General features: G+C 39.8%; 1 non-coding gene and 3 pseudogenes across 1 annotated transcript; all 4 read left to right on the top strand.

Annotated features, from left to right (window-relative positions):
• The first annotated feature begins 38,765 nt into the window (after positions 1-38,765).
• Positions 38,766-38,839, top strand: trnai-aau (transfer RNA isoleucine (anticodon AAU)). The gene has a single exon. It is a non-coding gene; the product is annotated as a tRNA-Ile (tRNA).
• Positions 38,840-51,605: 12,766 nt separating this feature from the next.
• Positions 51,606-52,243, top strand: LOC145655978 (polyadenylate-binding protein 1A pseudogene; annotated as a pseudogene).
• Positions 52,244-52,292: 49 nt separating this feature from the next.
• On the top strand, positions 52,293-59,930 carry LOC145655977 (voltage-dependent L-type calcium channel subunit alpha-1D-like; annotated as a pseudogene).
• A 747-nt stretch (positions 59,931-60,677) lies between these two features.
• LOC145655976 (voltage-dependent L-type calcium channel subunit alpha-1D-like) lies at positions 60,678-65,445 on the top strand (annotated as a pseudogene).
• The last annotated feature ends 6,644 nt before the right edge of the window (positions 65,446-72,089 follow it).

Here is a 72,089-nt window from a genome sequence, read left to right as displayed (position 1 = left end):
ATCATCCAGACCCTACAGGCCTTGCCGTCCACTACTGCCTCACTCAGATGTGAGGCCAGCACCAAATGCACAGGAGAAACAGTTCAAGGAGAAAAAGACACATGGGAAGAAGAAACTGAAACGTCATCAAAAAGACATAGAGCAGACATCGAAAGAAGCGAATGGAGCCTCGGAAGCAAGAACATGTGAGAAGAAGAGATTTCGAATTAGGATTGTATGGAAAGGATTTAAAGGAATTAAGTCTTTCTTTCAAAAATAGCTGTATGGTATAGAATTTCATGTCCTTTCCATATTAACATAACTTTACTCCTTTACTGCATGCAATAAGCCTGCCAAAATAATTTTCCAGGCATTTTTCATAGATATTTAATTGATTTATAATATGAATGTCTAACTTCTCATTTCAAAATGTGCTTATTAGTTCATGTCTGTTTTATAATGTAAATAAAGATATTTTCTTAAATAGGTGCAAAGTCTGGCATCATCTTAATAGGTACAGTTGCATCATTTAAGTCCATTTAAGTTCCAAGTAAGATCATGTCATGATTTATTGACAAAATATTAAAAATGTATAGTTTTGAAAGGATTAACAGCTCAACATTTATTCAGTAAGAGGTTCAGGAGTAGAAAAAATGTTAAGAAGCCCCCTAGTCCCCCAGTCCCAGAGTCACATGCGAGGTTTAACCATCAAATATTAAAACCCTGAGAAATGATCAGTCTGAGATCTGAGTGAATAGTTTAAGGAAGAGATTTGTCCAACCGTCCATGTTCTGTCACAAAAATGGGGTTGCGGTCTGGACCTCCTTGACACCAAGAATTGTACAACCGTTTCCCTTTGTAGATGATGAATCTGCCCAACAACATTCCCAGTGATGTGGACGGTTATCTGTTCCCTCCCACTTCCACCTGTAGTCTGCTACATAATCTTACAGGATTTGTCATGGACCAGTGACAAATCCTGTCTCATCTACATTGTAGATATTCTGGGGTTTTGTTGTGAAATCTGTGAGATAAGCATATCAAAGCAGTGGGTGAATATTCCAGTATCAGCTGAGGTCCTCACTGTAGCCACAGGAAACTGTTCTGATTTGTGAATGGTCTGCTCAGGATGATCTCACATAAAACAATAAAATCATTTTCTCCCATTGGGGAAAGGGCTCTCAATTCCACTAGCCAGATTATAATCCAGAACAAGATGTAAAACATCTGTTTCAGTAAAGCTCCAACCCCAGTCACACATGACCTGCCAGGATTGTAAGAATACATGGACACATTAGCCTAAGCCATTTTATGATCACATCGTAACTTCATATTTGTCATTCATTTATTCCATCAAACAGCATTTATTTTGCATATCATAATTTCTTACTTGCAGCCAGTACAGTGAAAACTGATGCAAGTTTGTACTTGAAGGAACTCCTCATTAAAACACTCTAAGGTCATCTTAAATGGAGTGTAGTGGGCTTAAATGGTTTCAAAGCGACTAATGGTGAAAATAGACAATGTGTTCATTTTTAAATAAAAGATATATTTACATGCATGGAGCCTAAATATTACGTGGACTAAGAATCATATTATTATTTTGCCCACATACAGAAATATTAATTTATTCTAATTCAAGGATTGCTTGTTGCCTATGGTTGGCATGCTTTTTGTAGTGCTGTATCATTTAAACCCACCTTTTAAAGAATCAAATTTTTGAAAATATTCAGATGTCCAGAAACTAGATGTCTGCTTATTTGTTAATATGTTAATGTAATTAGAAAACTGTGTACATACGTGGTAATGTTTAAATATAGGTGTATCTGCCAGTGAAGTTTATGCTTTGACCTTTAGATTAGCTGTAATGCTGAGACAGGCAGGGCAAGACACAAGCGTGTTGTCGAACTTTGTTTATTAGGAGGAGCAGAAACATTATCCAAGAGCAGGTTACCAGAATACATGATAAACAAAAAACAAAGTGAGGCTAACCAGGAAGAAGAAAACATAGAGGTAAAAGTAAGATAACACAGATATTAAGAACACGGGAACGGAGAACAATATGGAAAACGAACAGGCAGAGAAAGAATACATATGGTAGAACTCCAGTGTAGTGATGGGATGTTAGATACTGAGGCATCAAAGCTCACTATTGCAAAGCACATTGATTCAACACTGTATTGAAGATTGTATCAAAGTTACTATTAGCATATGACTAATGAGGTCTAAGCATCAAACGTCGTCTAAACACTGGATGAAGTGGCACTGTTTCACAGGTCTGGCACTGTCCTATAACTTGCAGGCTATAAGAGACTGTAAAATCTCCAGACATCTTTTTCCCACAAAATTTGAAATATGGAAAATATGGAAGCAAATCTTTCCATATGAGGATAAATAACATAAATTGATCAAGTACCATTTCTTAATACACAAAAATTAAAGCATTAAAATCTCATTTGACATAATATAAATGCAGTTACCAAAAAGTGGCTGAAAATAAGCAGGAAACTGGGCGTGTTATAAAAACTTATATACATTTACATACACTTATATATTCATTTATGTGTGTTTTGGAAAGTTTCCAAGATGTCATTTTGTGCCAGCATTGTTTAGGTTTTATTGAGACTCCTGTGTCAGGTAATCAACACATTACAGTCCATGGTAATTGGTAAATTCGGGTGAAATATTTATATTAATCTGAAATTAACTGCCCTGCCACTGTGTGTGTGTTTGTGTGTGTGTGTGTGTGTGTGTGTGTGTGTGTGTGTGTGTGTGTGTGTGTGTGTGTGTGTGTGTGTGTGTGTGTGTGTGTGTGTTTTGTTTTCTCAGTGTTGACAGGCTGCTGCTGAGGCTGCTCCACTGCTACAGTGTCTCTGACCTCCAGCAGGGGGCAGCAGCAGCAGATCTGCTCTCTGCTCTGCAGCACACTGGACTTCTCCTGCAGCTCTGCTCTGGAACTGACAGCAAACACACAGACACACACTCTGACTCTGAGCACCGAGGACTGCACAGTCGTCTCCATGGTCATCCAGAGAGCTCACACATACATACCTACATACACACACACACACACACACACACACACACACACACACACACACACACACACACACACACACAGCTCACTCTGCATGACTGTGAGATAGAGGAGGCTGGAGTGGAGTTACTCTTCCCCATTTTACACACAGTCACCCTGCAGTAAGCCACTGACAAACAATTTAACACAATATCCAGCATGTGACTGAATGTAGAAGCTGTGTGTGTTCATTGGAAAGCATTGTATGTTCTTTGAAAGGCTCTATATAAATGTAACTTTGCTCATTCAGTCATATCTTGTGTTCTGTCAAGGACATTTTTTTGAAAAAAAACAGCAAAAAGCCTGACTTTCTTGGTGATTTTATTTCTCTTACTGGCTGCCTGGTTCACTGATCACTGCCTGTCCTTGGCAGGATGGATATTGTGTGTCTCTGAAAATGTATTAATATTATTAGTATGTGCCTAACGCTCCTCTCTATTCCAAAGCTGACCCGATTTCCATAATTCTCGTATTGCATAAGACATTTATTTCCATTATATGTTTTAGCAATCAGGTGGTCATTTTTCTTTTCAACAGTTATTGGCGGGATCCAATAGATCCAAAGTCAAACGAGTACGCACATCATGTGTTGAACCCATCCATAGTATTTTTCTGCTTATCTAATATGCCAATATTTGCTCGTAACCATCCCACCAAGTCCTAAGAACACCCAAACCTAAATGCTTAGTAACTACAGTAAAGCTTGTGTCACTGTCTTAATTTATATTCTGCATTAGTTCATCAAATGGTTATTTAATGAGAGTGAGTCTGTATTTTGTATTTGAAAAAAAATAAAACTGTCAGCATTAAGCAGGTTTGTTGTCTGGTTTGAAGGCTGTGGTTGTGCTATTTTTCTGGCCTTTCTGGTCAACTAGTTTCTGTACCCAGTCATTCCATCAAGGGAGGTGTGTTGCTATTGAAATGTCTAATTTCCTTCATCTAGGGAATTCATGACATACATTAGAATTACATTTATTATAGCTGCAGTTGGCAATTAAGGGGTCCAATCATTTTATCACATCTGCACAACTTGGTTGCTGATGACATCCCATATTAAGTTCACCAGCCTTTGTGGTTGGTTTTGAGGTTTTGTTTCCAGGAATGTTGTATTTTGAAACCAATCTCTCAATTTTCTCTGCTGAATTGCTTTATATAAATATTATTTTTTCTGATTCGACATGACTAAGAAATATAGTTCCCCCAGAAGGTCAGTTCACCCCAAATGTACTTGCATTCACAGTATGTTCATATACACCATTGAAGTTTGGTGATAATCTAACACTCTATGGCTAAGTTTTAGCCTATTAATAAAAATCCTGCTCTTGGGGATTGATAATTAAAGACACATATTTTTGATAATTATTTACAAGAAGATCTGCATTTTTTACATTGAAAGGGTATCTCTAGATCAAAAGGTCACTGATTTGTTTGAAAGGTGCATTTGCCCAACTAATTTAGGTATCAAAAATCAGGCTAAAAAAAGGTTTACGAAACGTATTGAACTTTTTTATGGAATAGTCACAAAGTATTGCACTGTATAAACTGCATTTCTCATGCACAATTGGTACACAATGGGATTGACTCATTTTTTTTTTTTTTAATACCTTTTCATAAGTCAGAGGGGCTCTGTTGGCAAAAATGTCCTATAATTGCCATGCTAGCTTAAAGTCCATAAATCAATACTCATGTCAAGTTTCATAAGAATTACTCAAAGAAGTCTTAATTTTTTTTTCAGCTGTTTTGAATGAATCAGTACACCTTGGAAGGATTGATAGGTATGTAGGGGCCATACTCCATACAAATATCAACATGTTTCAGTCTCATCAATATTTTGATACCAAATTTGTGAAGATTGGAGAAAGGTCCTACGACTAGTGTGTTACAGTTCATCAGCAACATAAAAAGCAGTAGGATATTTAAATTCAAAGTAATTTCTACAAGAATCAACGTTGTAGCAGTCCTCTGAAGCCAGTTCTTACTAAATTACATTACATCCTTTGAAGCCCACTGAAAAATGATTAGCCAATTACCTGAAAAACATTAGCCAATGTTTGACTCAGCCTTAGCAATCCTCCAGCTTGCTTACAGAAGCAGTATGCAAAATTTCATCTTGATCAGAAGAGCAGTTGTTGAGAAACAGTTATTTGCATATTATTATATGCCCCATATTGACAAAACTGCTACATTTGGTAAGCTACCTCAAAGTCAATACTGGTATAAGTCTTTTAAATTTCATGAAATCTGAACATGTCCTTCAGGAGTGACAGCTAGTTAAAGTTAAAGTTAAAGCCTAACCTTTGTACTACTACTTTGTACTACTAATATTAGACTGCAATAGGACAGCTGTATTTTTATGTCAGGTTTTTGTTTAAATAATTATTGAGATTCAGACTCTTGCAAATATTTTGACACCAATTTCACTCAGAATGGTGTGAAAATCCTAGGAAAAACCCAAACAAACAAAAAAAGTGAAATCTAGTGGGCAGAGCATATCTGAATTCAGAAGAAACCAAGGAAGAATAAAATAAAAATAAATAATATTATTTCTATATTCACCTCTGCCTTTTGTTTTGAACATCTGCAAATGTTAAATATAGTTTTATCTGCAGTTCATAAAGGAAAAAACAAAAATACATTAGAGTCAGAACGTTTGTTTCTTTGTCACACAGTTTTATTATTGTTTTGAATTATTATATTGTGTTTTAGCAATTGTCACTTGTCCTTGGACTTGTCCTCGGCCTCACACAGCCAGGTGAAAAAGGCTGTCACAGATTTGAGGGCCACACCTTTGCCTCTTGTTGTGTTTGGACAGCAGCTGCTGGTGCACCTTCCTCTGCTCCTCAAGTTTGGCCTACTGATGGATCTGTTCAATGGTCTTGGGCCCGTGGTCAGCTCGCTGCGACACCCAGTTATGCTAGAAAAGCAAAATCAGCAGATGCATACTTTTGCATCACCATGCGCTGGAATGGCAAACACAAACACACAAACACAGGCAGAGTCTCTAACCAGTCGCAGGTCGATGACGTCCTGGAGCAGGAACCGAATGCGTGAGGAACCCCTCCTCTCCTTCACTGTCTTTTCTATATATTTAAAGTAGTGATCCATTTTTGGCTGAGAGAGAGAGAAAGAGAGAGAGAGTGTAAGAGAAACGTAGAAAAATTTCAGGTATTCTACCCTTTTCGATTCGATCAGGTGTGCTCTCAGCTGAACTCATGTCGCAAGACGTTTATGACTCTTATGCAAACCCTGCTGCCTTGCACGTTGGTCAGTGCTGTAAAGCAGTTCACTGCCACTGTGGGTGTATCTGTGCTGTCATCAGCTGCACTTGGCTTTGGGGAATCCAGGGTGCAGCAGCAGGAGGCGGCAAACGTGGAGGAGGCTGTGAGAGCAAAACCTTCTAACAGCTGACCAGTCCTCAATAAAAGCCTTTCATTTTGTCAGCTGCAGTAGGAGCAGAGCTAACAACCACACTAACAACTTCACTAAACAACATGAACTTGGACACTTTTAAAATCATTGCCAAGGCCCAATAATACACTGATATCAGCGCAGCATGCTAGTCGCACTATAGATGATGATCCTAATTAGTTGGCTACCCTGTAGTCAGAGTACAGGCAACAGGCAAGCAACAGAAAACACTGACAGCAAAACTTTTATAGACAACATTTCAACATGCTTGTTTTTTGGTTAAAAGCGTGCATGGAGAAAAAAATACACAATAAAAAAGACCAGGAAAATTGAACACATATAACTGTCAAACTAGTTGGTGACTGAACTGTCAACATCACAACTGCTGTTCCTACTAGAGACAAAACTGACAGTCAATATACAATATCCAAAACTTCTTCATCCAGTTTCGATGTGTAAAGTACTTGTTGTGAAAAACGCAACACAGACCAAATCTGGACAAAATAGGCACAGTCGCTGCACTGCACACTAGCACTCATCTACACATGCCCCGTAAACCTTTACATGACATATTAAAGATAAACCGATGCAAGTGCTGAGCATCTGCTGAGAATATTAAATCAACCCAGACCAGGCCCGCGGCCTGCTTACCCTGGCCTTCTCCAAGTCCAGGTCTTTGCCGATGGCTGTGAGGAGGTGGCACAGACGCTCCAGGCTCTCCTCGCTGTGGTTCATGAACAGCTTGACCACACAGTCGTGCATGATGGCCTCCGACAGCATGTGCAGCTTGAACAGCTCCCCGATGAACTTGATGTTGCCGATGGACCTCCTGTGGGCCTTGTCCTTCGCCTCCTCCAGATCCTCCTCCAGCCTCTCCCGCTCGCTGGCCTTGCGAGGAGTAACCAGAACAAAGACAAAAGCAAGAAACAGCGCGTTTGGACCCGATAACGACCAGGCCGCCTCCCAGCACTGCTGCCGATTTCAGTCCCCTTTCTCCTGATCTGTGGGTTGGTGAGTCGGGTAAACTAGACAGGAGTGCTGCTTACTGAAGTGGCCGCTTCCAGCTGGTGCCGCAGCTTCTCCAAAACATCATCGTTGACCTTGTCCTTCTCAAACTCCTTCTGACAGCGGTTCAGCAGCAGCTTTTGGAAACTCACAGTGCTGGTGGGCTTGTCTGCCATGGGCACTTTTAACTACACAGGAAAGACATGTAGGAGAAACACTTGGGTATAAGACAGTGTTGAGAGTTCTGTTACTAAATAGAAGCTGATTAAAGCTCCATGTCAGTTTAGAGTGGTTCAAACAGAGTTCACTTCTGTGTGGCATTTGCTTTTGTATGGAACTTCAGCAGCAATGTATGGGAACATGTTACTCACCATAGCCAGGCAGCTGCACATATTGCCATAGGCCATAGAGAAGCTGGGCTCATCGATGGCTTTTTCAAAAACCAGGTCAACCACGCCTTTGAGGCGCTCCTCCATGTCGATGGTGAGGTCCATCACCTGCTTCATCAGCTGGTTAAACATCTGCGGAGGAAGCTCTGATTTCTCAGGGGGATAAGAGTCTGGGGTGGGGGCAGGAGTGGGAGCTGGAGCTGGGACGGGTCCATGTGCAGAGACAGGGGCAGGAGCAAAAGCAGGACTGCCGGGCTCTCGTCTCTGCACAGGAGGCTCGACTGGCCGTAGTGCTGGTGATGAAGACTTCAGCATTGCACACTCAAGCTTTGGCTCGTCATCTACAGCCAATCACAGATGAGGGTTGGGAAAGTTGAACCACCAAAAAAGGGGAAAAAAATTCAAATAAAATAATAATCAGTGGAGTCAAAAGCAAATCATCCACAAAACTAGTACTAGTTTCATAAGGAAGTTCATGCATGTGCTAGCTAGCCCTAAACCAGCTGTGTGTGTGTGATGTAGTTAGAGGGTTGAAAGGGACAGTGAAGCCTGACCTGGTTTCAAGTCCACAGGAGCAGGAAGGACCTGAGCACTGTCCACGTTATACATGACATTCCCCTGCTCTGCTACCTGGCTGTTCAGCTGCTGGGATTTGAGGTAGAAAATGTGAGGATAATGAGGGTGTGGACATAAAAACTAGCAAAAGACAGAAAAGATGGAGAGAGAGAGAGAGAGAGAGAGAGAGAGAGAGAGAGAGAGAGATACTGCACACACATGCAGAAGAAGGGGAATGGCAACGAGGGTGGGGGGGTGAGCACAGCACAGCACAGCACAGCACAGCATAATTAGAGTTTACAGAGAGGCCTTTCCTCAGAGAAGCTGAGGTGCTCAGGGTTTGGCTGAATCGTTCTTACAGGGCCTTTATGTGGGCTGTCTGTGTAGAGGGAACACGAGGGAAGATCAGGAGGATTCGAGTGGCTGTGAGGGAGAACTAAGATGGAGGCAGACAAAAGAATAGGCACGGCAAGTCGGAACATCAAAACACATCTGAGAAGCCTTCTTAAATCAGAACAGCCACAATCACACAAGCTACTGGAACCAGTCAAATATGACGGAGGAGGGTCAACGGTGTGACCGAATCACTGAAGAAGGAAGAGAGAATGGCCGGAAATCAAACTACACCATCAGATTTTGTTGCTGATTGTATGATGCTTTTAATAGGACAAGACAATGAAAGCCAGCCAAACAACCAAACAATCAGCTCAGAGCTTATTATGAGGGAGGACTAGATGAGAGAGAACTTTGACCTGTGGAGTGGATGATGCGAAGCAGCGGCCTGCAGCCGATCAGGGGCTCGGGCTGCGGGACTGAATGGCTTACCTGTGGAGCAGTAGGGGTAGTGCAGGGACGTCCCACTGGTGGGCTTGTGTTCTGGCTAATGCCTACTCCTGACATGATCTCCTCTGTGATATCCTTGCCATCCTGGTTAGGGTCTCGGATACGGATCTTAGCGAACAGCAAGTTATTTGCATCTAGTCAATCCACAATTAAATTAATTTCACATCTGAGGCAGGGGGAATACTCACTGTTTTCTTTACCCTCTTAGTGGGTGGAGGCTGCTGAGCTGTATGCACTATTATGGATGGAGATTTGGTGTATATGATCTGGCCAGGATAGTATGAAGGCCCTGCCACTAGTGGTGACCAAAAAAAAGCACTGGTTTCAGTTAGAAAGCAAAAGAAAAACCAGTTTCAGCCAGCAGGAATACCCAGAAGAAAGGTCTCTTTATCAGTGAGAGCACGCATGTAGGTTTCCCAGGTGGGGGGTAGAGAAAGCGAAGTCCAAACTCACCATATGCTAGTGGGCAGTCTGCAGGAAAGAGCCCAGGGTAGAATGTACTGGGTCCTGTGGGCTGGACGGAGTACTGCTGGGGATGTCCCACGTAAGGAAGGCCACTGTGGTGATACTGAGAATGAAACAGAACAGCAGAGGTAAAGGGCCTAGCACCAGACATGGCCATTCATATAGGACACTCCTAAAAGAGATATTCAAAGCAGTAAACAAACAAAAAATACAAAAACATTTAGTTTTTACACTGAAAAAAAACTAAACTAGAACTTCTCATTTCTGCTTCCAAGATAAAACATATTTTTATCTACACATTTTAGGAGCAGTTTATTTATTGCTGGCCAACCTGTTTATAGACAGATTTTCAACCCATTTGCTACACTGTGTACATATTTGCACAGGCGTTTTTCTCTGCTCTGGGTACCTGAGGCACATAGTACTGGAGTACGTAGTACTGTGCGGTCTGGGATGAGGTGAAGGGCATGGGTGTCAGGAACATCATGATGGGCTGGCCGGACACGGGTCGAAAGGAAGCGCTGTTAATTGGAATGGCAGGCTGGGCTGTCTGCATCTGAGGGATCTGGAAAAGCTGGGAGAGGAGAGGAGTGGAGAGTGAGGGTCACAGAGCAGCGTGGCGTATGCCGCAGCAGCCGACTCAAGACGCTCGGAGTGAAGACTTTAGTCAAGAGTTGAGTCATGGACTCTACAGCAGTTGTACTGGGAATGTTGAGGAGATATATACATAAAAAAAAAAAGTTTAAAATTTAAGGGATTTTGAATGTCCTATTATGCTAGGCATGCAAGATACAAAAAGAAAACCTTTCAAGAGTCTGTTTCACATGCATGGCACTAATACAAGGGTGAATGAATTAGCATGAAAAATTAAACAATTACAATGACGGATGCAGCTAATTAGCCATGATTGCAGGAGAGGGGATATATATGTAAAAAACAACTAATCTTGAATGTAAATTTGTACCGATAACCTGAGTCTATCAAAGCCAATGCTGACAAAATATGACATGAGCTAGAATTCAGAATGTGACAAAACCCCCATCCCAGTTGGCTTTGATGCTCAGAATGGGAACACAGTGAGGGAATTCCTTCTACATGAGAAACAGTAAAATGAGCCTAAGACGTGATTCTCACATACTGTCTCCCACCGAGCTGTTGCCATCTTAACATTTTCTGGACATAAAATCCTCCCTCCAGCAGTTATGCAGGCAGGCAGAAATGAACCTTTGTATGGGCTCCTGGGTAATGGAGCAGCCATACCATGTCCAAAACAGATTATTAAAAAGCACTGGAGTCCAAAGGAAATAAAAAGAAACAGACTAAAAAAGACTAAACATAAAAGACTAAACATAGGTGCTGGCATCCTCCGAACTGGGGAGCAGAGTGGAGCGCAGGTGCACCACTGAGCTACTGGAATGTCTTTCAATGCATTTTTTGAAGACTGCAAAATTACCTGAATGGATCTCAATCCTCCCTTGAATATTGAAGCAGGAACGAGAGAGAAGCTAGTGGAAGAACGCACTAATGGGTGTAGAGGGTCAGAGAGACTGTAACACGCTCAGATACACTGGCACACACAATTTAAACAAATCTTTAAACAAATTTAAACCAAACCAAGTTTTGTTTTTTTTTAAATGATGGAATTGAACACTGTTGTTACAGTGGAATTGTGAGGTCAGAGGCAGAGCAAATGTGTTCCACTAACCTTCCTGGCCCTTTAAGTGCACTACTGCAGATAGACTGAAAACAAATTTCACCTAAATAAAATCACACTGTAACACTGAAAACATAAACACAGACAAGCACTGAATGAGTGGTAAAGGGCATTAAAGCCTAAGTATTACATGGAGATCACCGCTCACATTTTCAATTCTTTCCTTTGACAAAACAACTCACATCAACAGCCAAGGCACTGCACTGGCTTTCTAAAAGGAGATGGCAGATGGCACTATCAATTAGCTTCACTCAAAAATGGGAGAAAACAAGGAATGCGGCATGTTATGCGCTCGTGCACATAGTTCGGTCACACGTCTCTGCTATGGTCTTCCAACGTACACTGCCCTTGATATGAGGCAATATGGCAACCTACTGTAAGCTCAACCTTGGGTCACGATATCATGCAGAGCCTTCATAATACCCTATGCTTCTGTGCATGTGCTAGTCAGATTCAAGCTCAAATATCGTCTCTCTCAGCTAGCACAGCCTGACCTCATCTGTCTACAAAACTTACAAGAGGTCTCCGGTACACTAGACAAATGTTGCTGTTTTGTATTCACAGAGAACATTTATCCAAGTATGTGTACAGATCAAAAAGTTGGGATGCGGCTGGGAGACAGGAATCCATCTGCCTCTGAGATTGATGTGTGAGTTGGGGAGGGGAGTGCAGTGGCTAGAACACTAAACTTGGCGAGGTTTTACCACAGGCACACAGAGGAGCATGCAGCATACAGTGGGAGGTGCTGCGCTGCGGCGGTGGACATTAGCTGCTGGTGGGCAGGATGAGAGAGCAAACTGGGGGTGGAGGAGGGTGGGGGGAGCCAGGCAGAGACTGTGGGGGCAGGATGCGTGCAGACGCATGTCACATGCTGCAGGAATCTGGACCATGTTGCTGACAAGTTCATTGAATGTTTTGAAGCCAACTACAGCACATGCATGTCTGTGTTGAATCTGGGCTTGGTGGATTAGGGTCAAGGAAGACTTATTTTTAGCTGAAGATGTCTATCAATAGCAACACACTTAACTGCAGATAACCATATTTACTGCTAAACTTTGGCTGACATCTCAAGTGAGGCGCACTTCATACAGAATGAATACAAGAGTTAATTTACTGTCTTGTGCAGTTCAATATAACAAGCTCATGGTTCATTGCAGGTGGAGCCACCGTCCTTGTTGATTGAAAACCTTAAGAAGCAGAAGCAACAGTCCTATTCCAAGCTAGAGAAAAAAGGCACAGGACTCTCACACAGCAGACTCTGAAATGGAAGATCTCTCACATTAAGGTATGGCTATGCAGCCTTGAATTTTTATCTCCAGACATTCTTGTGTGGTTCCTAGATTTTTCCCACATTCCAGTCCTTTTCTCAAGTACACTTTAAATAGAAAATAAAGTAATTAATTGAAGGGAATAGCCGGTGCCATCTTTATTCTGAGCTCAATGTTGCATACAGACGAGGTATTGTCCACAGAATGTCTAACAGTCTCAGGTGGGTTCAATCTTTATACATTTTCATCAAGTTACAAAACCATTTTTTATTAAAATTGTATCTTTAGGTGGTATCCTGGCCTCAATCCCGGACTTGCCACAGAGGCCATATTTGGTCATTATCACTTCCTGCTTACTTCTGAAGCCTAATTTGGTCTTTTACAATTCCTGCCATCATATTATTACATTAATAATTTCATTTTATTACCTCACTTGAGTACACCTCTGGCTGGATTTTGAACCACTTGGTTGTAATCCTAAATGAATCATGAATGATGCAATCAAAGGATCACTGCTTGAAGCCAAGCAAAAAAGTTTGATTTTTCACATTCACAGACATGAAGAACCAGCAGGACGAACCAAGACTGATGTGAACTGTGTGGGAAAGTAGACTTTGCACATACTGTAGAACAAAACCGCTTTGATGAAGTTGTAAGCAAAGAGGTATTAAGAACATAAGCCTGTGTAAATCCTGATAAGCAATTGTAGTTCAGAAGTGTTTGAATATGTGTATTGTTTGTTTGTATTTTCACAGGCCAAAAACAAGTACTGATTAGCAAGATTTACTACCTCCCAGTACACCATTTCTTTTTACTGCCTGAGTAGATGTTGATGGAAGTCAAAAGGCCAACAGAAGCAACAGCCATCTGGTGGTTGCTTCCAGACTACCAGATCAGCTTGATATTCTCTATTGCCTCTCTCTGGCAGAAGACCCACCAGGTCATTCCACATTTGCATAGTTTTGGTGATGCTCTTTGCTTTGGCTTCAGTGTCACTTTGGTGGGCTTCTTTGGATGGGATGATTCCCCCGCTGAGAGTGTGCGGGCTGTTGTGGAGAGAGGATGTGTCTCCAGAGTCACATCCAGACCCACATATGGCCACCGCAACCAGAAAAGCACAGGTGAGGAAGATAAGGCTTCTGAGAGCTACCAGCCAAGCAGGTGTGGACAGAAAAGAGGTGCTCTGTAGCAAAGAGAAAGGAAGCTGATTGCTTGGTATGTAAAAGGACAGAAACCTGGAAGCTGGTGTGGATAGTATGAAACCCACCAAAAATGAAAACAACAGCTTCATTTGGAAAAAAAAACAAAAAACCCAACAAAATGCAGCAAGAGAGAACAGGTCTTTGCTCATCTTAGATGTGTTTGATATAATCAATGCTTAAAAAAGCAAGGTAGCCAGGAACAAAAAAGTAACCAAAAGTATTCAAGGTGAAATGTGCAGTGTATTGGCTCAGTCATTTCAACTGTTCCCCATTTTTTTTATATCAATTTTCATCTCTGACAAGGAAGATGTGGAGGGGAACCTGGGAGCCTGTTGGACAGGGTAATGAACTGGATTGCAGGCTCAAACACTGTATGCACTTGAAGGACAGTGTTCACTGCAGTTCTGTGTACGCCTTTTTTTCTATCGTGACTTTGTATCAACCGGGAAGGAGCAACTGTCATTCACACCCAACAGGAATGCAGCTAGTTGTGACCTTGAGAATTCTTGGCTATGGAATCGCCAAAAAGTATCTTAAGCACTTTAGCACCATTCTAAGACAACCATTGACAATAATTACTCACCTTAATGAATGCTTTGTCCGCATCTTGGCTGCATCTGAGCTGGTGGTTGAAAAGCAGGGCCCGCAGCTGTCAGTTCTGGTGCTGGATGTCATACTGCTCAGCGGTCTGACAGGCACGCACAACTCGTAGGTCTGTTCAAGGTGGTGCTTGTACACCTCAATTTCCATCGTAATTGTCCTATACAACCATTAAAAATTTGACAGAAGTTAAAAAACAGCAGAACGGTTTGTTACAACTGGAAAAAAATAAATAAGAAAAGATTGTTTGTTGTACATGAAAGTCAGTCAGCTATGAGGATAAGCCCTCTTGTCCAAAGTTCTGATCAGCAGTTATGACCTCCTAACACTGCAAGAAAAAAGAAAACAAATGCATCAAAGTTGGCGTTATACTCAGTAAGAACTCAGTAGACTAAGAAACTGCAAAATACTCAGAGAACTCTGTGCATGAGTCAGTGGCTCAATAGTCCAACTAAAATCAGCCAGGACCACAGTTTAGTTGGGCTAAACATGAGTCAACTAAATCCTTAGTCAGAGAATGATATTCTGTCTTTGCTGCTTACATGATCAGCTTCTTTCAAATAGCCATGTAAACTTAGTCAACTTAGTTATTTAGGAATAACATCAAACTACATGTGGGCCATCAGATCCTGTTTGCCCTTGAAGACCCACTCACAATCTCTGCCCAAGTCAGAGACTATTTAGAGCTATTATCTTAATTCCAGCACTGGACATGCATTACCTTGCACAGTTTCACAGCTCTGGCACTGCAATCAACAATGCATACGTCTTAACTAAGAAGGCAACAGTTCAAATGGAAAACCTACTTCCTCTCTGGGAGTGAAGGAAGCCAGCTGCTTGATCTTCAGTGTCTGGTTGAGTCTTGGATGCATCAAGCACAGGGACACCAGCTGATACCCCATGGTTGAGGTGCTCCATATATTGTGCAAGGATCGGTTCGTTATAATCACCATTCCGCATTTTTTAACAGCAGCAACAGCATAAAATGGTTCAGTTAAGGGTGCATCATTGGAAGACTTTCACTAAAATATGTCCTCACCATGTCTCAAATACAGCAATACCTCTTAGAAGCCATTGTACTGCACACAGAATGGACAGTCCCAGCAGTTTCTGTTCCCATATGGAACCTCAGTGTTTTGATTACAGAAAAAGCAATTCACAATGACATGAACTGGTTTCTTCCTATTGAATAGGGAGTTTATATATATAACTGAATTTGATCAAACTGTAGCAATGATTGTGAGCAAGGATCTTTCATTTTACAGCCTAAAAATGAAAGTGACAAATAAATGTATGTGACAAATAAACCAAACTTGAAACTTTATATAAATAGCTTCCTGTTAAATATACAGTTAATCAGTCATTAAAAACTACATTCTATTAATTAAGAATATTTATGAAAGTTAATTTAATCTAACTAACAATAAATGAACAGTCGAATATTGTAGTTCAAACAGTCCGATAGCTGTAGTAATGGCTTACCTCATTTTGCTTATTTAGAGAGAACGATAAATTTGAAAACCCACAGGTTTGTGAATTTGGGTCTCTAAATCATACAAAAGTAGGTTTTCTATTGCTGAACAGTTAGCTAGCTAACAAACTACCAGCACCTAAACGATCAAAGTTGAAAGATGAACAATGAAATGGTTCCACAAGGAAGGGTTTATAGCCCCGAGTTAGACACTCGCTGACCTCAACTATTAGCTAGCTAACCAGCTTATCGCTGTGATAAAGCGATACAATTTTTAACAATGAGGACATGAATAAAGTATCCTTTACAATTTTCACAATATTGTGAAAATTTAATTTGCTGGCATTGGAGGTTATTAAATATTCACAATATCAATAATAATTCCTTGGCTCACAGAATCAGACATTACATTTTTGCTGTTATGGCAGCTGTTATAAAGATCATATTTATACAGAACGCTGTTCAGTTAGTGCTAGTATTGACGAACCATTGCATAACTAATAGCGGTACAGAGACAGAAACATCATGTGTTCAGATGAATAACTGGATGTGTGTGAGACAGTCTGTGAGAGGTTTGCATTTGTGTGTGTTGCATGACTATGAGTGGAAAAACCATATAAAGGTAAAAACATTACCTCTGCAACAAGGATCTCTTCTATTTGAAGGAAAGGTTTAAGTTAGACACAGTCTCCACAGAGTAAGTTAAATCTGTCTGTGTTAAGACCAGTTGACATATCAGTGGTTTATCACTGATTATGCCTGCCACTGAGATACCACAAATTAAGGACTCCAGATTCCAAGACATAGAGTTGTGCAGTGTGAGCCATACATCAATTTGAAAATTTGAAAGTCACGTAATGTGTGCATGGCATAAGCATATCAGCAGGTCCCAAAAACATTTGCTATCAGAAATGATTTCATCATAGAAAAAAACTACAAATTCTAGACTTGAGAATGTGAGCATCAATCCCAGTAACACTCACATACTAAAAGAGCACTCTACCACTTGAGCTAGTTCTCCTAGAGTGGGACTTGTTTGCAGATCGGACAAAAGCTGAAGACACAGTGGAATGGCAATTCTCTAGGAGATCATACCAAATTCTGATATGCTATGCAAACACTATAAAATGTGAGCTATGTTCGATCTGGCAGCCGATGCCTAGGTCCCGCAGGAGTCTGCCTATGTTCAGTTAGAACAGGCATCAGTAAGACAATACTCGCTGTACTCACTCATTATCTTAATACTGTTCATTAAATTAAGTCAGCGGTTTATATTGAGTTTACGTCATTTGGTACGACGACTCTACAGTCTTGAATTGATTTCTGCAGTGTAATATGGATATAAATGTTAAAATGTTCTATTACAGAACACGACACCTATTGCGTTTTATATTTTATATTATATCTCTGATATGACCACTGTAGCATAAAGTTGCGGTTCTAAGTACGTGAAACATTTTGATCGACTGAAATGTAGATGTATGTACATGCAATATATTTGTGAGAATGTAAATCAAACAGCTATTCTTATTCTTATGGCTAGCTAAATAGATTGCAATTTCGTCGTCTTCAAGGCATGGCATGGTGTTTATTCATTCGTTGGCATACAAAATGACGCCTTTTCACGTTGTGGAACTACAAATATGGCGGCCTTTTTTCTTTAGCGTTTTAATGACGTAAAAGCAGAGTCTCACCGTACAGTCGGGCAGGAGGATCTGGACTCATTTATTTCTTCGTATCTTCCGCCATCTAGCGGTCAATAACGGGTAGTCTTGACTTGATTTATATCGCGTAATACTTTGGATATAAATGTTTAAATTTCCTGTTGCAGAACAGACAAAGTATAGTCAACCAGTTCTAACCTTTTGATCAAAACTTGAACTTCAAAGTAGGTGAATCTATTTCCTTAAACCAATCAGATCACAGTTCATTTACATAACATCAATGCTTTGAGTGCTTTAGATATGAGAACATCACAGTGATCTTTCTGCTCACACATCAGTCAGTCTATAATTCTGTATTATGTGTTTCTATAGCTTCTAACTTTCATGAGTTCCTTGAATCTGTGGAGAAAAGTGCAGACCAATGTAGTTTCTTATTTGTGAACATTTATACATTTATTGTAATTTATTTATCATTTAAATGTTTTATCACTTTTACTTTATAGACATAAGGACACAGAAAACAGTTCATATACTGAATGAATTGTTACAAGGTAATATTTTCTAGACTGTGTTTACCATATGTTTTTATTTCTAAACGTTAATGCAGTGTGTTAATCTGTCATACCGAGGCAGAAGGGGTGAATCTGATATACCCCTCTTCCATTGTCAACTATTCAGAGTCCTCCAGTGGAGCTCATACAACTAAAGAAACACATACAGAGGTCACTGGAGGTTCTAAGTTACATCTAAAGTGGTCTAGTAGTGACGTTGCGAGGATAAGCAGGATGCGGGGACGAGGCACGATGAAACGCACTTTTATTTTTGCAAACATGCAAAACATACAACAAAGCTCAAATACTATGCACATCTCAAACACCAACACCAACACACGTACTATGACACACGAGACATATATACACCCAAGCCGATTACACATAACAGAGAACAGGTGAACGGCACGAGAGGGTGTGGCAACACAGACGAACACACACACACCAAGATGTTTGAGGAGGGGGCGGGGCCACAACATGACACTAAGCCTGTACACACTGTTCCAACACTACCCTGTAGGGCACCATCTCCATGGAAGTATATTTTTAAAAGCATGTTTGATAACCATATTTATACTGGAACAATTTAATCAAATGAGTTGTGTTTTTTGTTCCTCTCTAAGACGGTTCGGATGCCGATATTGAGATTTGAGTCTGAGCAAGTTGAGAAACCCACTGTGAGGGTTTCTGGGTGCTCTGGAGGAGCACCCAGAAGTCGTACACCTGCACCATGCCTGAGACCCCTCTGCCCCTGACACAATTGCCCAGGAATGTGGGCATGTACCTAGACTATGAGGATGGACAGCTGTCTTTCTATTACATACTAACATATCTACATATTTATCGGAAACCTCTGGGAGAAGAAGCTGTATCCCCTCTTTGCGCTGCTGGACAGACACACTTATGACACTGTACTCATCAAAAGCAGCACCAGAGATGCACTGAGTCATATCCCGCTACACACCTCTCAGACCAGCTTGTTTGCACATTTTGTCATAAAACTTAAGATGTCATTTGTTGCTGTTATATATAAAATTACCAAATTAAAAAATAAATAAATCAAAAAGTACTTGTGGCTAGAGAAGCACAGCCAATCACATAAACAAGATATAATGTCAGTAATGTTTGCGGCAGGTGTTTCCATGTTTCAACAGTTTGAAGGTGGCCATGACACTAACAGTTTGGTGGAAATTCCACAAGATATCAAACTCCACACTCACACGAACTATTCATTCTCCCATTTGGAACAATCCAGGTTTTACCATGAACAAAAATATTAAACTTTACATCTTGGATAGAAAAAGGCATTACAAACCTTAAACATATTTATCCTAAGACTTGTTTCATGTCACGCCCACAACTAGCCCCAAAATATGCTATAGAAAGCCCCCAGTTCCTACAATACCATCAGCTAAGATCACCTATGTGTTCAAAAATCAATTCCGATACCTACATCCTTATCAGAATTTATAAACAAGCATTCTTAATACAAAAAACCTATTATCTAAGATATACAAAATAATAGTGAAATCAAATCTCACAGTTACTCTCCCATCGAGACAATAGGAGGAACATTTATTACTAGCCCCCGACGCTGCAGTTTGGATTAAAATGTGTAATAATAATTACCACATGACAGCAACACTAACCTACAATGCATTCAGTACAAAATAATACAGAGTACATTATACTACACATTGGATGTTTAAAATTGGTTTCACAAGCTCAGCAATCTGTACATACTTTACTCAAATCACAGTTGACGATTACATTCACGCCACGTGGCAGAGCACACCTATCAAGCAATTTTGGCAAGTCGTCATCAAGTTCGAGTTCAAGTTCAAGTGGTTTTATTGTCATTTCAGGTATATATACAAGTACACAACAAAAACGAGACAACGTTCCTCCAGGGCCATGGTGCAACATAAAAACAACAGTGCAACAGACAACATGCTACACAAGTGCAAACAGTCCAATATAGTGCATCACCAACATATCCCATGCTTTAAATAACCATATCCATCCAACACCATCTTTATGTCTCCTAGGAGACATATCATCAACCAATATGACAGGATACTATGTATAACATTATTATATTGATATAATAAAAATATTCTTGCAAAAAAACAACAAACAAAAAAACATACTCATGAACTGGAAAACAAAAAATAATATTAGTGTCACCCAATAGAAAAATCTATTGATAGAGTATATATATCAATAGAATAATTCTCAGAATTAATCAATAACAGAACCAATAATCTAGACTGGACACCTTTGATAAAATCCATACAGAGCCAATCCATAAACGATAAATATCACATTCTAATACGTGTACATATACAATCCAACATACATGTACAAACACATAACCATATACATAGATATATACATACATACATACACACACACACACACACACACACACACACACACACACACACACACAACACACAAACACACACACACACACACACACACATTATTCCTGTAATGGTGCAGATGGCGAATACTTAAAAATATTATATATACATTTTGCGTTTGTCTGTTCATCTGTCTGTCTTATTTTTAATAATAAAGCTCTAAAGGTCCACTGATGGGGGGTAATAAATTCATATATTTATTTCTCCAGATTTCTAACTCTGAGAGAAAAAAAACGTCCTTTTACAAATTGCACCTCGTTGTGGACCTCGGCTAGGTTTACATTCCAGGTGATTATTTTTAAGTTATAAATAAAAATAAATAAAAAATAAAGTCTAACAGTTCCCGATGAGGCGGTGTGGTGGTAGCAGGCCAAAAAATCAAAATCTTCAAAATGTCGCATGTAATTTACTCTAAATAAAAATATTTAGATATGATTTACATACGAGTTATATTTTTAGGCCTACTAAATGTATACTTTAAATACATTTATTAATTAGCACAGATAATATATCTGCTCTTTATACTTGGATTTCTAACCTACATATTTAAAAATTTAACTGATCTATTTATTTCTGCAGATTTCTAACTCTGAGAGAAAAAGACGTCCTTTTACAAATTGCACCTCGTTGTGGAACTCTACTAGGTTTAATTCCAGGCGAGTATTTTTAAGAGGCTAGATTTGTGCTCACAAGCTGCGATGGTGGTTTTTTCATAGCTTCTAAAAGAAGAGGCTGTGGTCAGGGTGGAGTGAATCTTTGATAACCAAGATTGTTGTTGTTTTGGCCTTCGAATAGACAATGGCATTACCCAGTGTCAGGTCTTTCTCAGTAAACTGCAGAGAATGATATAGAGGGCAAGAAATGGTCAAGCACAGTTTAATTGGGTGTGTGTCTGTGAAAAACACTAGAGCTCTCTGATACATTTTTGGTTCAAGATTTAAATAAGATTTAAATGCAAATAAACTGCAAACACAATTACTTTTAGAAGTATCATCCAGTTTGTTTTCACAATTGCCAAAATGTAATGAATCACAGCCAGTGTTCTAAAACAGAGCTGGAATGTATTCCTGGCTGATGTGCCCTGTTTCTGGTTATATAAAAAAATAAAAAAAAATTAAAAAAAAAATTGGTGGATGAATTTTCAATGAAAGTGCTTCACTCAGCAGCCATTAATGATTCTTATATCCAGTATGAATAAATTGAAATTCCTATACTCGTATCAGGTGCAGCAATTATGTGTAACAATTGTGAAGCAAAAAAGCAAAAGCAAAATTGTAATATAACAATATAGGTAATATAGAACTTGATCTAATGATATTAATTAGACTATGCAAATAACACAACTACTTCGGTAGCACATCATTTATGCCTGTTGAATAGGCAGTTTTCTGCTTTGCAGATACTTGAAATCTTTTACTAATCTTTCCCCAAATCCAGTAGGAGCTGCCTTTTACATTAACATGCCAGGATACACACTCACTGGATGTTTAATCTTTCTAGTGGTTAAGCTATATTCTTATAGTCAAGAAAGATATTTTTTAATTATTAATCAGTTAAAAGGATTTCTTACTGTAGGCCTATTATAAACAACATGGAGGAAATAAAAATAAAAATACTTGAGTTAGACAGTGGACACAGGTTGCTAATAAATCAAGTAAATGAAACTGGATGGACTGCTTAATTATGTAACAACACAACATTTATGGCGACAAAGATGTTTCACACATACATTCTTACGTGATGCTGACCTCGATATCCATATTTCACATTGATACTGTAACACTATAGATGAACCTAAACCTCACATTCTCGTCACGTTGATAAGCTTTTTGAAAGTTTGATCATGATCAAAGATCATGATCTTTGTTTTCTAAGTGTGTTTCCAAATTGCCTTTGACTGCTGTATGCCTAATTGCGGCATTTAGCACCTCATTTCGTCTCTAATTTTTGACATGTACTCTTGACATAAGTCTTGCATAAGTGGAAAGTCGATCAGCCCCCATTTAAAAATGGTAAGCTTTTACTGTCACGTTAATAACATCACGCACACGCACACATAATGCTTCGACTGTCCAACACTTTAAATATCTTTTGCACATTATGGAGTGTGAGCATAGTTACCAGTTCCCTTCATGCAAAAGGGTTGTCTTAGGTTACTGTAAAGTCTAATGCACATTTGGAATTATTAAAAGTAGTTTATAATCAATACGAAATTTTACTGGGAGCCAAAGTAAAGTAGCTAAGATATGATTGATGTGATCAAATTTTCTAGCTCTATTAAGAACTATGGCTGCTGCATTTTGAACTCGCTAGGCACTTTAGGCACTTAATAGCACAGCTAGATAGTAAGGGATTACAGTAGTCCAATATTGAAGCAATAAATGCATGGACTACCTTTTCTGCATTATGTGTGGAGAGCATGCTCCTAATTTTTGAAATGTTTCTAAGGTGGAGAAAGGGGGTCCTAGAAACATTATTTATTTACGTGAGCTTCGAACGAGAGACTGGGATCCATAACTCCAAGATCTTTAACTGTTAGAGAAGATGTGATTGGGAGACCATTGAGGTTCATTGAGTAATTAGAGAGTGGAGACGTAGCTGACTCTGGGCTTAATAGAAATACCTCTGAATGTCTCTGAATGTTAGAAATTAATTAAAAATACTAATGTCAATGTATTTACAACGCATGTATTTAGGACGTAATTTTTTCAATCACAACAAAATATGTTGTTGTATTTTTTGCATTATGCTTACTACAGAATTAACAGTCAACTGTTCAGTGACTTTGCATGCAGAGTTGTAACACTGCTTATTACTAGAACTGTGGCTAGAATCAAAATCAACGCTAGTGTCGTTCCTAAATCCCCAATCAGCTAGTCGTAAAGTTAACATTCAAATAGAAAATAAAGATGCAGACTTCAGAATTAGTTAAAGAGAATAGCTGAGAGAATAGAATAAATTATCCGTTACTACCCCTGTCTTTTATCATCCCTCCATCCCTCCATCCCATGCCATCTTCCTCTATTATTTGCTTTTCTATTTTGTTCTGGTATCTCCTTATCTCTTTTTAAAAAAAACATTGGCCAAAAGACTAACGAAAACACTGACATACTTAAGACCTTTAATATTTTTTTAAAATATAACATTAAAAGGAGAATGTTACTTATTTCACCCTGACTGTCCACTTATATATCTGTTTTGAGTATGATTTTCCTTGTTCAAGTGAAAACAGTAACAAATGTAGCATGCTTTGATAAAATCCATCCTCATGTAAAAGATGTATTGTCCCAATCATAGTAAGTGAAAACTATGACATAAAAAACTTTCTTTACCTAATATAAGCAGGCAATTATCTTTTAATTTGACCTACCCCAGTAAATCACGGTATCTAAGTTGATGAATAACAGGAATAATCACAAACTTCTAATGAAGCAAAGTAATATATAATTACAATTATAAAGGACTAATTTGGTTTGTCTCCCCCAAAGCCATTAGAATGTTCTTTATATAACAAGTGAAAATGACCTACACCAATGTGATATACAAACCAATCCTGCTTTTATTACACAGAAGAGCTGAGCAATTATGGGGAGGCACCCTAAAAAGTTGAGGGTGGAATTACCTGTCAATAAACAAAGTACAGAATAGAAAAGCAAAACTATTCTGTTGCATCGTCTTTGAAATGACTCTGCAAGGAAAATGTTGATATGAATAAATGCTTGCATTCCTTTCTGATACAAGTCAAAAAATATCTTTAAAGTGGCTCAAACATAAGAACTATGTGCATTCCTTCAAAAACATATACAAACCAATGAAAAAATCTCCCCTAATATGTGTATATACACAAGTGTCTGTGGGAGCCCCAAAGCTATATTATGCATTCAAATAACAAAATATATATCACAGTCCCTACAAAAAATGAAAGTAAAAAAGCTAACAAACAACAAAAAGGGGAAAATCATAAATGAAAATATCCCAAAAATAATTTACTAATGTCATGTTTGTAAGCAGCCCTGCTTTCCTGCTTCCTAAAATGGTGACATATTTTAGGTACTCAGGCCACTGGAAACAAAAATATACACAGCAGTTCCTCCACACATTTAGAGGAACCTGATTTTTTGTTAGATAAATATGTGTCGGTTATGACCGTTAAAAAGACCTGAACAAAAAAAAATGTTTGGATTTTTATTCGCTGTCACCTTTCATCACGGGCAACATAAAAATTCACACTACTGCAATATCGCTAACATGTTACTGGCATGCGAATAAGACACCTGAGCACAGAGAGAAACCCAGTGTTATGATTACAGTTGACATTGGAACTAGCTAGATAGCTCATATTAAGACACTTCTTTGGAGAACACGTGCTAAAGTGTTTTCCCCACAATCTATATGCATAATTTATTTGCCAACTGTGACCAGAGAGAGAACATACCTTACTCACAGCCTAGGACATGCATGGATTTTGATGAGGACTGCATATGCCTGGGATCAATTCAAACACGTCATGACGATGATATAAAACCTGATGAAACAAGCTTGACAAGCAGCAGTTCCGTTTTTCCGTGAAACTATCAAGCACAGATGAAGACGTTTCTATGGTTATCTCGGTTTCATAAATATTAGCCTATAGAGTTGGGCTTAGTACGTGAATAAAAGATGGAATTAAACATGCATAAATTACGGTGTCCTGGAAAACCCATCGTGCTGCAAATACACAAAGCATATTCATCAAAGTGGTAACACACTTTAGAAATGCGGTACAAATTTAGAAAACGCATACAACTTCAGGAACAAATCCTGTCACAACACAACGGAAGTGCAGTTTCCGGAGGACACGGAAAGGGGCGGACTTCTATGAGATTAGCGTGAAGTCTATTGGAAGTAGTGACAACTGAGTAAAAAGGGTTGTTTTTTTTCCAGTTACCACGGTGTTATCAAGGGTAGGTATGTGATACAGAATGGAAGACTGACCTATTCATGCTCTGCATTCTTGCATATTTATTTATACATAAGGCAGCCTTAAAAACATGGGATGGAAATCCCATTTAACAAAATATGCACTGTTTTACAGTCAGAGTGAAATAAGTAACATTCTCCTTTTAATATATATATTTTAAATGTTAAAATTCTTAACTATGTCAGTTAAGCTGCCAAAAATGCCCCTTTTGAAATTTGTATTTCTAATGTCACAAGAACACTTTATTGACCTATCTCTGCCTATTCAGCCTATAGAGGTTTAGCACACCCACTTAAATTGCCTTTCTCAGGCATTTCAGCTCTGAGTACCTTTTGAATGAAGCACAATACAGGGCAGCCAATCATAAAGGAGCTCATTTATCTTACATCCGTCTTAAAGGTGCAGTAGCAACAGGTGCCTGTTGAATTCCAAGCGATATATATAGAGAGGTTGGAAATTGGTTGTGTAAAAAAAAAAAAAAACAGGCTGAAAACGAGTCGTTTCCGCTCTGTGAATTGGGAGAAAGGGACAGTGTGTGGAAGCCCAACCCCAGTCATATAGGTTTGCTTCTAACAGTACCATTACCATCACCCACTCTGTTGCACTAGTTTGAGTGTATTAGAACTAGTAGCAATGCTGAAGCATTACATGTATCTATAACAAATATTCTGACCATGATGAAGTGATAGGTTTGTTAAGGCAAACTGTGTATGCAATACATGTTGCTTAGGTCACTTGCTCCAATTGTACACAACTCTAAAGCTACACAACTGTACATTAGTTAAAGTCTACACAGTGTCAGTCATGTGAAGTACAACTGAAAGTTCCCCTGTTGTATTCTTCCAACAATCAAGTTCTGCGTAAGTGGGGGCAAAATAATATGAGCTTCACATCAAAGAACATTTTAAACAAATGGACTGTATGTACATCTTTTTTCTAATGTTACAATTGGAGTCTAAAGTTATATCTCTTATCAGTGGAGGATGCACTTGCTCAAACCTTTTCTTTAGATTCCTTTTGTACACACTACAGACTGTGACCTCGAGATGCTTGAATGAATGTTGAACATTCACACTTGTGTATGAGTGCCGATTGTTAGCTAATGCATCATGATGAGCCTATCCTTTTTGAGTTACTTACTGAGATCATTCTCATAGCAAGTTCATTACACCTTGTGTACTCGATGTAGTGCGGTGAGCAGTTTCAATCTTAGTTACAATCTTAGTTATCAAAGACTCACTCCACCGACCAAAGCCTCTTCTCTTAGACAACATGACAAAACCATCGCAGCTTGAGAGCAAAAATCGAGCCTCGTAAGAGGTGTTATGTTCCATAGGCAGATTGACATCTTAATGCGATACACATGAACTCAATTTTCTTTGCATACATGTACATTGCACTTGTAATGTTTCTGATATTGCTTCTCTCCTGAATAGCTCAGTCAGTAGAGCATCAGACTTTTAATCTGTGGTCCCTGTTCAAGTGAAAATATTGTTCTTTGCCACTAAAGTGCGCTTGATAAGTTTCTTGAAATACCTCTAGATCAACCTCAGTCAAGGGACAGGACCCTGTTGCCTTGAGCCTTGCCGATTAAACTGACATTTCACATCCGTTTCCCCCAGCTGTGATGCTGTGCATTGGCTGTCATCCCAGGTTAGGCTAGCTAGTTCTGCTGGCAAGCTTGAAATATCAAAATCCTTCCTACTTAAAAAAAAAAAAAATCACTTCTGAGCCTATCCTTTTTGAGTTAATTACTGAGATCATTCTCACAGCAAGTTCATTAGACCTTGTTCACTCATTGTAGTTCGGTGAGCAATTTCTATATTGGATGAGAGAAGGAGCAGACTTGTTCAAGTCACAGAATCCATTCACACTTAAACAACAGGAGCTTGTCAGTGGAGGGTATACTTGCTCACACCTTTCTTTTCAATTCCTGTTGCATAAGGGAATAAGGGACAAGGGAAGTCATTTTGGAACAAACCTGTGAGGCAACTGTCTTTGAGGCAAAGTGTCTGTATCCAGGGAAGAACATGCGCATGTTCAAGTGCTTGCCCTGTACTTCATTCTCTGAAGTTTACTGAGAAAGACCTGACAGCAGTTGAACACGTTTGGTTGTTGTCTGCTACCTTGTCTCTGTCTCTCTCTGTGTTCGCATGATAGGCACCACTGCATGCCATGCACCAGGCCTCCTTTCTTGTGAGGCTGTCCCTCATGACATCTATGGAGTGCATAATTGAAGACTAAGTGAAAGGATTCCCTTAAGATCTGAATACCTTTGGTTGTTGTCGTACATCGTCTCTGTCTCTCTCTCTATGTGTTAAATGCAAACTGCTCAGGTCATGGTTTTGACAGCTTCTAGTATTTTCACTAGATCCAAAGCAGTGTCAAACCTGTTTTTACATTTAAATGTTTTCACTTGGTTTTACATTTTAATGTTAACAAAATAAGATACAATACACATTATAAATGTTAGATAGCTACATATTTGTACTTCTTGTACAAACTAAGAAAATAATAGAACACTAATTTAGTTATGTGACATATTGACACCTGAGCAAGACATGGGTGAGGGATAAAAAGGCAGGATATTAGTCACACAAAGCACTGCCAAAAAGTTTTAAAAACACAGATGTGGGGAAGCTCATGAAGACAGGCTCAGCTTTAGTCCACAGTATGCTAAATGGGAAACACTGGAGGATGGTACATGAGGGGTTTAAATAGGGAGAGAGTTAATTAGAAGCAGGTGATCGTGATGGTTGATAAGTGTGTGATTGTGAACCGAGCAGTGGTCGTGGTAGGTGATTTGTGCGGATATGTGTGTACGTGTCTATGTCTGCGTTCCTGGTTCGGTGCGGACCAGAACCTGACAACTTGTTTCCACTTGATATCAGAATTAGTTGAAGAGAATAGCTGGTCCTGTCCTTTATTGCAACTTAAATATAAACATGCTTTTGAGGGACCCTCTGGAGAATGTCTGAGGGGTACACAAGAGTTTAATTCTTATAAACTTTTTCAAGGGCAATTATGTAAACAACCCTCCTTTTTTTTCCATATTGTTCTTTGAAGTTTCCACCATTATGCTCAAATTACACATGACATTATAAAAGCTAGTCACCTATGAACCTGCGGGCTTATATAGAAGGGAAAATAAACTATGGACTATTTGTGCTCTGCATTCTTGCGTATTTATTTATGCTAGGCTGTACATAATGCAGCCTTAAAAACATAGGATAAAAATCCCCATGTAACACAATTCAGGTTCTGTCTAAATACATGGCTAGCTAGCTAGTTATTTTACAATCCCATTTAGAACATATATCGTCGTGAATGTCCTGAACAAAACACGCTGTACCTAATCCCCATAAATGACATATCTCTCAATGAATAAAAACTTGTATGCTTCAACAGTATACAGTGGTAGAAATGGCGATCACCTTTAAAAGGATTTCTTACTGTAGGCCTATTATAAACAACATGGAGGAAATTAAAATAAAAATACTTGAGTCAGGTGTCTGTTGAATTCCGAGCGATATATATATAGAGGTTGGAAATTGGTTGTCTAAAAATGAATTGTGATTGTTAAGTTACATAGATGTAAGTGGACATGAAAAAATAGTGTGGGTGCCAAGTATGGTGATTGTATTTTTAAAGCTGTAGGAAATGTTACATTCAGAATGTTTGTGAGACAAAAAAAAATAAGATATAATTACTATCCATGGTATAATTGACTGTGTTGCAGACAACATAGGCAGGGATTAGACTGAAAAATGTCAGAGTATTTCTTTATTGCTGTCATCAGAGGTTATGCAGCCATATCCTCCCGAGCAAGTACGGCTTCTAATCCTAACAGTTTGGCCGCCTGCAGACACAAATACCGTGTTGAGCAATATTTAATTACATCTACTTGAAATGCATATTTAATTGCATTGTTAGTATTTATGGAAAACAAGTGTTAGGATTGCTCTGCTGCATTGCAGACTTTCTCACTCTAGCAACTGTGGATTCCATCTCCTCAATCAGTTGGCCCATATCATGTTCACAGGAACCATATTCCATCTTTATAATAGAATTCAGTTTCACCTCCAACTATGAAGAGAAACAGTGTTAAGCAATATTTAATTACATCTACTTGAAATGCATAGTTCATAGCATTGTGAGAATTTATGGAAAACAAGCGTTAGGATTGCTCTGCTCCACTGCAGACTTTCTCACTTTAGCAAACACGGCTTCCAGGTCCTCAATACACTTATCCCTCTCATTGACATTCATATCTTTAGGTTCCACCTGTAGATATGAGTAGAAATATTGTTGAACAGTATTTAAATACATTTAATTGAAATATGACTTTAATTACATTTTGATACATTTGTAATTTATAATTTGTATTGGACTGGAAAGGAAACAAATACAATTTTTATCGCATAGCCGTTACCACATAGCCTGCAGGCCTAATGATGTAAAAATGTGCCCCCAAACATCAAATGTTCAACAGAAATAACAGGACCTGACACACTAAGGTACCGTAGACCCATTCAAATTGTGCTATTGGAATAATAAATTCCAATGCATTCAGTCATTTTAGCTAGTGTTGATTTTGATTCTTGCCACAATTATACTAATAATCAGTGTTACAACTCAGCATGCAAAGTCACCGAACAGTCGACTGTTAATTCTATAGTAAGGAGAATGTAAAACAAACAAACAAAAAACCCACCAACAGTATTTTTTTTTCCTGTAACTGACAAAGATTGCATATGCTAAATGTATGCTTTTAATAGGACAAGACAATGAAAGCCAGCCAAACAACCAAACAATCAGCTCAGAGCTTATTATGAGGGAGGACTAGATGAGAGAGAACTTTGACCTGTGGAGTGGATGACGCGAAGCAGCGGCCTGCAGCCGATCAGGGGCTCGGGCTGTGGGACTGAACGGCTTACCTGTGGAGCAGTAGGGGTAGTGCAGGGACGTCCCACTGGTGGGCTTGTGTTCTGGCTAATGCCTACTCCTGACATGATCTCCTCTGTGATATCCTTGCCATCCTGGTTAGGGTCTCGGATACGGATCTTAGCGAACAGCAAGTTATTTGCATCTAGTCAATCCACAATTAAATTAATTTCACATCTGAGGCATGGGGAATACTCACTGTTTTCTTTACCCTCTTAGTGGGTGGAGGCTGCTGAGCTGTATGCACTATTATGGATGGAGATTTGGTGTATATGATCTGGCCAGGATAGTATGAAGGCCCTGCCACTAGTGGTGACCAAAAAAAAGCACTGGTTTCAGTTAGAGAGCAAAAGAAAAACCAGTTTCAGCCAGCAGGAATACCCAGAAGAAAGGTCTCTTTATCAGTGAGAGCACGCATGTAGGTTTCCCAGGTGGGGGTAGAGAAAGCGAAGTCCAAACTCACCATATGCTAGTGGGCAGTCTGCAGGAAAGAGCCCAGGGTAGAATGTACTGGGTCCTGTGGGCTGGACGGAGTACTGCTGGGGATGTCCCACGTAAGGAAGGCCACTGTGGTGATACTGAGAATGAAACAGAACAGCAGAGGTAAAGGGCCTAGCACCAGACATGGCCATTCATATAGGACACTCCTAAAAGAGATATTCAAAGCAGTAAACAAACAAAAAATACAAAAACATTTAGTTTTTACACTGAAAAAAAACTAAACTAGAACTTCTCATTTCTGCTTCCAAGATAAAACATATTTTTATCTACACATTTTAGGAGCAGTTTATTTATTGCTGGCCAACCTGTTTATAGACAGATTTTCAACCCATTTGCTACACTGTGTACATATTTGCACAGGCGCTTTTCTCTGCTCTGGGTACCTGAGGCACGTAGTACTGGAGTACGTAGTACTGGCCGGTCTGGGATGAGGTGAAGGGCATGGGTGTCAGGAACATCATGATGGGCTGGCTGGACACGGGTCGAAAGGAAGCGCTGTTACTTGGAACGGCAGGCTGGGCTGTCTGCATCTGAGGGATCTGGAAAAGCTGGGAGAGGAGAGGAGTGGAGAGTGAGGGTCACAGAGCAGCGTGGCGTATGCCGCAGCAGCCGACTCAGACGCTCGGAGTGAAGACTTTAGTCAAGAGTTGAGTCGTGGACTCTACAGCAGTTGTACTGGGAATGTTGAGGAGATATATACATTAAAAAAAAAAGTTTAAAATTTAAGGGATTTTGAATGTCCTATTATGCTAGGCATGCAAGATACAAAAAGAAAACCTTTCAAGAGTCTGTTTCACATGCATGGCACTAATACAAGGGTGAATGAACTAGCATGAAAAATTAAACAATTACAATGACGGATGCAGCTAATTAGCCATGATTGCAGGAGAGGGGATATATATGTAAAAGACAACTAATCTTGAATGTAAATTTGTACCGATAACCTGAGTCTATCAAAGCCAATGCTGACAAAATATGACATGAGCTAGAATTCAGAATGTGACAAACCCCCATCCCAGTTGGCTTTGATGCTCAGAATGGGAACATAGTGAGGGAATTCCTTCTACATGAGAAACAGTAAAATGAGCCTAAGAGGTGATTCTCACATACTGTCTCCCACCGAGCTGTTGCCATCTTAACATTTTCTGGACATAAAATCCTCCCTCCAGCAGTTATGCAGGCAGGCAGAAATGAACCTTTGTATGGGCTCCTGGGTAATGGAGCAGCCATACCATGTCCAAAACAGATTATTAAAAAGCACTGGAGTCCAAAGGAAATATAGAGAAACAGACTAAAAAAGACTAAACATAAAAGACTAAGCATAGGTGCTGGCATCCTCCGAACTGGGGAGCAGAGTGGAGCGCAGGTGCACCACTGAGCTACTGGAATGTCTTTCAATGCATTTTTTGAAGACTGCAAAATTACCTGAATGGATCTCAATCCTCCCTTGAATATTGAAGCAGGAACGAGAGAGAAGCTAGTGGAATAACGCACTAATGGGTGTGGAGGGTCAGAGAGACTGTAACACGCTCACATACACTGGCACACACAATTTAAACAAATCTTTAAACAAATTTAAACCAAACCAAGTTTTGTTTTTTTTTAAATGATGGAATTGAACACTGTTGTTACAGTGGAATTGTGAGGTCAGAGGCAGAGCAAATGTGTTCCACTAACCTTCCTGGCCCTTTAAGTGCACTACTGCAGATAGACTGAAAACAAATTTCACCTAAATAAAATCACACTGTAACACTGAAAACATAAACACAGACAAGCACTGAATGAGTGGTAAAGGGCATTAAAGCCTAAGTATTACATGGAGATCACCGCTCACATTTTCAATTCTTTCCTTTGACAAAACAACTCACATCAACAGCCAAGGCACTGCACTGCCTTTCTAAAAGGAGATGGCAGATGGCACTATCAATTAGCTTCACTCAAAAATGGGAGAAAACAAGGAATGCGGCATGTTATGCGCTGGTGCACATAGTTCGGTCACACGTCTCTGCTATGGTCTTCCAACGTACACTGCCCTTGATATGAGGCAATATGGCCACCTACTGTAAGCTCAACCTTGGGTCACGATATCATGCAGAGCCTTCATAATACCCTATGCTTCTGTGCATGTGCTAGTCAGATTCAAGCTCAAATATCGTCTCTCTCAGCTAGCACAGCCCGGCCTCATCTGTCTACAAAACTTCCAAGCGGTCTCCGGTACACTAGACAAATTTTGCTGTTTTGTATTCACAGAGAACATTTATCCAAGTATGTGTACAGGTCAAAAAGTTGGGATGCGGCTGGGAGACAGGAATCCATCTGCCTCTGAGATTGATGTGTGAGTTGGGGAGGGGAGTGCAGTGGCTAGAACACTAAACTTGGCGAGGTTTTACCACAGGCACACAGAGGAGCATGCAGCATACAGTGGGAGGTGCTGCGCTGCGGCGGCGGACATTAGCTGCTGGTGGGCAGGATGAGAGAGCAAACTGGGGGTGGAGGAGGGTGGGGGGAGCCAGGCAGAGACTGTGGGGGCAGGATGCGTGCAGACGCATGTCACATGCTGCAGGAATCTGGACCATGTTGCTGACAAGTTCAATGAATGTTTTGAAGCCAACTACAGCACATGCATGTCTGTGTTGTATCTGGGCTTGGTGGATTAGGGTCAAGGAAGACTTATTTTTAGCTGAAGATGTCTATCAATAGCAACACACTTAACTGCAGATAACCATATTTACTGCTAAACTTTGGCTGACATCTCAAGTGAGGCGCACTTCATACAGAATGAATACAAGAGTTAATTTACTGTCTTGTGCAGTTCAATATAACAAGCTCATGGTTCATTGCAGGTGGAGCCACCGTCCTTGTTGATTGAAAACTTTAAGAAGCAGAAGCAACAGTCCTATTCCAAGCTAGAGAAAAAAGGCACAGGACTCTCACACAGCAGACTCTGAAATGGAGGATCTCTCACATTAAGGTATGGCTATGCAGCCATGAATTTTTATCTCCAGACATTCTTGTGTGGTTCCTAGATTTTTCCCACATTCCAGTCCTTTTCTCAAGTACACTTTAAATAGAAAATAAAGTAATTAATTGAAGGGAATAGCCGGTGCCATCTTTATTCTGAGCTCAATGTTGCATACAGACGAGGTATTGACCACAGAATGTCTAACAGTCTCAGGTGGGTTCAATATTTATACATTTTCATCAAGTTACAAAACCATTTTTTTTTTAAATTGTACCTTTAGGTGGTATCCTGGCCTCAATCCTGGACTTGCCACAGAGGCCATATTTGGTCATTCTCACTTCCTGCTTACTTCTGAAGCCTAATTTGGTCTTTTACAATTCCTGCCATCATATTATTACATTAATAATTTCATTTTATTACCTCACTTGAGTACACCTCTAGCTGGATATTGAACCACTTGGTTGTAATCCTAAATGAATCATGAATGATACAATCAAAGGATCACTGCTTGAAGCCAAGCAAAAAAGTTAGATTTTTCACATTCACAGACATGAAGAACCAGCAGGACGAATCAAGACTCATGTGAACTGTGTGGGAAAGAGTCACATCCAGACCCACATATGGCCAGCGCAACCAGAAAAGCACAGGTGAGGAAGGCAAGGCTTCTGAGAGCTACCAGCCAAGCAGGTGTGGACAGAAAAGAGGTGCTCTGTAGCAAAGAGAAAGGAAGCTGATTGCTTGGTATGTAAAAGGACAGAAACCTGGAAGCTGGTGTGGATAGTATGAAACCCACCAAAAATGAAAACAACAGCTTCATTTGGAAAGAAAACAAAACAAAAAAAAACAAAAAAAAAACCCCACAAAATGCAGCAAGAGATAACAGGTCTTTGCTTATCTTAGATAAATCAATGTTTGAAATAATCAATGCTTTAAAAAGCATGGTACCCAGGAACAAAAAAGTAACTAAAAGTATTCAAGTATCCATTTTTTTATATCAATTTTTATTGATGTGGAGGGGAACCTGGGAGCCTGTTGGACAGGGTAATGAACTGGATTGCAGGCTCAAACACTGTATGCACTTATATGCACTTGAAGGACAGTGTTCACTACCAGTTCCGTGTACGCCTTTTTTTCTATCGTCACTTTGTATCAACTGGGAAGGAGCAACTGTCATTCACACCCAACAGGAATGCAGCTAGATGTGATCTTGAGAATTCTTGGCTAGAGAATCGCCAAAAACTATCTTAAGCACTTTAGCACCATTCTAAGACAACCATTGACAATAATTACTCACCTTAATGAATTCTTTGTCTGCATCTTGGCTGCATCTGAGCTGGTGGTTGAAAAGCAGGGCCCGCAGCTGTCGGTTCTGGTGCTGGATGTCATACTGCTTAGCTGTCTGACAGGCCCGCACAACTCGTAGGTCTGTTCAAGGTGGCACTTGTACACCTCAATTTCCATCGTAATTGTCCTGTACAACCATTAAAAATTTGACAGAAGTTAAAAAACAGCAGAACGGTTTGTTACAACTGGAAAAAAATAAATAAGAAAATATTGTTTGTTGTTGTACATGAAAGTCAGAGAGCCATGAGGATAAGCCCTCTTGTCCAAAGTTCTGATCAGCAGTTATGACCTCCTAACACTGCAATCAAAATGCACGGGCAAAAGATGCATTACTGAAAAAACACTCTGCACATCTGGATTTCATGTCACCACAGTCAAAGTTGAAGGCTTTGTTCGGTGAAAAGAAAACAAATGTATCAAAGTTGACGTTATACTCAGTAAGAACTCAGTACAGTAAGAAACTGCAAAATACTCAGAAAACTCTGTGCATGAGTCAGTGGCTCAATAGTCCAACTAAAATCAGCCAGGACCACAGTTTAGTTGGGTTAAACATGAGTCAACTAAATCCTTAGTCAGAGAATGATATTCTGTCTTTGCTGCTTACATGATCAGCTTCTTTCAAATAGCCATGTAAACTTAGTTATTTAGGAATAATATCAAACTACATGTGGGCCATCAGATCCTGTTTGCCCTTGAAGACCCACTCACAATCTTTGCCCAAGTCCAGCACTGGACATGCATTACCTTGCACAGTTTCACAGCTCTGGCACTGCAATCAACAATGCATACGTCTTAACTAAGAAGGCAACAGTTCAAATGGAAAACCTACTTCCTCTCTGGGAGTGAAGGAAGCCAGCTGCTTGATCTTCAGTGTCTGGTTGAGTCTTGGATGCATCAAGCACAGGGACACCAGCTGATACCCCATGGTTGAGGTGCTCCATATATTGTGCAAGGATCGGTTCGTTATAATCACCATTCTGCATTTTTTAACAGCAGCAACAGCATAAAATGGTTCAGGTAAGGGTGCATCATTGGAAGACTTTCACTAAAATATGTCCTCACCATGTCTCAAATACAGCAATACCTCTTAGAAGCCATTGTACTGCACACAGAATGGACAGTCTCAGCAGTTTCTGTTCTCATATGGAACCTCAGTGTTTTGATTACAGAACCAGCAATTCACAATGACATGAACTGGTTTCTTCCCATTGAATAGGGAGTTTATATATATAACTGAATTTGATCAAACTATAGCAATGATTGTGAGCAAGGAGCTTTCATTTTACAGCCTAAAAATGAAAGTGACAAATACATGTATGTTACAAATAAACCAAACTTGAAACGTTATATGAATAGCTTCATGTTGAATATACACAGTTAATCAGTCATTACAAACTACATTCTATTAATACAGAATGTTTATGAAAGTTAATTTAATCTAATTAACAATAAATGAACAGTCGAATATTGTAGTTCAAACAGTCCGATAGCTGTAGTAATGGCTTAACTCATTTTGCTTATTTAGAGAGAACGATACATTTGAAAACCCACAGGTTTGTGAATTTGGGTCTCTAAATCATACAAAAGTAGGTTTTCTATTGCTGAACAGTTAGCTAGCTAACAAACTACCAGCACCTAAACGATCAAAGTTGAAAGCTGAACAATGAAATGGTTCCACAAGGAATGGTTTATAGCCCCGAGTTTGACACTCGCTGACCTCAACTGTTAGCTAGCTAACTAGCGTATCGCTGTGATAAAGCGATACAATCTTTAGCAATGAGGACATGAATAAAGTATCTTTTACAATTTTCACAATATTGTTAAATTTAATTTGCTGGCATTGGAGGTTATTAAATATTCACAATATCAATAATAATTCCTTGGCTCACAGAATCAGACATTACATTTTTGCTGTTATGGCAGCTGTTATAAAGATCATATTTATACAGAACCCTGTTCAGTTAGTGCTAGTATTGAGGAACCATTGCATAACTAATAGCGGTACAGAGACAGAAACATCATGTGTTCAGATGAATAACTGGATGTGTGTGAGACAGTCTGTGAGAGGTTTGCATTTGTGTGTTGCATGACTATGAGTGGGAAAACCATATAAAGGTAAAAACATTACCTCTGCAACAAGGATCTCTTCTATTTGAAGGAAAGGTTTAAGTTAGACACAGTCTCAACAGAGTAAGTTAAATCTGTCTGTGTTAAGACCAGTTGACATATCAGTGGTTTATCACTGATTATGTCTGCCACTGAGATACCACAAATTAAGCTTTCCAGATTCCAAGACATACAGTTGTGCAGTGTGAGCCATACATCAATTTGAAAACTTCAAAAGTCACGTAATGTGTGCATGGCATAAGCGTATTAGCAGGTCCCGAAAACATTTGCTATCAGAAAGGATTTCATCATAGAAAAAAACTACAAATTCTAGACTTGAGAATGTGAGCATCAATCCCACTAACACTCACATACTAAAAGAGCACTCTACCACTTGACCTAGTTCTCCTAGAGTGGGACTTGTTTGCAGATCGGACAAAAGCTGAAGACACAGTGGAATGGCAATTCTCTAGGAGATCATACCAAATCCTGCATCCACCCTAAATATTTCATCTAGCTGTGAAGTCAAAAAAGCTTATTCCTGAAATGACAGGAATAGTTCTTGCAGATTCTGATATGCTATGCAAACACTATAAAATGTGAGCTATGTTAGATCTGGCAGCCATTGGCTCTAACTGTCTCTTTTTATTGAGTTAAGCAATGCTTACAGAATAACTTTCTATGGCTTCAAATACTTCCAAGAATTAAACCTTGCAGAGCTCTGTAGCTAGACACATTGTCTCTGTAGGTTTGACATGTTCATTTGACAAACTAGCTAAAATAGCATCTTTTGGTTTGAATAAATTGCCCCTTAGACCCAGACAAAAAATTGCTCAAAATCTTTTTGCTTATTCATGCAGCAATGACACAGATTTCCAAAGAAAGAGGACGTATGGTTAAAGCTAGAAAAAAATGCCTACTCTGTGCTCAGGCAGAAAATCTGATATTTTAAATATGTCCCTAAAAGGTTTATATTCCTTGGCTCACAGAATCAGACATTACATTTTTGTTGTTATGGCAGATTTCATGGTGTAATAGACAGCACTATGTAACTCGCAGCAATAAAGCTCAGTGGACTTTGCAATTGATGATTTCGTCACTGTGTACAACTGCACTGATTTGCTCTTTAACAAAAGCTTCTCCACATTTGCTTTTGAAGTTTAATTCAAAAGTTGGCTGCAGAATAACCATTTGTCAGAGGGAACAATAAGTGTCAACTTTCACCTATGCTCGGTCGAAAAAGTGGCCGTAATCTCGTTGACACCAAGTCTACAATTTCATGGAAAGGTTCCCTTCAGTGCTCCACCAAAAACTGCGAAATGAACAGAGAAAGGCCGATTAGCTCAGTTGGTCAGAGCGTGGTGCTAATAACGCCAAGGTCATGGGTTCGATCCCCATATGGGCCATGTGGGTTTTGTTTGATGAATGACCCCTTGTCAACAAACCACCTGTTTGAACTTGTGTTGCTTATAACATTGCTTGTAAATCACAATCTGCTAAGACATGTTCCAAGTACATGAGAGTGTGTTCTTGATTACAAAACTTTACCCCTGGATTTGTGCTTGTTTACAAATCTTGGACAATGCAGAGAAAAGTATGAAATCAGAGGGACTCTGGCATTAGTGTAAGGCTCTCGATCGCTGTGTGAATAGGTCAAAGAAGCCATTCCAGAGGCATGCAGACAACCTGCATCCTCCCCATCAAATTATAGCCAGTTAGGTGTCTGGAAGTGCCAGGGAGTTCAAATCGTTTAGTCTGAAATGTGTTGGGATATGATTATGCCTGCCACTGAGGTCTGACAGCTCCACAGTTGCCTTGTGAAAAGAATATAGTATAGACCGTCACCCACATACATTACTGTATACATCAGAGATCAGCGCAGGAATATCAGTTTGTAAACCCGCCAAATCTGCCCCCACAGGCTCCCTGAGTTCTACTAATCGCTCCAACACCTTGTTTCAACCTCAGTTTCTTTTTTTTTGAAGCGCATGAGGCAGCTTCAGCTATTTCCACAGGCAATCATATTAGATGTGCCATCAGTAACCAGACATGTGACTTTATTTTATTCCCCATTCTTCCATAAGAGAGGATTTCACACAGGCCAAATTTTCAGCCGTATGCGCCTGCAGGAATTTCACAACACCAAGTAGTGTAGACTTCAGAAATGTGTTGTCATCTATAAAATGGCAGGTCACAGCCAAGAAGGCATCCACATTAAGAGATGTCCACATATCTGCTGACAAACTCATTGCAGGAATTTTCTGGACCTCAGCTTTGGCCTTCTCTTTCTCTTATTGACATTTGGCCTCAACCATGGCCTTTACAGTCTAAAGGGAAGGAAGAAAATAATTATATATATTTTTAATACTACTCTCATAATGTATCCATGTCACCACACATACCTTCCTAGTTAGGAGAATATAAGTTGAATCCAATTTTGCTACCAAGTCCCTGAAGCTTTTATCCTCAACTATGCTAAATGGCTGTGTGTCTCTAACTATCATGGGGACCAAAGCCTCATCCAGCTCTTCCTTTCTGGTCACTGCTTTGTAAAGATTAGATTATACCAAAAAATATAGTACTCACCAATGAAATTCACTTTATAATCCAATCCAAAAGGGAACTCATCCTCCTTCGGTTAACCCTGGATAAACCTGGGCAAAGATGAGTTGGGTAGAGGATGGCTGACAAATTGTAAGCATGAAAGATACACTACAGCATTCCTACACAAAGACATCATAGGAGATAGAAACAGAGCACAGTTCACCTGGATAGAACACCTGGGTAGAAATACAGTAACTCATTATTATAACAGTACAAAGAAATGAAATGTGGATCATCCAGGTGAGGTTCATCTGCTAATCTGCACATAAATATTGTTTGTGACAGTGCAGAATGTTGCAGGTAAATGGAGGGCAAGGTGCTGTCATTTTAAGCATTTTAAGGCAGGTCCAGGAAGGAGAAACCCCAGCAGGTAGGAAGAGTTAGTGGGGAGCACAGATAGCACAGCACTCCAGAATCATGTACTGGAGCATGGTGTGTCCACTGGGGGGAGGTGGGGTGGTTGGAAGAGCATAAAAGACTGTTGTTACTGCAAAGATTCATTTAGACCTTTCATTTGGACTGTTATTCTTTTTTTAGGGGGCGGGGGGGGGGCATGTATTTAATGAAATAATAACGAAAAATTAATAGATGAATTCATACCAACTCAAATTTGCTGGTAAAGAAATCATTTGTAAGGTAAAAGTTATTTTAAGAGTGATGTTAAGGAATTTTTTAAAATGTTAATTATAATTTCATTAGAATAATTCTAACATCTACGGGATGATCTGAGCGTTAAAGAAAAAAGAGGTGGACCTTATGGGCAATAAAGCAAAAGTCATTATTGTAGTACAAGACCCTTTGTTCTAGCTAAGTGATCTGCTGCATCTCAGTTTGAGTCATGTAGAATTCTAAAGACAGAAAGTCTTTATTCTGGCATAAAATAAAACTGAAGGGGGAAACATACTTTGAGTTAGTACCAGTAGTTATTGATTGTACACAAAGTCCAGTATGCATCCAAATGTAATCAAGAGATATCTGTTGAACATCTCCAACTCGTACAATGCAATGTTTCTTCTTTGTGTCAAATGAACTTAACAATTCAAACATCCATAACTGGCCGTGTTTCTTGCCAACATACTGGTGTTTGGACTTATGGGATTACATGTCTGTTGCCTTCAATAGCTTAGTTGGTAGAGTGGAGGACTGTAGAATTTAAAACTGTTATCCTTAGTCTGTCAGTTAAAATCTGACTCAAAGGAAGTTTGTTTTTTCACATACAAGCTTCTTTTTTAAGTGAGCAAAAAGAGCGTCCCCTGACCAGGAATCAAGCCCAAGTCGCAGTGGTGAAAGTGTTGAATCCTAGCCACTCACCCACCAGCAATAAAGCTCAGATGCTTCTGACAAACATTTTTCAAACTCTGTATTCCTAGTATACTGACGATGTTTGTATGCATACTGGACTTGGTATCCATGAGCATTAGGAGGTCATAAAGAGAGGTATTCATATTTCTTTTTATTCCACATAAAAATTAAGTTTGAAAGAGAATCCTAGCCACTAGCTCACCAGGGATAAAGGTGACAGTTTCCTCTGACATGAACATGAGCTACATTCATTGGTAACATTTTGATCGAAACCAGGCAAAAGTATTTAGTCACTAGCTGAAATAGCTCAGCTGGGTGAGTGTTAGATTGAATATCAAAAGACTCCTAGTTCAGTCCTGGGTTTTGGTAGCTGTGCAAGACCAAGCTCCTCATCAAACTGTCCTCTTTTTAAGAATATTTCATAAACTTTTACATTCCTTTCCTAAAAACGAATGACATTACTGTTTTTACGCTATTGTTAGAAGTCATAGTGTAATAGTGCTCTAGACTTTGAATTCAGTGATCCTACTTAAACTTTAGTGGAATTTGCACTTCCTTATGATATGTTTCCTCACTGCACAGAGAGCCATTTGAACATTGGCTTCTGTATAAACGCTTTTGAAATGTTTTTCATTAGTTGTCTACTGGCCAAACCACTGGACAAGGGGAGGGTAGGTGTCAGCTTGCATGTATGCTTGTGTTGGTATCCTGGTTCACACACTCCCTGTGTTTTCATGGAATGGGGCCTACCTCAGCTTCCTTTGGCTCATGGATGGGCTTTGTCCTACCAAAAAAGGTGATGCAAATAAGTCATCTGCTTACTAAAGTTCTTGAAAATCACACTCTGCGAAGAGGCATTGCATAATGCAAAAAAACCTTCAGAAACAATACACTCTAATGACAGCAACCAACATACTTAATACAGGAGTGACCTCAGGGGTGATCTCATCCAAAGGCCACAACAGGAACAACAGGCTTAAGAAGGGACACATGAAATGACCTCAAAACACAAAAGTGAGCAGGTAAGTTGAGTTGATATGTGACTTCATTAATGTGCTTGGTAATTTCATATGGACCGATATACTTGGGACCTAACCTGCGACATGACCCCGGCTTGCGGTAGTCCTGTGTAGAGAGCCACACTCTGTCACCAGGTTGGTATATCGGGTTCTCCCCTCTGTGCCTGTCCGCAATTTCCTTATACGTTCAGAGAACTCATACAATACACTGATCTGTTTCCTCCCATACCCTTTCGCTCCGCTGCATCCACTCATCCACAGCGGGGAAACCAGCTGATATGGAAGTCCATGGGACATTTGAGGCTGATAACCTAAAATACAATAAAAAGGAGTCAAGCCAGTGGATGAACTAGTAAGTGAATTTTGGGCCATTTCTGCCAATAAGAGGAACTTGGACCGGTCTGATGGATTGTTCATATAAAAACAATGTCGGAATTGGCCATTTGACTGTGGATGTAAAACTAATAGCTACCCCGATGTGTTCAATATAGGAAGCCCAAACTCGAGATGTGAATTGATGTCCCCAATATGATATTATGTCCTCTGGGATGCCAAATATACGGAACACCTGGTTAAACAAGGCTTCCACAGTTTGGCAGGCTGTAGGCATACTCGGAAACACAATGAACCACACACCCCTGGAGAATCCATCAACTACAGTGAGGACAGAGAGGTCAGTAACGCAATCTAAGGTGATGTGAGACCAAGGACTTTCTGGTACGGGAAGAAGCATGAGCTTTCCTGTGGGTAGGGTCTTAGGCATCTTGCTTTGACTGCAAATTGAACATGAAGAAACATACTTATAAATATCGCTTGTCATAGCCCTGAACCAGCGAAGAATGAGCCCACTTCAACAGATGGTCACAGCACAAGGTAGGTAATGTTTTCCCGACAGACATTCCATTGGGATGACTGTGTCTTGTATGGCTTGTTTATTCCATCATCTATTTTATATACACTTGTCTATTTAATCATCTATTGTAACTTGGACTTGTCGTATCGTTGTGAAAGTACAGCTCCTACCCCGATGTTAGCAGCATCAGCTTCCACGACAAATGGAATGGAAGGATCAGGATGTCGACGTATGCTAGTCGTGGTAAAAGCTTCTTTCAGTTTCCTGAATGCTTGATCAGCCTCCTGATTCCAAAGTAACTTGGTCATTGCTCCTTTCAGGAGGGCTGTGAGAGGAGCTGCAATGCTGCTAAAATTCCATATGAAGCATCGGTAAAAGTTTGCAAATCCCAAGAATCTCTGGAGTTTTTTAATTATAATAGTAATGGGCCACTGGAAGATGGCTTTGATCTTCTTATCATCCGTAGTGATTTCACCATGGCTGATCACGTATCCTAGAAAAGTTATAGTTGGAAGGTGGAACTCACATTTCTTTCCCTTTACAAACTCAATAAACTTTTACTCTTTACTACTCAATGCATAAAGCTGTCTGTGTTTGATGTGCTCTCATTTTCCCACCACATCCATTTAGCAGTACTTCTGAATAACCGAAATGGCTTAAAACAGCTGAGGGGATGTTTGAAACTGAGTGATAAGATGTTCAGCAATTTATATATGATAATACAAGGCAGTAAATTAAATTGGGCTGAACTGGACAATAGTACCTGGCATGAAAAGTATGTCGTAGAGAGAGTAACAAAAAACTCAACCTCTCACCTCGCGCTCTGAGATGTCTCCGTCACTGTCTGTAGTGTCCTCTAGGATACTGCTGCCCTCACTAAAGTGTGTCACCCTGACCGGGTCAAACATCTCTTGAACATAATAACTACACAATGGAAAATCAGCTTCAAGTGCTGCATTGAGCAAGAGTGCACTGTAAATGGCCAGATATAAATGGCAATGTCAGTAGTAAATTTATATATGCAGTCATGGAACAGGACCTAGCTGTAGAGCACAGCTTTAAGGTGCATATTATGATGTGCTCTTACCAATCATCCTCCTGGCTGTGTCTTGCTCTTTTGGCCAAATGTTTCTCTTCCAAAGCAGACAGACCAGACTCGCTGCATATTACTCCGTGCACTATAAATAAACCACATGTATAATGCCTTGTAAACAATGGAAGAAGGGAAATTTGAATTGTGACCACTCTGTTAAAGGGGCGGATAAGGCACCCCACCCAAACCCCCCGAAAGCTGTTCTGTTATCCCTAATTGCTATGCGATAGTCCTGTGATTAACTCAAAGGCTGGAGAAGTTTCACCTTTCTCTATTTGAATCCTGAAGGCTGTTCGGTTCCGTCGCCCACAATCCATCCTGTGTAATTAAACATTCACATCATAACTCGACCCCGTGTAATAGGGCAAACTCACTCGGATGGGGGAAAGGATTACAGACTACCTGTACTGCTGCCGCAACTCTGCGGCCATTCCAACAACATCCACATACATTCTAGCAACATCCCATTATAGGACACAGTGTATCTGGCTTAAGTACACCCATTTAATAGCATGTTGGACCTTCTTTGGCCTCCAGAACTGCAGCAATTCTTTCTGGCATAGTTTCCACTATATGCTGAAAATACCCTGCAGGAATATTGGTCCAATCTTCATAGGATATTTTCTCTCAAATTACATGGAGGGACTGACATGTTCTAAACTGCCTGTTATACCTTTACCCAGGGATGTTCTATAGGATTAAGATCTGGGGATTGTGAAGGTCAGGGAAACATTGAAAATTTGCTGTCTTAATACTGGAACAAATCCGTGATTATACAACCCTTGTGGCAGGGTTTCTTGTCTTGTTGAAAGTGTCCTTCTGCCATAGTTTAAGCAGCTGCATGAAGGGATGCACTCGGTCGCAGTACATAGGTAAGCCCTTCTGTTCAAATGTCTACTGATTTCAGAGGACCCATGGTGTGCCAAGAAAACATTCCTCACACCTTTATGCCACCTCTACCAGCTTGAACTGCTGACACCTGACAGGAAGGACTCGTTATTTCATGCTGCTTATGCCAAATTCTTACCCTCCCATCATCATAGTGCAACAGAATTTTGGATACATCTGACAAGATGATGTTCCACTGTTTAGTTTTCTGCTCTTCTGCCCACTGGAGCCTTGCCGTTCTGTTTGCCTCAGACAGCAATGACACTCGAACAGGTCATCTGAACAGGTCATCCAAATGTGCTAAGGGACGATGACCTGTGCATTCAGACATGTTAGTTGGAGCAACAGCATTGTATCTGGCTGCAATTTGCTTGACCGTGCGCCACTTGATCATCAGAATTATTCTTGATGTCATCCTCCTCTGATCCCTTTCAAAATATTGGTCCTGGCTAGTCTGGTCTATGCCTCGTTCGCAGTTCGCTTCGCTCAGACCACTTGAATTTCCCATTCTAATGTTTACATGCTGTTTTTTGTAATTAGTCAAAACTGACCTTTCATGACCTTCATTATAAACTTTTTTAAGCAGTCATGACCTCACCCTGTCATAATATTTAATATCAGATCTTCCCTGTGTCCAAAGTGATCTCATGGCAGGAATTTTCCCAAGTGTTTACATTAAAGGAATCTGACTATACTGATTACTCTTTGCCAGCTAACAGCAAATAAAAGATGCTGGATTTTGGATTATGTGAGTATATAACACGTGACTGTGTTTGTGTCAGAGAAGGGAGAGGAGAGGCTTTGTCTCCAGCCTCTCGCTGCTTGCCGCTGTTCAGCTTCTCACTCCTGAGATCCTTCTCGTTCTCCTTCTCACCATTGCGTCCCACTCCGCCAATGCTGCTGCAACTTCAACCGTTGACAAAGTGCACCGGCTCAAAGCGTGGTCTAGAGCCAAATTTGAACACGGGCATCTTCCTCATTGGCTCATCTCCTCAGAGGGGCAACAAATGCACAGTTTCAGCTCCTATCGATACCCAGGTAGAACCTTATAAAATCAAACTGACAATGACAAGGAAACCATATTTTCAACACCTCCAGCACAACAAGTAGTAGTTTTTAGCAATGCACTACTTTTAATGGTTGTTGAGCATCTGGAAAGTATGCAAGTCACCAGGGTAACATCATCAAGAAGCCCTTTTAGACTTACTTCCATCAGGTGAATTCGGCCTCTTTTTTGCTTCAGTATTTGAGACTAATTCGTAGGAGGGCATTTTGCCAACATGAATCCCCTCTGCCATGTCATGCACTCTCTGCATCAGTTGTGGGCCATACCTGCTAGACCAAACATTTACATTCTGAATACTTTGGCTCAAGTTGTTAAAATGTTAGTATAAAAATCAACACTTTTATCTGTATCTTAATTTCAGGCTGATTTAACAAGTAGATAAGCTAACGTAGTGAGCGGTTGTCTTGGCTTGTCCTAATGGCAGTCAGGGGCCAAAACACTTACTGTAACACTTTATACTTATAACGCACTTTCTATACAGAATTCCACACGCTTCAAGATTGGTCTAATGGGCCAGTCATTGCTCATCCTCTGCTGCTCTTGTTCAGTCGGCAGAGGGTGGATTTTCGTCCTGCTCCGTCTCTGTCCCATTGTCAAATGCGCTAACATTTGCTGAACTTGAATCTTATTAATTCTGATGTCAGCAGGGGTAACATTCCAGAACTGTTGTCAGTGTAAATCATTTGAATAAATGACTGTCCTGTTTGCCTGCTACGAGCTGCCATAGCTGCAGGTGTTTGGTGACTAGACCAGTCAGCATGCAGGAGTCTGCCTATGTTCAGTTAGAACAGGCATCAGTAAGATGAGACTCGCTGTACTCACTCATTATCTTAATACTGTTCATTAAATTAAGTCAGCGGTTTATATTGAGTTTACGTCATTTGGTACGACGACTCTACAGTCTTGAATTGATTTCTGCAGTGTAATATGGATATAAATGTTAAAATGTTCTATTACAGAACACGACACCTATTGCGTTTTATATTTTATATTATATCTCTGATATGACCACTGTAACATAAAGTTGCGGTTCTAAGTACGTGAAACATTTTGATCGACTGAAATGTAGATGTATGTACATGCAATATATTTGTGAGTATGTAAATCAAACAGCTATTCTTATTCTTATGGCTAGCTAAATAGATTGCAATTTCGTCGTCTTCAAGGCATGGCATGGTGTTTATTCATTCGTTGGCATACAAAATGACGCCTTTTCACGTTGTGGAACTACAAATATGGCGGCCTTTTTTCTTTAGCGTTTTAATGACGTAAAAGCAGAGTCTCACCGTAAAGTCGGGCAGGAGGATCTGGACTCATTTATTTCTTCGTATCTTCCGCCATCTAGCGGTCAATAACGGTTAGTCTTGAATTGATTTCTATCGTGTAATACTTTGGATATAAATGTTTAAATTTCCTGTTGCAGAACAGACAAAGTATAGTCAACCAGTTCTAACCTTTTGATAAAAACTTGAACTTCAAAGTAGGTGAATCTATTTCCTTAAACCAATCAGATCAAAGTTCATTTACATAACATCAATGCTTTGAGTGCTTTAGATATGAGAACATCACAGTGATCTTTCTGCTCACACATCAGTCAGTCTATAATTCTGTATTATGTTTCTATAGCTTCCAACTTTCATGAGTTCCTTGAATCTGTGGAGAAAATTGCAGACCAATGTAGTTTCTTATTTGTGAACATTTATACATTTTATGTAATTTATTTATCATTTAAATGTTTTATTACTTTTAATTTATAGACATAAGGACACAGAAAACAGTTCATATACTGAATGAATTGTTACATGGTAATATTTTCTAGACTGTGTTTACCATATGTTTTTATTTCTAAATGTTAATGCAGTGTGTTAATCTGTCACACCGAGGCAGAAGGGGTGAATCTGATATACCCCTCTTCCATTGTCAACTATTCAGAGTCCTCCAGTGGAGCTCATACAACTAAAGAAACACATACAGAGGTCACTGGAGGTTCTAAGTTACATCTAAAGTGGTCTAGTTGTGACGTTGCGAGGATAAGCAGGATGCGGGGACGAGGCACGATGAAACGCACTTTTATTTTTGCAAACATGCAAAACATACAACAAAGCTCAAACACTATGCACATCTCAAACACCAACACACGTACTATGACACACGAGACATATATACACCCAAGCCGATTACACATAACAGAGAACAGGTGAACGACACGAGAGGGTGTGGCAACACAGACGAACACACACACACCAAGATGTTTGAGGAGGGGGCGGGGCCACAACATGACACTAAGCCTGTACACACTGTTCCAACACTACCCTGTAGGGCACCATCTCCATGGAAGTGTATTTTTAAAAGCATGTTTGATAACCATATTTATACTGGAACAATTTAATCAAATGAGTTGTGTTTTTTGTTCCTCTCTAAGACCTTTCGGACGCCGATATTCAGATTTGAGTCTGAGCAAGTTGAGAAACCCACTGTGAGGGTTTCTGGGTGCTCTGGAGGAGCATCCAGAAGTTGTACACCTGCACCAAGCCTGAGACCCCTCTGCCCCTGACACAATTGCCCAGGAATGTGGGCATGTACCTAGACTATGAGGATGGGCAGCTGTCTTTCTATTACATACTAACATATCTACATATTTATCGGAAACCTCTGGGAGAAGAAGCTGTATCTCCTCTTTGCACTGCTGGACAGACACACTCATGACACTGTACTCATCAAAAGCAGCACCAGAGATGCACTGAGTCATATCCCGCTACACACCTCTCAGGCCAGCTTGTTTGCACATTTTGTCATAAAACTTAAGATGTCATTTGTTGCTGTTATATATAAAATTACCAAATTAAAAAATAAATAAATCAAAAAGTACTTGTGGCTAGAGAAACACAGCCAATCACATAAACAAGATATAATGTCAGTAATGTTTGCGGCAGGTGTTTCAAATGTGCCCAGACTCATATTCAAAAATATCCATGTTTCAACAGTTTGAAGGTGGCCATGACACTAACAGTCTGGTGGAAATTCCACAAGATATCAAACTCCACACTCACACAAACTAGTCATTCTCCCATTTGGAAAAATCCAGAATTTACCATGAACAAAAATATTAAACTTTACATCTTGGATAGAAAAAGGCATTACACACCTTAAACATATTTATCATAAGACTTCTTTCATGTCATGCCCACAACTAGCCCCAAAATATGGTATAGAAAGCCCCCAATTCCTACAATACCATCAGCTAAGATCACCTATGTGTTCAAAAATCAATTCCGATACCTACATCCATATCAGAATTTATAAACATTCCTAATACAAAAAACCTATTATCCAAGATATACAAAATAATAGTGAAATCAAATATCACAGTTACTCTCCCATCGAGACAATGGGAGGAAGATTTATTACCAGCCCCCGATGCCGCAGTTTGGATTAAAATGTGTAATAATCATTACCACATGACAGGAACACTAACCTACAATGCATTCAGTACAAAATAATACAGAGTACATTATACTACACATTGGATGTTTAAAATTGGTTTCACAAGCTCAGCAATCTGTACATACTTTACTCAAAACACATCTGACGATTACATTCATACCACTCGGCAGAGCACATCTATCAAGCAATTTTGGCAAGTTGTCATCACCAACATATCCCATGCTTTAAATAACCATATCCATCCAACACCATCTTTATGTCTCCTAGGAGACAGATCATCAACCAATAGGACAGGATACTATGTATAACATTATTATATTGATATAATAAAAATATTATTGCAAAAAAACAACAAACAAAAAAACATACTCATGAACTGGAAAACAAAAAATAATGTTAGTGTCACCCAATAGAAAAATCTATTAATAGACTATATATCAATAGAATAATTCTCAGAATTAATCAATAACAGAACCAATAATCTAGACTGGACACCTTTGATAAAATCCATACAGAGCCAATCCATAAACGCTAAATATCACACTCTAATACGTGTACATATACAATCCAACATACATGTACTCGCACATAACCATATACATACATTCACATTCACACTCACACACACACACACACACACACACACACACACACACACACACACACACACACACACTATTCCTGTAATGGTGCAGATGGCGAATACTTAAAAATATTATATATACATTTTGCGTTTGTCTGTTCATCTGTCTGTCTTATTTTTAATAATAAAGCTCTAAAGGTCCTCTGATGGGGGGGTAATAAATTAAAATATTTATTTCTCCAGATTTCTAACTCTGAGAGAAAAAAAAAACGTCCTTTTACAAATTGCACCTCGTTGTGGACCTCGGCTAGGTTTACATTCCAGGTGATTATTTTTAAGATATAAATAAAAAAAAATAAAAAATAAAGTGTAACAGTTCCCGATGAGGCGGTATGGTGGTAGCGGGCCAAAAAAATCAAAATCTTCAATATGTCGCATGTAATTTACTCTAAATAAATATATTTAGATATGATTTACATACCAGTTATATTTTTAGGCCTACTAAATGTATACTTTAAATACATTCATTAATTAGCACAGATAATATATCTGCTCTTTATACTTGGATTTTTAACCTATATATTTAAAAATTTAACTGATGTATTTATTTCTGCAGATTTCTTACTCTGAGAGAAAAAGACGTCCTTTTACAAATTGCACCTCGTTGTGGAACTCTACTAGGTTTAATTCCAGGCGAGTATTTTTAACGTCAAAGAACAAATGCCTTCTTCAAGGCAAACTGATTTAATCCCATTAACTATCTTTAATGTGATAGATTTTTGTTGCCATGAATGTTGCTGTGCTTATCAATGTAAAAGAATTTATTTTGAGCCATGTGGTAAATGATCCAGTGTGACCAGCATATGGACGATTTTTGGAAAATACTTTAACTGGGTAATATTTTGAAATGTAAGGCATTGTTAAAGTCTAGTACAGTTAATAGGCTAGTAGAGAAACAAGCCTCTCATTCATGTTATTAAGGCTATCAGTTTAAATAATTGAATAATTAATCATTAACGATAAAAATAAATAAATAAATGGCATTTGGATAATATTAAAAAATAAACATTTACATAAAATAACTCTTACGTAACAACTAAGTTGTCATCTGTCATCTGAATTCTAAAGCTAAAGTGTTCCTTTGATCGCTTTGGTCAATCGACACTTCCCTGGCTCTGTTGAATTGTTGTTGCTTTTTGGAAAACTGTTGTATAATTTGTGTATTTAGATTATTTGGTTAAGTCGTTTAATATTTTATTTTGTTCATTTACTACTTTCACCTACGATTTCCAGAAAGGTTCAACGACGTCCCTCACAAAGATGAATCCGAGTGCTCCAAGTGCTCCGATGGCCTTGTTGTACGTAGGTGATCTTCATTCAGACGTTACGGAGGCCATGCTATTCGAGAAACTGAGCCCTGCTGGTCTAATTGTCTCCATCCGAGTGTGTGGGGACATGATGACCAGTTGCTCACCTGGATATGCATATGTGAACCTTCAGCAGCCATGCTGAGCGTGCTTTGGATATGATGAACTTTAACGTCATCAAAGGCAGGCCTATGCGCATTATGTGGTCCCAGAAAGACCCCTTTCTGAGGAAGAGCAGAATTGGCAACATCTTCCTCAAAAACCTGGACAAGTCTATTGACTGCGGAGCCCTTTATGACACATTCTGCAACTTTGCCATTCCTTTCCTGCAAGGTGATTTGTGATGAGAACGGCTCTAAGGGCTACGGCTTTGTACACTTTGAGAGCGGCGAGGCTTCGGAGAGAGCCATTGAGAAACTTAATGGCATGATGCTCAATGACCGCAAAGTGTTCATTGGCTGCTTCAGGTCTCGCAAGGAGTGTGAGGCTGAGATGGGAGCCAGGGCCAAGGAGTTCCCCAGTGCGTACATCAAGAACCTTAGAGAGGACATGGACGACATGGTTAGCATTAAGGCTAAAACCCCACACTAATACAACGCAAGGAAACCCTAGAACTGGAACTGAGACCTACTGGTCTAGTATGTCGGTCTGCATAGTGGGTACAACTGTTCTAACAAGTGCTGGATGGCTCTTTGGCATCACAATTTGGTGATAGGCTGTGTGTTCACTCGAGTGTGCGGTGTGTGTTGAGTGTTGACGTGCCCCTTTGTCCCAGGCCTGTTTCCTCCGCCATGCAAGGCATCGGCGACCTGTCACAGCCGATCATCATCTCACGCCCGGCCTGGCTGTCAGCAACATCACCATCCCCAGCGACTCAAGAGGACGAGGACGACACCGATGCCTAGGTCCCGCCCACCAGGTGCCCTTGCCGTGACCTCTCACACCCCTGCTGTTCCACCTGCTGCTCCACTGCAACTCAAGTCTTTTTAAATCCATTATGAAATCCTTCCTAACAGTTTCCCTGCTGTTGCTCATCTTGTGGTTTAATCCTTCCTCCCCTTCCTTAGCCCCACCTTCCAGCTGCGGCGTGAGCCAATAGGCAAACGTCATCACCTGCGTGACTGTGCAGGACTTAGACTCGTCCACATGCAGACCGCTCAGTCCCAAGTGTCTGCCCCAAGCGTCGTGTAGAACACCGCCGACCTGCCCAAGTCACTGGCCATGGTCATGCCTTTGGTGAAGGCCTTGCCCTGGGAGGGTGTTGTTCCTAAATCCCCAGTCAGCTGTTAAACATTCAAATATAAAATAAAGATGCAAACTTCAGAATTAGTACAAGAGAATAGCTGGTCCTGTTCTTTATTGCAGGTTAATGTTAAGCATTATTGAGGCACCATCATATGTCTAAGAATAAAACAAAGAACCCACATTTTTATACTAATGTTAATTTAAAAAATGTATTATGCTGCACTTGTCCTGAATTAATTTATTATAACCATATTAGATTCTAGTCCATGACTAGCATGTCAATCAAAGCTTTATCCAGCTGCTTTTGTAACCTTTTCAAGAACAGAACACACTAACATCTCAATTCTAAAATGCATTGCAGTAAAGCAACACATTAAAGGTTATTTGGTTGTACTAGTCTATTGATCCTATAGGTCAGTGGCTATCAAGAATTGATCAAGCAGTTTTACTGGGTGTGTCTGTAAAAAGAACTACAGCTCTCAGTGAGCTCATTTTTTGGTTTAAGATTAATCGTCATGAAAATAATTGCGATTAAAGCTGTGTCTGTTTAATTCAACTATTATACTATAAACCTAATATTTTAAAAGGGCTGGCAACTTTCTAGATCAGATTACAACATGAGTGTTAAGTAGAGGTGCTGTAGCTATACAGAATACAAATGCCGCCAACACTGTAGTGTAAAGGATTACAAATAGAATTTTTAGGCCCATTGCCTCAACCTCCAGCTCGAGATACCCAGGGTATGGTGTATTGAGCCCATTAGTGGCTGTCAATTTAACACAACCTATAGTGGGCAACATATCCTCATCTTCCCCATATAAATGCATTCAGAAAAATTGCTCCGTAAGAGTACTCACTTGATTATTATTCTCCAACAGGTAAGGAGTAACAACATTGCAAATCTTGAGCTCTACTAGAGGACATGTTCCAATAACACACTGCAATAATTGATCACAGGAGGGTTGTGTACTAGCTGAGTAAATGGGGTGAGTCAGGCAATCTGGGGGAACAACAACTGGGGGGTCTCGTTTCCCTGGGAGCTAGAGAACACTGGGTTTGCATTTCTTATGCTTCACTTCTGTGGGCAGTTCTTTGCAATATGCCTTGGAACCTCACATTTGAAACAGACTGGTTGCACATCCAACGGATACTTTGGCTGTGAATTCGGTCTGCTAGCAGTACTACTTTTCTGTACTGTGAGGTCTTTAGCTGCTTTAGTTAATTCAACTATGGCACGGCTCTGCTATCACTTTAAGGACGTCCTCCAGAGTGACTGACATTAGTTCTTGCACTTTATGAGCTGCACACTGTGCTCGACTAGTACTACTACCACCTCTCAACTTTACAGCTTTGGCTTTAACTAAGGACTCCTCTAGAAACCACAAATAAGCCTCCTCCCGCACCTCCATCACAGAGGATTCTGGGTTGTTTTGCACATATCTGCAAAGCTCTCTCCTAAGAGAAGAATCTGACTCCCTCTATGAACTGATCCCTTAGTGCCAATCTCTCATCAACTACGACACCACTTCAGTAGCAAGCTAAGGGCTTGCGCCAAGGCATGTGAAAATTCTCTTATGTCTTCACCCTCCTGCTGTTTACAGCTGTAAAAACAATGCAACAGTTGGGGTACACTGTGATTGTCTGAAAATGCTTCTCTGAGGTAGGTTAACTAGTCACTAGCATTATCAAGGTCAGCACTGCTGCACATACATGCCTCTTCTAGAGCCAGACCTCTTAGCAGGGACATAAAATCATACTGGTCATGGTCAGACTGATTCCTATCATCTGGTCGACATCTTCAGTGAAATCATCGACAGGCCTACCATCTTTCTCAAGCTCGCCACAAAATGGGGGAATATGCTTCTCCATGGGAACATAAACATAAAATCTATCGTAGCCATAGCTTCCTCATGTTTAGTATGCAACTCCCTAATTTGTTCTTGCAACTGTGATTCTTGTTCACCTGACTGTGATACTGTACAAACTTCAGTCTTTACAGTCCCTACTACGAGCTTGGTGAAGGATAGGAGTTGATGATGAGTTGGCTGGCACAGTCCCTCTGGCCTAAAGTTCCTGTCGTTGTCCTGTTGCGTCACAACGATGATCTCTGTAGCTCTGACGTGGTATCAAAACAGTTGTAACCAGACACCAGAACACCACTCGGTCTCCCACTAAATGCCAACCTGCTCTTCAGCACTACCGCATTAGGTACTTCACTCTATACTTGCACATAAAAAAAAAACCCTTTAGTTCCTCTTAGCTACTTGGAATACTCCACTCCTGGTAGCAAGTTTTATGGCCTGTGAATATTTGAGACCCAATGGGACATTCCTTTCCTATACATACATGAGAGTAAGAGGAAACCAGGCACATCAATTGAAAATATATGTATTTCTCTTTTTTAAACTTCCTGTAGTACACACAAGCTAGTGTACACATAATATGTCAGTGGCTGTTTGGAAATTTAAAAAAAAAACAAAAAAACAAACTATGCTTCCACACTGTAGTGTGAAGGATTACAATTAGAAAGCATCTTCTAAAATGATCGCTGACCTGTTGTGCCTGTACTTACTTTGTTAACATGTGCTAAACTCCACAACACACGTAGGCTAAACACTGGAACTTATCTGCGCTCACTCACAGTAGCTACACAAACTAACTAAACAGAAAAGAACATATTCACTTTTCCACTGACCGTATACAATTATTTTCTATGTCCCTTATTACAGAAGCGTCAACAAACTAAACTAAAATAAAGTCCCAAAACAACTGCCTTCCGGTTGGTCCTAAACAGATAGAAAGGTTCATGGAAGGTGAACCTGCAACACTGATGGAAAACTCCAACCTTTATCTTACAACTCATGCACGCACACACCCACAAAATCATTCAACAACCCTTTTGTTAGACGGCTAAAACAAATCTTAAATCTTTACTGTGTTGGTAAGGGAATAATCCAAGGTTTTTTCACCTTTTTCTTAAAACTCACAAAAAGGCAACTCACAGGAGCAAAATGTTCCTTGTTCGTTTATTGATAAACATGTTAATCCCGCTTGTTATCGCGATGGCACCACCTGGTGGTTTTAAAGGTACCACGACCTATTTGTTCCACCAGCTTTGTGTAGGCACAACCGATAATCACCCGGTTACATGTACAACCCAAAATGCATCTAAAATAAACATCAGAAATCATAAGTGCATTAACTCTTTGTAGGACTGCGATAGGTTGGATAACAACAGAACACTTGTCCCGCCATATAAGCGAAATGAACGCCTGCTTAGGTCTCCAAGTGGCCACCAATTGGCTCCCCAGAGCACTTAAATGTATTTACAGCTCTGGAAAAAAATGAGAGACCACTACAAAATGATCAGTTTCTCTAGTTTTACAATTGATGTGTATGAGTTTGACCAGGCTGAGTAGTTTTGTTTTATCCCATAAACTACTGGCAACATGTCTTCCAAATTCCAGATAAAAATATTGTATTTTAGAGCATGTTCTTTATGAAAATGACTAATGGTCAAAATAACAAAACAGTTACAGAAATTTCAGACCACAAATAATGCAAAGAAAACAAGCATTTACAAACAACACGGTACTAATATTTCTACTTTGGATGAGTCAAGAATCAATATTTGGTGGAATAACCCTGATTTTTAATCACAGCTGTCATGCATCTTGGTATGCTTTCCACCAGTCTTTCACATTGCTGTTGGGTAATTTTATGCCACTCCTGGCACAGAAATTCCAGGAGCTCGGCTTTGTTTGATGGCTTGTGACCATCCATCTTCCTCTTGATTACATTGCAAAGGTTTTCATTGGGGCTCAGGTCTGGAGATTGGGCTGGCTATGAAAGGGTCTGGTGGTCCCTCATCCACACTTTGATTGACCTGGCTGTGTGACATGGAGCATTGTCCTGTTGAAAAAAATAAATAAAAAATCATCAGAGTTGGGGAACATTGTCATTGTATTTATTTATTTATTGTCCTATGCCAGGGGAGTCAAACTCAAATACACAGTGGGCAAAAATTAAAAACTTGGACAATGTTTTGCTTAAACATTGAATCTGGAACAAGCAAAGTTTAATACTATAGACACACGTGAAATCAAATGTCAAATCAAAGACATCTGTGGCATTCATTTTTTAAATAAATGTTTTTAAAAATCTTATGCCTCTTTCTTTATTTGTAGCCTTATGAGTTAAATTTCAATGGTAACCTTTTTTTTCACAGGCTAACAATAATAATAATAATAATAATAATAATAATAATAATAATAATTTCCTTCAATGAAAATCCACCCATTCAAGTCCATGCTTTGGAGTAGCGAGGAAAAGTGCATAAAGAAAACATTCATTCAAGCTCAGTTTGCTACTCTCTGATCTACTCTGATGCACACTGGTCCAAGCCAGATACCTGACATCTCTTCTTGGATGCTAGCTCATCAATGTTTGGGGTCAGGCTCTGAGCTGAGAAAATCCTCAGGATTGAGTGAAGGTGTTCATCAGTGAGACGACTCCTGTGTGATGTTTTTCTCATCTTCATCAAGGAGAATAGTTGCTCACACAGATATGTGCTGCCTAACATAGAGAGCATTGGAGCAGCTGGGGCATTGTGTCATGGATGTAATGTGGAAACTGTGCAGCGCCCACAGCGTCATACTTTGACTTCAGCGTGTCACTATACTGGAGTTCAAGCAGCTCCATTTGGAGGTTAGTTGGTGGGCTTTCCATATCAACTGCAAAAGGATTACTAAGCAGTTAAAACCTACATTTCTGGGCATCAAAGTCAGCAAATTGCCAGGTCACTCGGCACTGAGTAACTTGAGTTTTTCAGCAAACTGTGCACTTGGGAACATGGCAGTAGAGCTCTGCATTTTTATGGTTTGGCCATAAAATTGGCCACAGGCACAATTTTGTTTTAAAAGCCCTCACTGCAACATACATGTCTGTGATGACATGGCCCTGACCCTGAAGCTGCAAGTTGTGCAGCTGGTGGCATGAGGTTGCTAATGAATGTCAACAGAGGAGGGGGCGTTTGTGGGTCCTGATTGACACGCCAATGCACCAGCAGAGCATTCTGGGATTTGTAGTATTAGCGGTGAATTCACTGTCTACCGGTGGGCCAGCTCTAGTAGACATATAGTATTTTCTCGCAGGCCAAATATAATTACACTGTGGGCGAGATTTGGCTTGCGGCCCTGAGTTTGACATCTATGTCCTATGCTATTGCAATGGCGACTCAGATTTTTGCTTAGGGCTTCATAAAGACTTGGGACAGCCCTGGCATCACAGTTTTGTGCACAGGAAAATCATCAAACCTGTTAACTGCGCTACCAGGGTTTTTCAAGTAACTGTACAAATAAATTGCAAACACAATTTCTTTTAGAACTTGGATCCAGTTACATTTTATGAGTGCCAAAATGTAATGAATCACAGCAATTTAAAAAATCGCCTTATTAGTTGTGACTCTAGAATCCTTTACACCTAGAAAATTACAGAAATTACATCTTTGATCTTGCGCTCAAAATCCTCCACATGCTTACTAGATTCACTGCCTGCACACTTTCTTAAGGAAATCCTACCTGAAGTAATTGAACCTTTTCTAAATTTAATAAACTCCTCCTTGAACCTTGGCTACATCCCTAAACCATTCAAATTACCAGTAATCAGACCACTTATCAATAAATCTAACGTCGACCCATGTCAGCTGTCAAACTACAGGCTGATCTCAAAGCTTACATTTATTTCCAAGATCCTAGAAAAAGCTGTAGCTCAGCAGCTAAGCTCATATCTGAATCAGTACCAGATACATGAAGTTTTTCAGTCAGGGTTTAGGCTTAATCACAGTACAGAAACAGAACTAAATAAAGTAGTTAATGACCTGTTGTTGGCTTCTGACCTTGGTTAGGTCTCTGTGCTTATAATGCTTGAACTGCGTGCAGCATTTGACAATATAGATCACAACATTTTACTAGATCCTGAGAGTGCTACGAGTGTTCAGGCCTGTCCGAGCCATCAACAGAGCAAAGGGACTCAAGGTACTGCCCGTTGTGCCTGTGCCCATGCGTGCCACACGCCTCTCTCCTGCCATCCCTGATAACTGCCTCTCTGCCCGTCTGACCAGAACATGGTGCAGTGTGTGTTCGTGGCTATCAGGACCATCGGGAACATCATGATTGCCACCGCTCTGCTTCAGTTCATGTTCGCCTGCGTTGGCGTCCAGCTCTTTAAGGTGCTCTCTGCTCCCCGTGCACACGTACCACCCCCTGCACCTCCCTTACTTCGTAATGACACCAGCAATACATGAATTGCACTTATGACTTGTCTCACTTTTGACAAAGTAGGTGCTCTTGTGGGTGCTGTTGAGAGTAAATGTTACATTTTGTATCGCAGGGCAAATTTTATTGCCGCACAGATGAGGCAAAACACACACTGAAGCAGTGCAAGTAAGCACTACTTAGGGAAGGTGTCTGTGTGTTATCAAATGGCAATGATTCATTGATTCTGTGTTGTTCTCATAGTGTGTGTGTGTGTGTGTGTGTGTGTGTGTGTGTGTGTGTGTGTGTGTGTGTGTGTGCGTGTGTTTGCATGTAATGCAGAGGCACATTTGTGGTATATAAAGATGGTGATGTGACTCACCCGATCATGCGCCAGCACTTCTGGCTCAACAGCGAGTTTAACTTTGATAACGTGCTGATGGGCATGATGGCCCTCTTCACTGTCTCCACCTTTGAGGCTTGACCCACGTAAGTCTCCACAATGATGTGATCCCATGTCAAAGGGCAAAGGTCAACTAAGCACATATTTCCTCCCCTGGGTTACACTTGTTCTCTTCTGTTTCATGATTTCCCTCAGACTCCTTTACAAGGCCATCGATGCCAACGGGGAGAACCATGGCTCATTCTACAACTACCGCGTGGAGATATCCATCTTCTTCATCGTCTATATCATCATCATTGCCTTCTTCATGAGGAACATCTTCGTGGGTTTTGTCATCATCACACTCCTCCACTATTCATGCTATGTCATGCTGTAACTGAAGCTAGTTATTTGGCCATTTGTCTTGTCCCCAGCATTATTTCATGGATGCCTGGAATTTCTTCAATGCTCTCATTGTGGTGGGGAGTGTGGTGGAAATTGTGGTTACAGAGTTCATTGTGAGTGTCCAGTCTGCTTTCATACTGTTACTATCAATATAGAAGTATAGAAAATGTATTGGCTGTAACATTGAGACTGAGACATAAAACCAGAAAACATGACTAGAAGTAGAGGAACAAGCACCACAGCAGGACAGGTTACTTAGGGGAAAACTCAAAACAGGTGTTAAGAACAGTTAGAACAAAGCATATTACAGGGTGGAAACAAAAAAGAACAACAAATCCACATGGCACTAGCACCACGGCAACCATGATGTCAGGGTGGGGAAACTATGGCAGTGGCATACCTGCCATACAGTATCGTATGATTTCTCAGAAATATTCTCATTAGTATTTTAGATTATTATTTCATTAGAATCATTATTTATAATCAGTAATCAGCAAAAATTATTTACAACTATATACTTGTCATAATCATCACTGCAATTGAATTTTTAAGACTGTCCAGAAGGTGATATTATTGCAAGTTTATAAACTTGGAGATCTACTAGACATTAGGCACAGCAATCAGATAATCTTACTCATAGAAATTCTTTATATAGCCTCTGCCTCTCTTACTTCCTTTTCCACAGAGCTCTGAAGACAGTTCTCGGGTGTATATCGCTTTCTTCTGTCTGTTTCGTGTGATGAGACTGGTTAAGATGCTCAGCAAGGGGGAGGGCATCCGCACACGCCTCTGGACCTTTGTGAAATCTCTTTAGGTCAATGGTCACTGCAACAACAACAAAAAACCCCTCAGTTTCTTCTCTCTACCTGAACACACAAAAGCTGAGAATTCAAATGAGATTTTTTTCTTCTGTTTTCTTCTGTTTGTCCCAAAGGCCCTCCCTTATGTAGCGCTGCTCATCGCCATGATCTTCTTCATCTATGCTGTGATTGGCATGCAGGTGGGTGGGGGAGGGAATACAGATTCTGATGAGTGTGAACATACAAATACACGTCATTTGAAGAGCACCGAATATGAACCCACTGCTGTGCAGGCATCTCAGGGACATGGTGCTTGCCTGACTGTCTTTCTCCCTAGCAGACATTGGAGCAGAGGAGCCAGCAGGAGGCACAGCAGTGGAGTCATTGTGGACCTCACAGCCCGCGGGAGCGTAGACAAAACTGCACTCAGGTTGGATGAGTCTCATCCCCACCTGTGTGCGTGTGTGCTCGTGTTTGTGTGTGTGTGCGTACATAGGTGTGCCACGGGCGAGGCTTGGCAGGAGATTATGTTGGCCAGATTGCCAGGGAAACGCTGTGATCCAGAGTCGGACTACGAGCCCGGCAAGGAATTCACCTGCGGCAGCAACTTTGCCATCATCTATTTCATCAGCTTCTTCATGCTCTGTGCTTTCTTGGTAATGCACAATTCTTTTACTTTCATGTGAATTTAATTCAGATGCTTACATTCCTCTTTATTTGCTGTGTCCATTTATCACCTTTCCCAGATTATCAATCTCATTGTTGCTGTCATCGTGGACAATTTTGACTACTTGACACATGATTGGTCGATTCTGGGATTGCATCACTTGGATGAGTTCAAAAGGATCTGGTCAGAGTATGATCCCGAAGCCATGTAAGGCCCACCTCCATAAGTAAGCCCCACCTCCATAAGTAAGATACACCTCCATAAGTAAGCCCCACCTACATAAGTAAGCTCCACCTCCATGTCTCGCTTTGCCGTCTCTCTTCATCGTCCACTTTTCTCACTCCAGCATTCTTCACAGGGTTTCACAAAGCACTTGGACGTGGTGGCCCTGCTTAGGACTATCCAGCTTCCTCTGGGCTTTGGGATGCTCTGTCCCCACCGTGTGGCCTGCAAGGTACTGCACACGCTCATGCACTCAGACAGACACAGACACAGACACACACACACACACACACACACACACACACTAGGTGAGCCATTCTTGACCTACTTACCTGCAGCAGACAAAACACAGATGCATTCATTGCTGTCTGTGGACTCCTGCCAGCAGCAAGGTACAGTATCAACTCATGGTCACCTGGAGCTTCTGGGCCATCTTTGATTTGCTGATAGTATCATTCTAAGTGTCTTTTTGCTTGGCAAATATTTGTGTGTACTATATTAGTGTCATTCATAAGAATGCAGAGGACAGAAAGAGGCTTCCTCTATGAAACTGCCATGTGTCAGCCATTGTGGTGATGAAGTTAAAGGGCGCTCTGTTATTTCCATAATTAATTTTGGACCATTTTGTTGCATCAGCAGCAGTTATGGTTCAGATACTGTAACGGTAATTCCAGGTTTACATTTGTAATGTCAGGTTTACATTACATTACAAATGTCGGTATGCATCAGTTTATTTCCAGAGCTTATCACAGAAGAGACCTTCTCTGTTTCAGAGCCATACTTTAGCATTGGTTCCATTTATTTCAATGCCATATTTTATATATGCACACTAGGCCTGCAGCTATAGGATATTTTAGTAATCGAGTATTCTCTCGATTATGGCATCAACTAACTGATTTTTCAGATAAGTAATACTTTGCTTTATTAAAGAGCAATTGGAAATATACAAAAAGAATAAGAAAAGTCTCTTAAAATAAACAACTTGTCACGATCAGTCCCTTTCATCTTCGGTGTTCCGTGTTTTCCCTGTCTTGTGTTTAGCTCTGTTCCGTTCCATAGTTTGATTTTGTCCTCACCTTGTTTGATTGCTTACACCTGTCCTTCGTTTCTAGTTTTGTGAAGTTGAATATATTTAAACCCTGCCTTGTTCCCTTAGATTTTGCTGTTCATTTGAATTATTGAATTTTGACTGATTGGTCTATGTGTTTAGTTCATTGAATGTTTGCATGTTTATTCGTATGGTTGTGTTGGTTTGTGCTCCGTGTTTCCTAGCTCTGAGTTTTCCCTAGCCTTAGTTATAGCCTGCTTCCCTGTTTGCTTTCGTGCCTTTGTGTGTTTGTTTTGTTTAATCATGTATCGCCTCGCTCTCTGTGTTGGCTCTTTGACCCTGGACTGCCTAAACGACTGATTTTGTATTTGCCCCTATTAAATCTCGCTCTTCTCCGCACATGTCTGCCTCCTTACCGCTCAACGTTACACAGCTAAACAAAACAGAAGACTTGTTTGAATGAGTTGAATGCCAAATACAAAACAGTTTGCTTTACACCCATAAAAAATATAATCCAGGTAAAACTAAGTATTTGTGTGAAATCAGAAGTAGTTTATTACTTCCTCAGTGTAAAAAATGTGACAAACTGCATTTGTTCAATTCATTCATTCAAAATACAATTTTACGTAATGGAACTTACTCCAGTCCATTAACTATAATACCTACTCCAAAAATGTCAAATTCAATGTCTCTGCCAATAAACATGATGAGAAGTCACTCCAGCATAATTATACACCACTGAAGTGATTTAATGTCACATAGTGAACTAGCTGACCTTCCTCTTGAACTGTCCGAGCTCAGGGGTTAAGGTAATTGACTTATAATCAGAAGGTTGCTGGTTCAAGTGCCACCACTGCCAAGCTGTTGGACCCCTGAGCAAGGCCCTTAACCCTCAGTTTCTCAAGTTGTACTCGGTTGTAATTGTAAGTTGCTTTGGATAAAAGCATCAGCCTGTGAGGGGGTTGAGATGGGAGGTGGCCCAAAGACCACTGCTGCAGGAAGGACAACCAATCAATATAAAGGACCAAATGTGACAGGCATATGGTCAATGCCCACCCTGACGCCCCCTATAAATCATGTCATGTTGTCAAGCCCAGTCCCTCTGTTTTCATGATGAAGAGCTATCATTTCAGCTCCATATCACCAGCTTGTTTCAATACAAGCTGATATAAGAGTATCTGATGGAAATGTCCACCATTGAGGTTTCAGTGCAGTGTTGAACACATCTACCTTTCTCACACTGAACCTCTTAGGTCTGGAAATCAGAGTGAACAGAGAAACTGGACAAGCACCGTTTCGTCTGCTTGGCTTCAGAATCATTTGCATCTATATAGGAACCAAAAATTATAAACCTCATGATTGCACATTTGATATTCCTACATTTTATTTCCTGCTTGGAAATGTGCTATATTGTAGAGATAAGGGTTTCTTCAGCAATAATGAGGCACTTCCAAAAGGCTCCACAACACTCAGAGGAAGGACAGCAGCCTTAACTCAATGATCTATGCAATTCAGCATTTTATTTATTTATGCTAGCATATATGACTGTTAGAATAAAGGCCTATTGAAACAAAGAAAAACGGATGCGACTTTTAATGTCGTAGAATGCTCACATCATATTTGAAACATATATTTCTCTTATCTTTTATATGGCAAATATGTGGCAGAGATGTTTTTAACATCATCAACTAAACAAAACAAACAGGCAACCAAAGAAAAATATAAACATTCTGGCTTTAAGCAATGAAAGCTAGATAACTAATGCTTTGCGGTTGTTCCCAGGCATAAACAGACTAGGATACATTTAGATAAACAAAAACGACTACAAACACTGACCACGTGTTATGAATGTACTCACTCTTAATGAGCCCTCCATGTGTTTTCTTACATTTCTACATTTTTATAGTCAGTGATTTGCTTTTTATAGCCAGTCCTTTTCAAACAGTACTGAAATGTAGATATCAAGAAGGTGGAGCTTGACATTGTGGGCCTAAAAAAATTAGCCCAAGAAGATCTAATTAGTGGAGTATTTCACTGATTTCAGTGTATGTAATATGTCAGAATGTGCTTGCTAGATAGGCTGTGTGAATCTGCAGCTTGTGGCTAGATCAAATCAGTCCATCTTAGCCAATTTGTATTTTTATTATGACCTTTAAGTGATGCTATTGTTCTTGGGTCCACAGAAGTCCAAAATAATCTGCTTCAATGCATTTCTTAACTACATATAAGAAGGTTTGAATGGTAAGAATATGGTATTGATGATTATGATTAGGATTTAGCCCCACTAGCCCATTTATAACAGCTGCCCCTGTGTATGTATATGTCCTACAGTAACTATACGGCTTGCTGTGATTTTTATTCATGCTTTTTATTGAAATACCATAAGATATTGGGATATTATTGCGATATCAGGCTAACTGAAATGTTCAGTCAAGGTTAAGGCTGGTTTTCAGCATTGCACAAGGGCTGTCTTCAGACCACGGATGTGCAGGCCAGGAGGCTACACTGCCACGACAGCTGTCCTGCTCTTCCAGGTCGAACGGCTCAGGCGTCCTCACACTCAGTTCATCCAGGTCAAGTAAGAGCTTCATCTGTTACTGTTCTGTTACTGTACTGTTAGCTTCATCCAGGAAGGTCCGAGATTGGGCTGGCTCAGAAGGAGGAACATCGTGTGGCAGAAAGTCCAAAGCAGAGGGCAAGAGAGCAGCTCCGCGTCCAGCCGAAGGCGCAGATGCACACTTGCGGCTTTGTGGATTTGTGTCCATTTTAAGATCAGGCGAGCAACTTCTAGCTTTGTCCCGGACAGTCAAAGTGTGGTCCAGCTCATAAATGGGCACACCAGGTAGGTCAAAACACATCAGTAAAGAAGTAGGGCTGTTTCTAGTTGAAAATGAACACTTGGAACTTCGTGGAGTGGCAAATAGGGTGTCCAGATTCAAACAGATTTCCTCAACAGGCGTCATCATAAGGCTTCTTGGTGTAGTCATTGCTGAATTTCTTGATTGCCATATCGGGAATCTCTGGGTTTGGGAAATAGCTGTCCAGGAATCACGCTCATTTTCAGTAACCAGATTCTGCACTTTTTTAGCTAGTCCACTGTGCTTTCTTTGGCTGGTTGAGTGAGTCTCCACATGTTCAGCACTCTTGCTGAAATCGATAACCGTATTCATAGGACAGTTTTCCATGGTTCGGGATGTCGGTCTCAAAGAAGCTGATCCAGGCCTCTGAGTGCTCCTGCGTGAAGACTGCCTGCTACAGCTGACTGAGCAGACATCCTCTGCAACGGAGACGCTTCCCTGGACTTTGTGCAACAGCACTGCGCACTGCTGAAGCAGCTGGCTGGAAGTATAAAAAGCCATAGAGAGATCTGGCCTTAAAATCTGATTGGCTGAGCTGAGCTGCCAAGTTGATATACATACAGTATCAATTTAAATGCTATGACACTATGCTTCACAACAACAGGATTCTGTATTAATACAACCCTCCATTTACATTTACATTTACATTTACATTTTTGGCATTTAGCAGATGCTTTTATCCAGAGTGACTTACAAAAATACTTTGTCATCTATTGTATCCTAGCAAGTACAGTAGGTTAGAGACAAAGATACCACTGAACTAGAATACTGCTAAAATACCTAGAAGAGATGCAAAATAAGCATAAGTTTGAGGTAATAAAAAGAGTGTTAACTGGGAAAAGAGGCATAACACAATATATTTGTGATTATATAAATCAAGCAGCTATTCTTATTCTTATGGCTAGCTAAATAGATTGCAATTTCGTCGTCTTCAAGGCATGGCATGGTGTTTATTCATTCTTTGGCATACAAAATGACGCCTTTTCACGTTGTGGAACTACAAATATGGCGGCCTTTTATCTTTAGCGTTTTAATGACGTAAAAGCAGAGTCTCACCGTAAAGTCGGGCAGGAGGAGCTGGACTCATTTATTTCTTCGTATCTTCCCCCTTCTAGCGGTCAATAACGGGTAGTCTTGAATTGATTTCTATCGCGTAATACTTTGGATATAAATGTTTAAATTTCCTGTTGGAGGACAGACAAAGTATAGTCAACCAGTTCTAACCTTTTGATAAAAACTTGAACTTCAAAGTAGGTGAATCTATTTCCTTAAACCAATCAGATCACAGTTCATTTACATAACATCAATGCTTTGAGTGCTTTAGATATGAGAACATCACAGTGATCTTTCTGCTCACACATCAGTCAGTCTATAATTCTGTATTATGTGTTTCTATAGCTTCCAACTTTCATGAGTTCCTTGAATCTGTGGAGAAAAGTGCAGACCAATGTAGTTTCTTATTTGTGAACATTTATACATTCATTGTAATTTATTTATCATTTAAATGTTTTATTACTTTTAATTTATAGACATAAGGACACAGAAAACAGTTCATATACTGAATGAATTGTTACAAGGTAATATTTTCTAGACTGTGTTTACCATATGTTTTTATTTCTAAACGTTAATGCAGTGTGTTAATCTGTCACACCGAGGCAGAAGGGGTGAATCTGATATACCCCTCTTCCATTGTCAACTATTCAGAGTCCTCCAGTGGAGCTCATACAACTAAAGAAACACATACAGAGGTCACTGGAGGTTCTAAGTTACATCTAAAGTGGTCTACTTGTGACGTTGCGAGGATAAGCAGGATGCGGGGACGAGGCAAGATGAAACGCACTTTTATTTTTACAAACATGCAAAACATACAACAAAGCTCAAATACTATGCACATCTCAAACACCAACACACGTACTATGACACACGAGACATATATACACCCAAGCCGATTACACATAACAGAGAACAGGTGAACGGCACGAGAGGGTGTGGCAACACAGACGAACACACACATACCAAGATGTTTGAGGAGGGGGCGGGGCCACAACATGACACTAAGCCTGTACACACTGTTCCAACACTACCCTGTAGGGCACCATCTCCATGGAAGTGTATTTTTAAAAGCATGTTTGATAACCATATTTATACTGGAACAATTTAATCAAATGAGTTGTGTTTTTTGTTCCTCTCTAAGACGGTTCGGATGCCGATATTGAGATTTGAGTCTGAGCAAGTTGAGAAACCCACTGTGAGGGTTTCTGGGTGCTCTGGAGGAGCAACCAGAAGTCGTACACCTGCACCATGCCTGAGACCCCTCTGCCCCTGACACAATTGCCCAGGAATGTGGGCATGTACCTAGACTATGAGGATGGACAGCTGTCTTTCTATTACATACTAACATATCTACATATTTATCGGAAACCTCCAGTAGAAGAAGCTGTATCCCCTTTTTGTGCTGCTGGACAGACACACTCATGACACTGTACTCATCAAAAGCTGCACCAGAGATGCACTGAGTCATATCCCGCTACACACCTCTCAGGCCAGCTTGTTTGCACAGCCAATCACATAAACAAGATATAATGTCAGTAATGTTTGCGGCAGGTGTTTCAAATGTGCCCAGACTCATATTCAAAAATATCCATGTTTCAACAGTTTGAAGGTGGCCATGACACTAACAGTCTGGTGGAAATTCCACAAGATATCAAACTCCACACTCACACGAACTATTCATTCTCCAATTTGGAACAATCCAGGCTTTACCATGAACAAAAATATTAAACTTTACATCTTGGATAGAAAAAGGCATTACAAACCTTAAACATATTTATCCTAAGACTTGTTTCATGTCACGCCCACAACTAGCCCCAAAATATGCTATAGAAAGCCCCCAGTTCCTACAATACCATCAGCTAAGATCACCTATGTGTTCAAAAATCAATTCCGATACCTACATCCATATCAGAATTTATAAACAAGCATTCTTAATACAAAAAACCTATTATCTAAGATATACAAAATAATAGTGAAATCAAATCTCACAGTTACTCTCCCATCGAGACAATAGGAGGAACATTTATTACTAGCCCCCGACGCTGCAGTTTGGATTAAAATGTGTAATAATAATTACCACATGACTGCAACACTAACCTACAATGCATTCAGTACAAAATAATACAGAGTACATTATACTACACATTGGATGTTTAAAATTGGTTTCACAAGCTCAGCAATCTGTACATACTTTATTCAAATCACAGTTGACGATTACATTCACGTCACGTGGCAGAGCACACCTATCAAGCAATTTTGGCAAGTCGTCATCAAGTTCGAGTTCAAGTTCAAGTGGTTTTATTGTCATTTCAGCTATATATACAAGTACACAACAAAAACGAGACAACGTTCCTCCAGGGCCATGGTGCAACATAAAAACAACAGTGCAACAGACAACATGCTACACAAGTGCAAACAGTCCAATATAGTGCATCACCAACATATCCCATGCTTTAAATAACCATATCCATCCAACACCATCTTTATGTCTCCTAGGAGACATATCATCAACCAATATGACAGGATACTATGTATAACATTATTATATTGATATAATAAAAATATTCTTGCAAAAAAAACAACAAACAAAAAAACATACTCATGAACTGGAAAACAAAAAATAATATTAGTGTCACCCAATAGAAAAATCTATTGATAGTATATATATCAATAGAATAATTCTCAGAATTAATCAATAACAGAACCAATAATCTAGAGTGGACACCTTTGATAAAATCCATACAGAGCCAATCCATAAACGCTAAATATCACACTCTAATACGTGTACATATACAATCCAACATACATGTACTCACACATAACCATATACATAGATACATACATACATACATACACACACACACACACACACACACACACACACACACACACACACACACACACACACACACACACACACACACATCATTCCTGTAATGGTGCAGATGGCGAATACTTAAAAATATTATATATACATTTTGGGTTTCTCTGTTCATCTGTCTGTCTTATTTTTAATAATAAAGCTCTAAAGGTCCACTGATGGGGGGTAATAAATTCATATATTTATTTCTCCAGATGTCTAACTCTGAGAGAAAAAAAACGTCCTTTTACAAATTGCACCTCGTTGTGGACCTCGGCTAAGTTTACATTCCAGGTGATTATTTTTAAGTTATAAATAAAAATAAATAAAAAATAAAGTGTAACAGTTCCCGATGAGGCGGTGTGGTGGTAGCAGGCCAAAAAAATCAAAATCTTCAATATGTCACATGTAATTTACTCTAAATAAAAATTTTTAGATATGATTTACATACAAGTTCTATTTTTAGGCCTACTAAATGTATACTTTAAATACATTCATTAATTAGCACAGATAATATATCTGCTCTTTATACTTGGATTTCTAACCTACATATTTAAAAATTTAACTGATGTATTTATTTCTGCAGATTTCTAACTCTGAGAGAAAAAGACGTCCTTTTACAAATTGCACCTCGTTGTGGAACTCTACTAGGTTTAATTCCAGGCGAGTATTTTTAAGAGGCTAGATTTGTGCTCACAAGCTGCGATGGTGGTTTTTTCATAGCTTCTAAAAGAAGAGGCTGTGGTCAGGGTGGAGTGAATCTTTGATAACCAAGATTGTTGTTGTTTTGGCCTTCGAATAGACAATGGCATTACCCAGTGTCAGGTCTTTCTCAGTAAACTGCAGAGAATGATATAGAGAGCAAGAAATGGTCAAGCACAGTTTAATTGGGTGTGTGTCTGTGAAAAACACTACAGCTCTCTGATACATTTTTGGTTCAAGATTTAATCATCATGCAAATGATTGTGATTAATGCTTTGTCTGTTTGATTCAAATATTATACTATAAACCTAATATTTTAATAGGGTTGGCAACTTTCTAGATCCGATTACTTCATGTGTGTGAAGTACAGGTGCTGTAGCTATACGGTATACAATTGTCCACAGTAGCCTAATTATAATATATACAACTAAAAATGCATCTAAAATAAACACCAGAAACCTGGACTAAGGGTGATGTACATAAGTGCATTAAATCTAGGTAGGACTGCTCAATAGGTAGGATAACAGCAGAACAATTGTCCCGGCGTATAAGCAAAATGAGTGCGTGCTAAGGCCTTGTATTTATTTCTATTTGTTTTTTATCTATGTTATGAAGGGGCAGCTCAGATTTCTGCATGGGGCCCCACACAGGCTTGGGCCAGCCCTGGTATCACAGTGTCGTGCACTGGAAAACCATCAAGCCTGTTGACTATGCTACCAGTGTTGTTCATGTAACTGTGCAAATAAACTGCAAACACAATTACTTTTAGAAGTATCATCCAGTTTCTTTTCACAATTGCCAAAATGTAATGAATCACAGCCAGTGTTCTAAAACAGACCTGGAATGTATTCCTGGCTGGTGTGCCCTGTTTCTGGTTACAAAAAAAAAAAAAAAAGAAAAAAAAGAATTTAAATTGGTGGATGAATTTTCAATGAAAGTGCTTCGCTCAGCAGCCATTAATCATTCTTATATCCAATATGAATAAATTGAAATTCCTATCCTTGTATCAGGTCTGGCCAGTACAGGCAGAAGGTCTCTGGGGTTTTGCTGCTTAATGTTGGGGATGTGTAGTGCTCCCATGAGCTGGTCGAAGCTCGTCTACTTTGCCGTAACGTCACTGGCGCTGTTTCTGGAACATTCTGAAGGGCTGTCAGAACTGGACCTTAGCCACTGTCAGCTCACTGACCACTGCCTGCAGCTGCTGTTCCCACACCAGCACAAAGCCCACATCCTGGAGTGAGTGGACAAGCAGGAGGAGGGATGTGTAGAGAGTCTTGATTGTTGAGTCCACAGTGAACACTAACATAGATATAACACATTTTACTCTTTTTCTCACAATTTAACACAAAATCTGGCATGTGACTGAACATAGAAGCTGTGTGTGTTCATTGTAAAGCATTGTATGTTCCTTGAAAGGCTCTATATAAATGTAACTTTGCTCATTCAGTCATATCCTGTGTTCCTTCAATGACTTTTTTTTTTTTCAAAAGCAAACAGCAAAAAGCTTGATTTTCTTGGTGATTTTATTTGGAAATGACGACCTCTCTCATTGGCTGCCTGGTTCACTGATCACTTCCTGTACTTGACAGGATGGACCTCTGTGGTCTACAGAATATCCAGACTGCTTGTAGAAACACATGTTCTCATTAAAAAGAGAAATAAGGCATAACAGACTCTTTATGATTTACAGTTTCATGCCTGATAGATAACAAGTCATGTGTACAAGAACTGAAAGAAATGATAATTTGTTTAAAATGTCAAAATGCATAATTATCTGGCCATTAATGACTCAGGTCCACTGACACAAATATACTATTTATTGCTTTGCTTATTCATTCATTTGCTAATTCAGTCATTCGTTTATTCATTCATTCGTTCATTAATTTAATTCATTGATATATAAATCTACAGGTGTTTGTACTACTACACGGTGATTTAGTA

Source organism: Electrophorus electricus, unplaced genomic scaffold (genome assembly GCF_041902795.1).
Source record: "Electrophorus electricus isolate QZ-2024a unplaced genomic scaffold, ASM4190279v1 Scaffold42, whole genome shotgun sequence".
Taxonomy (NCBI): domain Eukaryota; kingdom Metazoa; phylum Chordata; class Actinopteri; order Gymnotiformes; family Gymnotidae; genus Electrophorus; species Electrophorus electricus.
The sequence above is the reverse complement of the archived record's forward strand: the minus strand, read 5'-3'. Positions and strand labels throughout refer to the sequence as shown.